Genomic DNA, 72089 nt, shown 5'->3' with positions numbered 1-72089 from the left:
CAATCAGAGGGGGGGACAGGTTGAAAAAACTGCTACAGCGGGAATCCTTTTGGATATATACCCTAAAGGCAACAACATATCCAGGACTTAACCTTGAACTGGACTTCTCCCCTTTCCTCTGAGATGTGATTGATATTTATATATATGTTTATGATTTAACAAAAATATGCCTTTTCCTACTGCTCTAGAACTACTAACTGTTGTAAAAGATCATTATGATTATATGTGTATTATTTGTTACTGTGAAGCTGGGGTTTACTTAACCTAACAAATCTAATGTATTTTACTTACTTAAGGTGCCCCAAGTTCCTTGTTGTTGTATTCTCTCATGTGATCTGCTAATCATGTGACCTGCTAATCATGTGACTCATGTCATGTGACCAACCTGATTGTTTTAAAAAGTGGCATACATGTGACCTGCTCTTGATACGCCCTGAAGAAGGCCATAAGGGCCGAAACGCGTAGGCATTGTAGCCAAATAAAAAAGTAAAAAAATTGCAACCTTGAGTGCCTCAGCATCTGTCTTCCTGGACCAAGTTTGAGAGCCCCTACACTGATGAGCACCAAGGAAAAAAGGTGAAGACCCAGAAGCACTCCAATTACCTGCTTGTGTTTGATACATCTGTGAACATGCTGGACGTTATCGCCAAATTACGATAGAAAGAGCAACCAATGTTATGTAATATTGCTACCTCATCTTTGCTGCTACCCAAAAATATACGATGGCATAATTAAATATAGGCCTATGTGAAACACACCTGTGTTCCGTCTTTGGATGATGTGCAATGAATAAGACACACAACACAAACCTATTTCACCCCTTTGTTTTATTTCAAGGTGGAAGTGTCGAGGAGGACACACGTCAATTTGCTTTTTGACATCCGAAATCTGAACTGTCATCCAAGGATTCAATCCCACAAATGCACTCTAGAGGCGTAATTCACTCTCAAACTCGGATGGTCTCCTAAAGGGGCGTTCACCTGACGTCAACGGGATACCGGAAAACAACGAGCCTGACTTATCTCCTTCTTGTACCATCACTGTTCATACTGTACGGCCTAAAGGCACTTGAAGAGACTTGAGGTATAAGCTCAGTGCTTTCACCAGATACACACTGTATTCCCTGACTTCACTCTGACGGCATGTACTGAATTTTGTTTTTTTTTTAAATGCACCGAGATTACAATTCTTTCATTTTCATGTCTTCATTTCTGATAGCCGTCAAAGTAGGTCCAACTCTTTCAAGAACTCACAAGGAGCACAATGAGACCAGTAGCGTCACAAGACTGGCAGAAATCCGTAAGTCTATTATGAGATCTTGTGAATGTCAGCTCCGGATTCCGCATGTCTACTCTCTGAGAGCGTATGTGAACACATTATGAGGAGGAGTTAACTCTGCTGTCATCTATACTGGAATTTTAAAACTTTCCGAGAGAACAGTGCTTTCGTTTTCATGTTATAATTCCTGGTATCGGTCAAAGTGAGTGCGGGAAGAGAGGAGAAGTTGCCACACAGGTCTGTCCTGTTTAGAAATGTCATTGTCAAAAGCTAAAGGTACTCTGAACGTCTTTTAGGCACACCTCCTTAGGTCAGGAGGAAAACCCCTCTTAACCCATTGAAGTCTAAGTGCCCTTGAGAGGGCAATTTGACATGTCTCTAAAAACAAATCTGTAACTCTGTGAGTTTTTGTCATTGAAACACATAAGTTACACCATTAGAAACCTCAGACCTTCCAGATTTCAAATATATATATATTAAATAAATTATATAGCTGGCCCAATTTAAAGAAAGTGAAAAGAAATCTTCGCATATTCTGTACTCTCTGCCTGTAGCAGCCACACCTATAGCTATTCACATGTAAAGTACCAGTGCTTGAGTGGCTATTCAGAGGTGACAACACGCCCCTTTCAGGTAGGGTAAACACAGCAGACGTAGAGTGACAGGGGGGTTGGGGCTATCAGAGCACATGGGGATTGACAGGGGGGTGTGGGCCATTAGAGGTTTTTCACACCTATCTCATTAGTATTCAAATGAGACAGACAGTGGCAGTGACATAGTCATTCTTTTTTGCATTTTGTATGAAAACAACAAAACATTTCTAAATGCCCTTTTCACTTTTATGCTGCCAACACATTTGTTTACAAGATTCAAACTTCAAAAGTCTTGGCTAGATATATTTATTGTGTGTTTTCTTGAACTTTTTGAAGACGTCTGAACCCTGTTTTTTTGTACAGTTGTGTTTATACTCAATTTAAATAAAACATGTTTGTATGACATCCAATTTTTTTTCAGATTATTTCTTGTCAGGCTTTTCACAATACAACCATATATTCCACTTTTGCATAGATGCTTACTGTTAGCTGAAAATACTTGAAAATGTCAGGGTGGTGCAAGCAGCCTAAAAGCCTCTGAAAGGCCTTAGACCTCAGAGGGTTAAGAAAACAAATAAGTTCCGGCACGCTATCCTCATTGCCTTCACTGTTTTAGTTGCAATGTTTCGGTCTGGTGATCTTACTCAAGAAATTTTGGACAGTGGGACTGCGGGAGCCATTTTGTTTTAAAGATGCACTGCGTAGGATGGTGGCCAGATAAGACATTGCAACTATGCTGCTCATTAAAACTATGCTCGCCATTGATCTTTTCATGGATATTTGCTAAGTGATAAACTAACATTTACTAGTATGACCAAAGTACAGTAAGTTTTGCAGCTGTTCTGTTCAAATTTCAAAATGGCGGACATCACCAGGGTTGTGGGCATGCTCTGACTGCCATGGTAATGAGCTTTTCTCTTTGTTGTCAGAAACATTTGTACGATCATACTTCCCCGTTGCACTTAGATAAAGGAGCGTGCCAATGTAGGAGCAATAACAGTATCGTCTCCTTCTCGTACAGCGAGTACTTTTTCTTTTGTTTTGTTTGTTTGTGTTTGTTTTGTTTGTTTGTGTTTGCAGTTTCTCTATCCCTCTCCGCCCCCTGGATGATACCGCCAGTATTGTGCATACTGGTCATGTGCTTCTAAAGCAGGTATATTCAACCATCTGCATGCAGTGGTGTGCGTAATTTAAAGGTGATGGAGAATAAACCTCCTTTGATATGCCTGACAGAAAATGGGTCAGCGTGCAATGACGCCACACCCCCTACACTCGGACTCCACCCAACCCCTTTCACCCTCAACCTGAACAATACATTGAAGACGGCTGTTTCAAGCATGAGTTAACTTCTATGGAAACCAAAACACTTGGAAATTACAGTAATTGCTTGATGTAACACAGCAACTCACTAGCACATTGCACATGACATTTAGAGTGCGTTTTAATATGCGACCTTGCCTCCTCCACTTGCGCTTGTCTCCTCGTCCCGCCTCCTGGCCCCTCCTCCGTGGAGAAAACTATAAAGTTTCCCAGCTGTCAGCCTAGCCACAACAACTTTTGAGGGACTGTTTTTCATTCACCACCCCAATTGCAAATGAGAGAAAGACTCTACAATTGAGCTTTTGCAAGATATTGAAATATAATGCTGTTGTCAGTGATGTCATCATGACGAGAAGCAAGTGGAGGAGGCAAGTGGAGGAGGCAAGGTCGCATATTGCAACGCACTCTTATACCAAAGAGGTTGGATGAATAAAGAGGAATCAAAACACGCCCACCCAATGTAAAAGAGTGTGCTCAAGTTGGGTCTCATAAGGGGGCGTTGTCCCCTCCTTCTTCTTCTATTTTTGAGGTGTTTGCACAAGAAGTGCGTTACCGCCATATACAGCACTAAGGGGACTCCATTTATTCTCAACCTCAGGACTCCGAAGGTCTCCTAACCGAAGCTCTCCTAAGGGGGTGTTCACCCGACATAAAGTGGATACCAGAAATGAGCTAGAATGACTGACTTATCTCTGTCTATAAGATCTCTGCATACCATGTCGATGCATGATGTTCATTATGTCTCACTGTTGTAGTATTCTTTTACTTCAGACATGTAAACCTTTTTTATAGAGATGCACCGGATCATAATTTTTAGGATCCTGCCGGATACCGGATCCACTGCTTAAGATCCTGCCGGATCCGGATACCGGATCCTACACTGAAAAAACGTAGAATGGCGGGTTTTTGAATTAACCTATATAAAGTAAATAGATGCAAAACGATTCATTAACATTCCTTGAGTAAACATGATTTCATCAAATAAGGATAATGTGTTCTTGGAGACTGCTGAATTTGCATGTTTCTAATGCTTTGAATGAACATGATTAAGTTGTGTCTGGGGTGGCCTCCAGTCCTGAGGTGGCGCTAGTGCACCACTTTCTAAGACAAGAAGAAGCCGGAAAGTTTCACAGCCAGAGAGCCGTTCGCCTCAGTCAGCTCGGTCCTACTCTTCAGTCTCATCTCGCTGGAATAGTGTTGTCATGTGTGAAGATCTACACGAAATTGAGTAAGTAACTGAATTACTTTCATTTATTGTGGGCGATGTAGAACTGCTCTTGTGTCTTTTGTGTGTGGAAGCTGAGCCAAAGGTGAAGTTAGACTCTACTACATTTACCCAGGCAGTGCTCTTTGCTTAACAGGTGCACTGCAAAACACATGCAGTTGGCTATGCATCATGTTAATTTCGAAAAGAATGGAAAATATGTACATTTAGGATATTCAAAGGATGTAGTAAAAACTGCTACTGTACAACAATCTAGCTGGTCATCTTCAGTTAATAGCTATATTTGCGCGGGAGGGTCTGATCCGTTAATGGGGGAGGGGTGGTGGGGGTGCACAGCGAACTAGAACTTCATCGAACACGTTGCATGCTCACGAGAACAGAGGGCTGGCGTCATTTCGGTGTGTTCATTTTAAGCCAAGTATTCTATTTTTTAAGTTTTTTTGTTTTTTGACCCAACCCAGGTGTTTAATGCACACATGCACTTGTGGTCTTAACCGAAGATTAATCAAATGTAAGCTTTCCTGCACACGAAGTCAAAGAACAACCGACCTAGATAGAGTGCATATAACCTGAATTTAAACTTTGCACAGGGAATTGGATGAAACATGTGGGAATAGTATCCTATTTATTGAAGTGCATAGCACTTTTTTTTTACTTGCACTTATGGTGCAATGCAAAGCATGCACTGCCTTGTTATCTCGTTTTACTTAGCCTATATCTTCCTCTTTTAAGTGGAGCATTGTTTACAAGTAGCCTAGTTTACAGAATGCATGCTCCTCATTCACGAATCCTGTGCTGTTTATAAATGTTTAACCTCACCAATTCCTTCTTTCTTTCTTTCTTTAAGGACTTCTGGCACAGTGGCCTGCACTGTTCGAAGTCTGTAAGGTAAGACATTCAATGCTGATTGTCTTTAAGGTTTTTATATATTGTGTGTGTGTGTGTGTGTGTGTGTGTGTGTGTGTGTGTGTGTGTGTGTGTGTGTGTGTGTGTGTGTGTGTGTGTGTGTGTGTGTGTGTGTGTGTGTGTGTGTGTGTGTGTGTGTGTGTGTGTGTGTGTGTGTGTGTTATTCAAAATAATCACCACAGTTCCCCTGCAATCCAAGCAACTGTTGCTGAATTGGCTGGTAAGTTTCTGTCTTTTTCGCCTGTGTACTTGATGGTTCCTGAGCAGAAAGCCTTTAACTATTGAGTTACACCCCTGCATGTTAAAACCCCATAGAGAGGATCATGATCTGCCTTAGTAGTCATGGCACCAGTACATTCATATGCATGTTTCTTTTGGTGGCAGTCAGCTTCCCAATGTTGATGCCATTCATAGAATCCCAAAACAAATCAGTACCACCACCATTTTTGACCGTAAACATGGGACTGTTTTCTTTATACTTCTCCCTTGGCTACTATCACACATGCTTGAAACAATCTAAAGCAAATGTGTTCATCATGGTTTCATCAGAGACAAACAGACTTCAGATATGGATTGCTGGAACCATGTCCTCTGGTCTGATGACACCAACATGAACACATTTTTTCGGATGGTGTCAAGCATGTGTGGTGTTAACCAAGTGAGTAGTACAAAGTAAACTGTCCCATGCTCATGGTCAAGTAGTGGTAGTGGGACAGACATGGTTTTAGGCTGGATGCATGGCGTCAATATTGGAAATCTGAATTTCACCAACATTTACCATGACAATTGAAGCAGATCATGATACAGTCTGCGATTTTAAAGGTGCAGAGAGTGATTTTTTTAAGTAGTTTATTTCCAGAACTCATGCTGCACAGGTTACAAATGTTCTCCTTTTTCTTTCTGTCTTTCTTTCTGTCTTTCTTTCTTTCTTTCTTTCTTTCTTTCTTTCTTTCTTTCTTTCTTTCTTTCTTTCTTTCTTTCTTTCTTTCTTTCTTTCTTTCTTTCTTTCTTTCATTAAGTTGTACAAGATGCACCATTTCTGAGGACTTCTGGCACAGTGGCCTGCACTGTTCAAAGTTCGCAAGGTAAGACATTCAATTCGGATTGTCTTTAATGTTTTTATTTGTGAATTACAGCGTTTTATCTCCTTTCTTGAATGTGTGTGTGGCTTTCTCCTAATGTTAATGATTTGATCGTTAAATCCTTTGGGCTCTTTATGTCTTTTCAGATCAGTGCTGAATTGAAAAGAATCACCAGTCCCACTGCAATGGCCAGCACTGTCCGAAGTCCACAAGGTAAGGCATTCACTTTGGCCACAACCCTACCCAGTGCACCTTAACAACTTGACTCCTGCTTTAAATTAGCTGTTATCTGAATGGGGGTGAGTAAATATTCCAGTGGTATAAGGAGCTGCTTCTCAAATTTTTGTATTTAAATTTTGTCGTACTCTGACCAGTGAATATTAGATTATTGCTTAGTACTAGAATTGGAGTTATCTGAGACAAGATGATCTGATCTGAGAAGTGTTGATGACTACCTCCCTGGTGTTCCCACTCTCAGTGTGGAGTGTGACACTATTTGTATGCATTGTGCTATGCTCAACATGACATTGAGAGGCTTCAGTTGAAAGTGAGCAAGCTATCTCACGGTTTCCTTATTTCAATACACTTACTACACAATTCATGTGCAGCTAAACAAAAATAAATATTGATACCTTCTATGTAGAAACAAAATGAGCACTACAATGAAGGGTATAATATCTGAGAGCACTTTGTTGACACATGTTTTTCACTCTGATGGGGGGGGGGAATCAGAGTCGACAGAGTGCACCAGCTGTGTTACGCTTTTCATTATATTGCCCGTTGTATGTCTGCCAAGAATATTGCATGTTTTATTTTTAATCATAAGTTATCAATGAAACTTATTGAGATGGGGAAAACTTATTGAGATGGGGAAAACTGTAAGAACTTCTTATTTCAGCCCCTTGACAGACAAGCCCTGCATGCCATATTACTGCACGCATGCACAAAGAGCAATGCAGTAGACTTTTCCTTCAAAGTCTCCTCGCAAGGAACAGTATATACCGTACCTGTATATGCATAATGAAACTTGTTCTTCTCTTAATTGAGACGAGCTGACCCTTACAAACCCCAACTCTGGTGAAGTTGGGACGTTTGGTAAACAGTGAATAAAATCAAAATGCTATCATTTTCAAAACATTCAATCTATTCATTAGATGGAGAATAGTGAAAAGACAACATATTAAGTGTTAAAACCGAGAAAAAATATTGTTTTGGGGGACATATGTACTCATTTCTAATGTGATAAATGCAACATGTTAAAATGATAGCATTTTGATTTTATTCACTGTTTACCAAACGTCCCAACTTCACCGGAGTTGGGGTTTGTACATCTCTGTGCTCTGAAACATCTTAAACAGAGGATTGGCATCACTGGTTGTCTACTACAAGCTCCTTGTAGGTCCCAGCCAAGGAGACACAGTAGACCTGGGGTGTTGTTCCATATGAGAGTGAGCTTTTTCATTGACCTGGGCCCACTGGTATTCCTGTGACACACCAAGTTTCATGTCAAAGTCTTGTCATGCTATGCAATGATCTTGCAGGCCACATAAAATTACTTCATGGGTCACAATTGGCCCTGGGTTTGAGTTTGACATCCCTGCAGAATGAAGGCAACTACACAGCTTTGGCTCTGGTATTTGATGACTTCAGGCCAATTCACACCAGCGTTAAATCATCATCCAGGTCCCACATCAGAATTAGAACTGAGGAAATCTTGACAGTGGAACAGAGGACATGCTTTGGACTTTGCAGTAACCTACTGCCCAGCTTAATGTTGATTTATTTGTTAATTCAAATGGCTTGGTTAATTTTTGTTTATTTACTTTTGTCTGTGTTGAATAGGTCATGGATGAAGTTGCCGTAGACGAAGCAATTGAAGACATCACAATTGGAATCTGCTCTGACAGAAGATTGGGCATCCCACCCTTTGGACATTGTCAGTTTTAGTGTATGTCTGTCACACACGTGACACCCAATCGGAAAGGACTCTTTTTTTTCAGCAACTAAAAAACAGCAGTTATTTTTGTTTCTTTAAGTGAAATGTACCTTTTTTCTAGAGATCTATTTGCTTGTATGCACTTCCAGCTCCTTGCTGGTTTAAGAATAGCACTTGAGTGTGCATATGTTTTGTACGTACTGTGTTGATTTTGACCCAAACTAAAGACAAACAAAATACCAAAACTAGACTTAAATAAGACTGGGTAATGACACAAATGTGGTCACCAAAGAGGACAACCAAATGAATGGTGGACTGCCAGATGCACGCGCACATGCATACATTATACGTGCACATGCATACAGTATACGCGCATGAACGCACACCTACAAGTGTGGACTAATGCACTTAGTCAATGAGCTAAAATAACTGTATATAGAGTGAATTTTATTTGTTCCCGATGTGTTCACATGAATGCTAATCCAGCCAGAGAGCACTTTTTCACAGCAACCAAACAAATTATTTTCTTAAAGGTGCACTGTGTAGGATGGTGACCAGAGTAGGCAACTATGCTGCACATTGAAACGGTGCTGCCTATTACCAACTGTGTCCTTTTCATGAATATTTACTTAGTAATAAACGAAAATGTATAAATGTATTACGAAAATGTTTACTAAAAATCTGTATTTCTAGAAATTCAAAATGACAGTCAGTGGAGAAGATTCCTCTCTTTCCCCCTTTCATGTATGGAAAGAGCAATTTCCCCAGTCATAACGACAACTTAAAGTTTGGTGGTGGTAAATATTCATGAAAAATGCAACATTTGTGCATGGGCAGCATGAAATCTCAAAATAAACTACTGAAAGTAATACACAGTGCACCTTTAAAGCGAATTGGACTTTCTTTCTGTTCACAGACCCTGCTCGTTGATTGGTCTAAGAGTAGCAGTTATTTGTGACTGTGCTTATGTTTTGTAAATCTGTGTGCATTTTACATGCGTACGGTGAAAGTCAATACATTTAATCACTCTTTTTGTTTTTGTTTGCACATGCCTGTACATCAAATTGTGATCTGCAATGCATTTGTATAGCCTAGACCTAATATGTTTACCATATGATTTTTATTTATTTATTTTTTATTTATTTATTTTTGGGGGGGAAATGTAGCTGTATGCATGATTTAGGTGATTCCATCACCTTTTAATAAACATGAAAAAAATACTTTCAAACTATGTCAAAGTTTTGTGTTTTTCCAACATATTTTCTGGTTAATGGAATACCAATGAATTGTTTAGGATTAAAGTGATTTCATCACCTCTGATTTAGGTGAAAAAAACATTTTGTGACTATTTAAAAAAATCACATAGTTCCAACACATTTTTATGATGCTGGAACATGAATAAGTTGTGTTAGGTTGAGGTGATCCAATCACCTCCGTTTAAGGTGATAAAATCACTTAAACCTTACACAATAAAAATAGGGGAAGAAATCATGTTGACCTTACACAATTGGATTGTGTGGGACCGATGTACACATTAAAATCATGTAAATCCAACGAATATTTTCTTTCACATAGCCTACTCACACCCGTGGGCCCTTTTTATCACGTTGGCTCAAACTATTTTGACTTAAAAGCCTCGGCTACCGGATCCTGGATCCTGGATCCTGGATCCTGGAACCGGGTCCGGATAGTCTGAAAAACCCTATTATCTTGGATCCTGTACATCTCTAGTTTTTTACCTTTCACCTGACATGTTTCAACGGTATAGCTTCCGTCTTGATGTGTGATGTGCTTCAAATCAGCTGATGTTGTTGTGGAGGTCTGGGGTCCGTATATCGAAAGCGTCTTTGCTACTGACGGTAGCAACATCCTTCGTAAGAGCGACTCAACTCTCTCTCGACAGCGACGCTCACCACTAAATCCAAGGGAATGGTAAGACGGTCTCAAGACCGACAAGAATCGAGAAACGGATCCCTGGCCTCCCTGTCAACAATGACAGGTCACAACTCCTGCTGATAGAGTTGCCCTCTGTATGTGTGTGTGTGTGTGCGTGTGAGTGTGCGTGTGTCAGGTGCGCGCGCGCGCGTGTGTGTGTGCCAGGTGCGTGCATGAATGTGTGCGTATGTGTGTGCGTTTCAGGTAGAGATGTCTGAAATACAGTATATCACGAAAGTGAATACACCCCTCACAGTTTTTCAGATTTTTGAGTATATCTTTTCATAGGAAAGCATTACAGAAATTTCACTTTGACACAATGATTAGTGACCTTTTAACAATTTAACCGCTTAAATTTCTTGTACACTCAGAAAAAAAAAAAAAAATACAGCCATTAATGTTTGAACATGTACTCACAAAAGTGAGTACACCCCAGATGAAAGTCCGGTAGAGAAGGGGCTATGTGCCTATCTAGGTGCCAATCCGTAAGAGAAGCTTTTTAACTCTGTGTGTGTGTGCGTGTGTGTGTGTGTGTGTGTGTGTGTGTGTGTGTGTGTGTGTGTGTGTGTGAGTGTGTGTGTGTGTGTTTCCCCTTAGAGCCTGACCCAATTTCAATGGTACATGTTTAATATAGAAAATTGACTAAGCTAATAAATAAAGTAGAAAAATATCCGGGCCATTTCTTTAGCCACAGAAATATACATTTTAGAAAGTCTGATGGAAATGTTAAAAATAAATATACTGCAACATTTTATATTTTCTCATTTTACAAACCCTTATTTGCCACTGACCCTATAAACGAAAGACAGGGTGGACGGACTGACAAGGTGATACAGGTGAAAAGTGAAAGCCCACCTGGGAAACTCCAACTCCCATTGTCACACAGCAGCACACAGGTGTTCACTGCACATAATGAAATTGCATTTTATGCCACATCCGTGCAAGGGGGCAGCCCCCAATGGCGCCCCAAGGGAGCAGTGCAGCGGGACGGCACCATGCTCAGGCTAGTCATGGAGGAGGATGGGGGAGAGCACTGGTTAATTACTCCCCCCCATCAACCTGGCGGGTCGGGAGTCGAACCGGCAACCTTTGGGATACAAGTCTGACGCCCTAACCACTTACCCATGACTGCCCTATCCACCTCTCACATTGTCCTATGAAATAAAGTCGAAAAACACACACACACACACACACACACACACACACACACACACACACACACACACACACACACACACACACACACACACACAAAATAATTCCCCCACCAACCTGACAGGTCGGGAGTCAAACCTTTGGGCTACAAGTCTGACGCCCTAACCGCTTACCCATGACTGCCTATCCACCTCTCACATTGTCCTATGAAATAAAGTCGAAAAACACACACACACACACACACACACACACAAAATAATTCCCCCAACAACCTGACAGGTCGGGAGTCAAACCTTTGGGCTACAAGTCTGACGCCCTAACCCAGGGGTGCTCAACTGGCGGACCCAGGTCCGGATGCGGACCCAAACGCAATGTCATCCGGACCAAGACAAAATCCATCTGTATTTAATATGTAGGCTATAAATTATACATGAGATTTCGCTGCCATGCGATCTATAGGTGTATTTCTGCGAAGCCAGTCTTATGACAAATAAAAGTATCATCAGTATGACAACTCAGTGAGTGAGCAAGAAGCCAGTGCGGCCAGCGAGTGAGGCTATTTTCTGCATCGGTCCGTAGCGACTTTTTTGGACCCTGGAAACATACGAAATTTGGCGAGTGGACCTTTTCAGTTTCTAGTTGAGCACCCCTGCCCTAACCGCTTACCCATGACTGCCCTATTGACCCTGTTGACTGAAGGTCAGGAAGTGTGTAATCATGCTCCAATGGGTGCATCCCAATATGTGTCCTTGCCTCCTCCACTTGTGCTTGTCTCCTCGTCCCGCCTCTTGGCCCCTCCTCCGTGGAGAAAACTATAAAGTTTCCCAGCTGTCAGCCTCGCCACAAAAACTTTTGAGGGACTGTTTTTCATTCACCATCCCAATTGCAAATGAGAAAAAGACTTTACAATTGAGCTTTTGCAAGATATTGAAATATAATGCTGTTGTCAGTGATGTCATCATGACGAGAAGCAAGTGGAGGAGGCAAGTGGAGGAGGCAAGGTCACATATTGGGATGCACCCAATGACACAGGAGGAAAGTGTGCATGACAGGATGTTGTGGAGAATTACTGGCATGTTTACAAATGCAGATTGTAATCGCCGCAGCCATACAAAGTTATCCGTTTACCCCATTCATTCAGGGTTTTATAGGGGCACACAAGACAAACCGGTTCCCAAAGTGAAAGTGAAAGTGAAAGTGTAAGTGTGTCAAAGGCTGGTAAGGTAATGGCATGTGGCCCAGCACGTAGTCAATGAGTGTGTTCCAATATGCGACCTTGCATCCTCCACCTGTGTTTGTGGCCTCGTACCAGGAAGTCATTCGTTGTGATGACATCACTGACAACAGCATTATGTTTCAATATATCGCAAAAGCTCAAATGTAAAGTCATTGTCTCATTTTCAAACAGGATGGTAAATGAAGAATAGTCCCCCAAAAATGGTTTTGGCTAGGCTGGTTGGCTTTGGCTGGTTTTGGTTTTCTCCACGGAGGCGGGGCATCAGCAAAACCTGAGGCCAGAAGCACAAGTGGAGGACACAAGGTCGCATATTGGAATGCACACAATGCAATTTGCAGACAAGGGAGATCCATTAGCTGGACCTCACAGTATAAAATTAGATAATGGAGAGTAAAGTTTACTTTGACCTTGATCTTGACTAAAAGCCCTTACTGTTGCAGAATCCCAACATGTTCAGTGTGACTTTTGTGTATAACAAAGCATGCAACATGATCTCCAAAAATTCCGTGTTCCTGGACACGGAATTTTTTTGCCGTGATGGACACAGAGAAGTGCTCTCTCTATAGGCTACTCCCACAGCTCTATGTTTCCACAGTCTTGTGTTTTCTCAGGATTTTTCTAATTTCAAATATTTTTTCTCAAAAAAAAAAAAAAAATCTTACTGACAGGTTAGGGTTAGGGATTGTTTTGGTCTGTGCACAGCTAGTTTTATTTCATTCATTATATGAATTTGATAGCCTAGCAACCAACTGGAGAAGGTATTTCTCAAAAACATGTCTTTAATGACAGGTTAAGGTTAGGGAATGGTTTGGTCAGGGCACAACTTAAATTGCTATAGCATTATTTTGTTTAGGATTAGCATTTGGTATGTATTTTCTAATGATAGAGTTACACAGTGCTGTGGTAATAGCCTATAGAAAGCACTTCCGTGTGCCCATCACGGAAAACAATTCTGTGTCCTGGAGCACAGAATTTTGGCAAAATCTGTGCTCCTGGAAACGGATATCGTGTCCTTAACATCCGTGTCCAGGAGCACAGAATTTTTGGAGATCAGGCTGAGCGTGTAAAGCATAATAAAGCAATTTATCTAGAAGTTACACAATTAAAATTAACCCTCTACATCCTCTGTATGCCATTCTTATGGCATTTCCTAAATATTTTTGAAAAATTCAATATTGATTGGTCTTTCTAAAGAAACACTGCCATCTTGACCATTTGAAGCGTACACCATGTATTCACATCATGTGTCTATAATAGAGTTCTTAGCACACAAGATTTGTGATAATCTGTCCACCCGGTCAAAAGTTATTACAAAGAAAAATCAGAAATGACAGAATTTCAGAAATTTCAGAGAACTCATAGGGTTGCAGGTTTACTGTGAGTGAATTACAATAATAAAAAAACTACAATAAGGTGACAAGAACCAAGTTAGGTGTTATGCATAAAAAGGTAAATTCCTGCCAACTTCAACATGCACTTGTATTGCACAGTGTGCACACTACCCTTGATAGGTGTACCGCAATTTCAGATTTGAATTTCAACTTCACATCTATAACTTGTTCCCTGTATTAGTAGGTCAGCCGACAAAATGTGTCTTGTGGTGCCCCGCTCCAAACTTAAAAGTAGAGGGGACCGGGCCTTTCCAGTTTTGGCCCAAAACTGTGGAACGAGCTCCCTATTCACATCCGCCTGGCTACCTCCTTAGCTGTTTTTAAAACAGATCTTAAGACCCATTTTTATGCCCAAGTTTTTATTTCCCCTTGATATATTCTTGTCTTTTAAATCTCATCTGGGCCCTTTGACTTACTGATTTGTTTATTTATTTATTGTTTTAACTCACCTTTTTTAACCCTCTTATTTATTGACACTCTTGTGTGATTTTCATTCATTTATATATGTCTATTTGTTCTTATTGATACTGATTTCAGTATATTTTTCAGTCATATCGTATCCACTTATGCCTGTGTTTTTTATTGTTGAGTGTTTTATGGATGTCTCCACGTCTTTTGTCAATTGTTGCTTTATGTTGTTTCAAGTCTTTTTTTTTTTTTTTTACTTAGGCCCTTCTGTTAGCACTTTGGTCAGCTGCTTTTGTTGTGTTAAAAGTGCATTACAAATAAACTTTGACTTGACTTGACTAGTAATGGGCAGCTTGTGCACATTTCTAATGCGGTCGATGTGGGTGCACAGTAAATTCTGCAGTGCTCATTTAACACCTAGAGAGTTGATTTAACATAATTTGGACTTAAATGAACTCTTTAAGTGTTGAATTCACACCGCAACATTTACTGTGTGATACTGGTCTTTGAGCAGCAGCGTCAGTGTTGCCAGATGGAAAATCAAGTCAAGTCAAGTAGGTTTTATTGTCAATTTCTTTACATGCACTGGTCATACAAAGAATTTGAAATTACATTTCTTGCTTTCCCATACAGACATAGACTAATCTAGGTAAGGACATAGACAGTATAGACATAGACGTGGACTTAAGACAGTGTGGACATAGACAGTGCTCATACAGACATTTAAAGTGCAAGACTGGACAACAGACAAAATGCTGAATTATTGTATTAAAACAATAAGCCCCCTCAAAATTATAGTTTTGGGGGGCTTTTTGGGAGGAAATTACAAGACCCAAATTGTTGTTTCAAGGCATCTAATTGAACTGAATGACAACTCTGAAATTATCGTACATCATGTTTTTTGATCGTACAGAGCACAAAATGGGCAAAATGATGGTACAAATAAGATAATTATCGTAGGCCTACATCTGACAACACTGAGTAGCGTCCTGTCATGCACCAGCTCTCCACGTAGGCCTATTGCATTTATGCACTGAAAACATGTGATATCTCCCTTATTGGCCCTCTACCACCCATATTATTATAATACAGCACAAGCAGTAGAGAAGGGCACGATTACAGACTTGGCACAGCTATTCTACTCAATTAGTATCAGACAGTATCTCCGCTACTACAGTTTAATTAGATTATAGCAGCGTTAACAATTTTGGATAATTTAATTCTTTTTAAAAATGCAAATTTGGGAGTGGATCATTCAGGATTCCTTCACTGACAATGAGATACTTTTCTGGAATATTTTGAATTCTGCGGTGTAGTTGGTAAGTATTGTAATTACCTTTATTTACAGCCATTGATGAGTGGCGTCATAGCCTCCGTGAGTGTGAGTCATTTACAGTATTTGCCTACTGCTTGAACACTATAGGCTGATGCCTAGACCAAAATACCATATTGTTAAGTTGTTGGTAACATAACTTAAACACAGTGTGTCCGTACCTTAAACAAAAGTTCTGCTTAACACTGTAGTAGCAATTCAGCAACACACATTTTGCTTTATGCTACACACTTACTCATGGTCACTGCACACTTTTTCCTTCATAGGACACTCCATTAAAAAATGAACACTCATCATATCATTGAGAAAACACATCCGTTAAAAAACAAAGCACACTGGATGTATGACAAGATTTAGCCACCAACAATAACACACATGCTATCAAAATTAACCACTATTCTGCCAGTTACAAAGTTGCATTCTTTATATTACATTGCACTTATTTTATTTTGCATTTATTTGTTTTACTTTGATTGCTTCTTTGCTAAATTCACACCTTCCTACACTCAAACAAAACAACAAATATCACAACGGTACTAAAAGAGTAGAATATGGAGTATGGCATTGACTGACTTACGTTCTGTAAAACCTAGCCTGATGCCAGGAGTAGCCGTTTGTCTTCATCATCACATGTTAGGTAGAACATGATAGTTTGTAGAAATACACATAATAGTGTAATTTTCAGAAGACAACCAAGCAAGCACTTGAGCAAACTGACTGAACATGATATAATTTTGATGACGTCATGTAGATGTCAGCTGCATATTGTGTCTGGAAATATATTGTACTTCGTTACAGTAAGAATACCTCATACCCAAACAAACAAAGTATATTGACTATGTTTTTCATTACAGCATGTTGACGTCAACCACATATTTATATCATATGTGTTTGAAAAGTTGTGAATATACCCCATACACAAACAAATGGCCCATAAGCTCGCCTACACACCTGTTCAGAGTGATGTACTGTTTGAGATAGGCCTATATTTTGCTTCAGTTCAATGCACTTTCTGTGAGTTTAAAAAGACTGTAACAAAAAGAAAGACTGATGTGTTTTGTATAAAGTAGATAACTGTTTTCACATTGATCTAATTTGTTTTCTCATTTGGTGCTAATGTGTGTCTTTTGACATGAAAGTGAGGTTGTGACAAAAGGTTGTTATGAGTTTGAGTTTTTATGGCAATGTTTAGGTTTTGATAGCAGAGTTTCATGCTGGCATATATGTGAAGGGTTTATCTCCAAGTGTTGAAAGTATTTGGCTTGTGTGTAGAGTTTTGACTCTATGAGCGATATTTTGCAAATTGTGTGCAAGCAGTAGGCAAAAACTGTAACTTCAGTAATTTCAGGCATTGCTTTACAGTTTTTTTCAATTGCTAACAAGCTTTTGTCCAATCCTCAGCGACATTTGCAAAACTCTTAACACAGTTAACACACCAAGGGCTTTCCATTGCCATGCAGTTGACACATTACATGCCTTTTTCACACAATTAGCAGTCAATGAATGCATTTCTAAAATTTCCTTTAGACACAGGATAACCACAGCAACAAAACAATGTATCTTTTATGGCTTATTTTCAAATGCTTTCACACAGTGTGTCAAAACTGGAAATACAACATCCAAATCCTTATTTCAGTAAAAAAAATGCCTTTGCATGACATTAGCAAGAGTACAGTAAACAGATTATTGATAAAAGTAGAAGAAAACCCTCCAATTTTAGTTGTTCGGTTCTGTTGACAGTTTTTGACAACAGTTTTACAGTTAAAAGTTGTCTCACAATCACAGAATGAAAATGCTTTTGTAACAGTAGGAAACGGTTTGTTTATGAGAAGAATGTCTATAGGCCTAACAAAATCTTCATAATTCCCGTTCATGTAAAATTACTGAATCATGTTTAGAAATTGCATATATCACTCTGTCAACACATCTGCCAAAATTGGTACGGTATTGGTACGGTAAATACAGTAAACATCTGAAGTCAATGCTGTCCATGAAGTCATGATTTAGAAATACATGAAAAGGTATTATAGATTCAATAATTTCAGGGCCGGTTCTAGTCCATTTGCCCTTGGGAAGCCCTTAGGAACCCCCGTTCCTTTTTTGGATTTTCAAAATTTAATCTAAGAGCTACTGCGGTACCTGCATATGAGTGGCCATGAATACTATTGACAGCATTGTCAGTGTAAGGTTTACTGTAATTTGTATGTATTTTGTGTGACATTCAAATTCTGTGGGACTTTCAGGCTTTATCCTCCCAAGACATTTGGGACCCTATGCAACCGTCTTGGTTGTACTTTTACATGTATTTGTGCTATGCTATTTTGTTCACTGTAAGTAACACTGCAAAACTTTGTATGTTCTATCATACTATAAAGAGTATTTCTACTGTACCTCCTGTAGTCAACAGTAAAAAATGTTTCGTACCGGAAACATCATGAATGTCAACAACACATGAAATCAGAGTCCTGTTGCCTTTGGAAATTTAGTGCAAACAGTGAATTGCATGATTTGAATGTATGCAATAGGCTACCTGTAAAACTGAAACGTGAAAGTCTATGCAGCTTCTGTAATGTTGACAATAGCCAGTGTTTTGAAGTCTTGTGTAATTTGATTGACTCAATGTACCTTGTGAAATGAAAACAAGTGTTATTGTTTGACAGACGTATTTCATTTTGAGCCATGTTTCTAGTGTTTTGGTAAAGTGAGTGTGTACAGAAAACGGTGTGTTCTATTTTGAAATGAGTACTTAGTAGTCCAGGACCAGCCCTGTAGACCCGTTCGCAATTTTGAGTTGAGGGCGTTTCTCACTGGATTTGAGTTAGTGGGTTCCTAGACATTAAAAATCACGGAGGTGCTCGTCCACCATAGTGCCAGATTTTTCACAATATGGCCGCCAAATATGGCCGCCATTGCCTATGACAAAAACCTGTGTTTTTTACTTTTAAACTGTTTATACACATGCCATACATCAATTCTGACCAATTTTTGGAGAGGAAACCATTTCTGACAATTACATGAGGAGAATGTGACCTTAAAAGGTCATTGCCAAGGTCAAATGTGCTATTCTGAGGAACGTCAATAGACTTTCATTGTAAAAATGAGAAACAAATTCTCAATTATGGTATGAGCAGTTATTTGCTGATATTGCTATGATTATTTTGTGTCAGTATAGTGTCAGTATAGTCCTTAAAAGGTCAAGGTCAAGGTCAAGGTCAAGGTCATGTTCCAGGCCTTTTCCCTATTCTGAACAACTCGGCCATCTAACACTTCCACACAGTCAGAGGTCAGGACAGCACATGCACTGCAACAGTCAACACAGATAGGATCCCCCACTAGAAGAGGAGAAGTGTGTCAGACATCACAAGAGTACACAACTTCACTGCCTCTTTCAAATGCTTGTGCATAACAATCAAAGCAGAATAAGGCGAACACCATTGCATATGATGCTTCCCACAGCAAAAGCCTTCATATCAAGAACCTTCTCGCAACTTTTCACAGGATTGGTTCATGTTCAAGCTACCAGACAATCAGATCTGACCAGTCTTCTTGCTAGCTATGTTGTGGAATGCTCGAAAAACCGACAGAAAACCATACTAAGCACTTTTACAAGGGAGGATTAGACATGTAGGATTAGACAGGTATCCAACTCTGATTATGCTGACAAATCATCACTTTCTAGTACCAAGGGTTCACACTATGCAGCCTTATTACTGTTTCAAGATGCTTCAGTGAACAGACACCTTCAAAAGTCTCCAGTGTCGGGCACAGAATTAAGCCAAGCTGATGATATACTGCAGAGGAATTTACCATGCCAAGAGGTAGATGATCATGCAAAGCCAGTGGTTCGACCGGCCCTACCACCAGAGGAGACCTTTTGATGCGGGCTGCTGTACACACACTTGTCTCATCTGTTGTGGTGCCAATGATGCGTGCTGGGTTCCTTCCTATAATACCAAGACCCATTACTGAGGGGGCCACTGGCAGACACGGCCAACCCAACTTCCGGTGTTCGCAGACAGATGAACCAGGCATCAATGGCAATTTGGTGTGATGAAACCTGCATGAGACGGAGCACTTCAAGGATCTCTTCCACTGTATTGGCCCTTTCCATTGGACGCGTGTTATTCTCAGATATCAGGGAAAATTGCCTCGAGGTTCTGGCCTGGATGATGCATTGATGCATACAGGCATTGCACACTTCACTGGCTTCAGTTGCCCAGAATTTGAGTTTGAGGCCTTGATTGAGCAAGTGGAGCGCTTGAATCAAGACAAGTCAGAGCTCTGCCAATTCTTTGAGGTTTGGCTGGATTTGGCGGCCATCATTAAAAATGCTGTTGTCTCTGAAAGAGAAGGAAAATGAATCAATATGTGGCTACCATAACGTCCTATGCCAATCTTTGCAGTACGTAACTGCATTAATTACCTATGTTATGGATCATGGTATCTTGAACAAATCAAGATTCTAGTGTTAACACATTCTGAGCTGTACCATTGCTTTTCTGTAGGTCAGTGGGTTGTGCAGGATCGCCATTGCTAGTTCTGTGCTGTGGGAGGTGACATAAAGGTTGAGCAGCATTCAGAGAGTATTTAAGGGTCATGGAGGACACTTTGTAGTAGGAGCCACACGCAATGTTAATGTTGCAGCAAAGTTTGAGCTCTTTCCATCAGATTACAATGATCACTGATGTCCTCAACTTTCTCACCACCAACACCACTTTGAAGCGGACAGAATGCCACCTCCAACATGCACTGAGCACCACTCCACGCCTTACATTCAACTGAAATGTGTCATTGTTGCTAGACGTTGTGGTTGATCCGCAGAATCCATACTCAGTGACCGTTAATGCACCCGTTCCACTGCACAATCTGCTCAGCAACCAGGTTGTCACACCTCGCCTGTGCAAAAGTCTCCAAAGCTTGCTTGCAAGCTTGTCCTCAGCTTATACAGGCAGGATAGGTTGGTTCTCATGAACATTAGATAAGTGGAATGTTTCAAAAAGGAATCTTCTGCAGTACAAAGATCAACCATAGAAGACACCAGCAATCATCGTAAAGGAGCAGAAGTTGTTCTCATCTAAAGACATAGCCGAGGAACATAGGAGGATGGACATTGCTGATGAACGGGGCATGAGTATTCAGCAGATCTCATTATGTCCTTTCAGCATCACCCCTGTTAGATGGTGACCTTCCGTTGGTTGTTAACAAGTCAAAGCTTGTCAGTGAAATTGAGCCTCACCTTAATCTCACCCAATGAAGCTCTGAGTCTACTTATTACCCTCATGTTCGGGTAGACTTCATGTCAAAGATCCGTCAGATGCCTCTGGCAGAATTTAGGCGCTGTCATCAATGCCATCATCAACTCAGCAATATCCCTCTGGTGACATCCAGAGCTCATCCATCTTGTGACTCCTACATTGAGATGTCATTGAAGAAAGGTGACCGCATGGGGCGTACCAACTCAACAACAGCCGTTGACATCATTGGCATGAACGGACAAACACCCATTCCTCACCAACTTGATAAGTTCTGGGCCTCTTTGGAGAACAAGTGAAATCTCCAATTGCTAGTTCCAGACATTATTTTGTATCAAACCAGAGTCAATACTACTGTCATTGTCAGCCCTGTTGTTGTTGATGATGAGGTGCTACCAGCAAAGTCAGCTGATGGTGAAGAGATTCCAGAGCTCTTGAACTGCGTTGATGAGGCTTAGGCCAGGTTGCTGGTGCATGTTGAGTGGGCTGTTCGTGTGAAGCAGAAAAGTTGTTATAGACTTAAATGATACAGACACATTTGCATTGCTTCTCCACAGCCCATATTTCCAAGAACTTGGTATGCAGGAGATTTACCAGCAGTATGGCACTGGTTAGATGAGGAGAATCTAACCCCTCAATCAATTAGTCTCTCATCTTGGAGCGTCACTGACAAAAACTGTGATCAAAGAACATATCCTGTAAGGAGATGATTGCATGAGTAGGGGGGTTGCATGAGGTTGGGACTAAACATGCAGCCATGGTTTCTGATCCAGTCCAGTACTTGGTTAACTTTGGAGAGGCCAAAATATTGACCGAGTAAGATGCAACATTGGCTGAGAAGTACTTGGTGCGTGTCTGGGCTGGGGCCAGATCAACCACAACAGCTGTAATATTTGATGATCACAGAGAAGAAATGTACAGCAATGGTGCTGGAATCAATGCTCTTCCTCCCATCAGTAGTGCTATAAGAGGGCACATTTAGAGAGGGGCATTTCTAGTTCATAGAGTCTGCAACATACTTGCAAGAACCAAGGACCCCAAAATAAGGCATGAGCCTAAGCAACATGGGTGGCAGGAGCACACATCTTGCATACTCCTGCCATTAAAATGCCTGAAACCATTATCATAAGATATGATATCATAATGATAACATGATTTTTTGAGTTAAAATAAATAAATCACTACAATGTTACAATGTTCCACCTTAGTAAATGTATTGTGTTTTTGGCTTAATTTAAGCCTAGGTCTTTATCATCACATTTATTCATTAATTATTTATGCTATGATGGTCCATCAAGTGTTAAGAAATATTAAATGTTAGAAATGTTAGATTTACATTAAGTGGCAGTTCCTTATTCTTAATAATGACTTAATGGGCAAGCACATGGCTGAGTTCTTCAGAATAGGGAAAAGACCTTGACCTTGACATTGACCTTGACCTTTTAAGGACTATACTGACACAAATAATCATAGTAATATCAGCAAATAACTCCTCATGCCATAATTGATCATTTGTCTCTCATTTTTACAATGGAAGTCTATTAACGCTCTTCAGAATAGCAAATTTGACCTTGGCAATGACCTTTTAAGGTCACATTCTCCTCATGTAATTGTCAGAAATGGTTTCCTCTCCAAAAATTGGTCAGAATTTATGTATGACATGTGTATAAACAGTTTAAAAGTAAAAAGACAGATATTTGTCATAGGCAATTGCGGCAATATTTGGCGGCCATATTGTGAAAAATCTGGCACTATGGTGGACGAGCACCTCCGTGATTTTTAATGTCTAGGAACCCACTAACTCAAATCCAGTGAGAAACGCCCTCAACTCAAAATTGCGAACGGGTCTACAGGGCTGGTCCAGGACTACTGTGTATATTTAACAGTGTGTGCTTTTGAGAAGAACATGAACTGTTTGGCCAATTGTGTTTGGTAGGCGTGTTAAGAATTTAGAAAAAGTATCCATGGTATGGGTAAGCGCTTGTTAGCAATTGGAAAAAACTGTAGTTGTTTGGTTCTGTTGACCGTTTTTGACAACAGTTTTTGAAAAAGTAAAAAGTTGTCTCACAATCACAGAATGAAAATGCTTTTGGGAAGCACCCCCATTCCTTTTGTGAATTTCAAAATTCGCATCTGTAAGCATAGTGTCCTCAATTTGATCTAAGATCTGTGGTACCTACATATACTGAGTGACCATGAATACCATTGACAGCATTGTAACTGTAATGTTTTGTGTATTTTGTGTGACATTCTAATTCTGTGTGGACTTTTAGGCTTTATCCTCCCAAGACATTTGGAGCCCTGGGCAACCGTCTTGTTTGTGCTTTTATATGCATTTGTTTCATGATATTTTGTTCACCTTAAATAACATTGCAAAACTTTGTATGTTCTATCATACTATAAACAGTATTTCTACTGTACCTCCTGTAGTCAACAGTAAAAAAAATGCTTCGTACTGGAATCATCTTGAATGTCAACAACACATGAGGTCCGAGTCCTGTTGCCTTTGGAAATTTAGTGAAAACAGTGAATTGCATGATTTGATAGGCTACCTGTAAAATTGAAACGTAAAACTCTATGCAGCTTCTGTAATGTTGACAATAGCCAGTGTTTTGAAGTCTTGTGTAATTTGATTGACTCAATGTACCTTGTGAAATGAAAACAAGTGTTATTGTTTGACAGACGTATTTCATTTTGAGCCATGTTTCTAGTGTTTTGGTAAAGTGAGTGTGTACAGAAAACGATGTGTTCTATTTTGAAATGAGTACTTTGTGTATATTTAACAGTGTGTGCTTTTGAGAAGAAAATTAACTGTTTGGCCAATTGTGTTTGGTAGGTGGTAGTCTGTGTTAAGAGTTTAGAAAAAGTATCCATAGTATGGGTAAGTGCTTGTTAGCAATTGAAAAAAACCTGTATTTATGTTGTGTAGCCTAGTTGTGTACCACAGGCCACGAATTACATAACATTACAATTTCAAAACCAAATCCTTGCTGAAAATGAAAAACAATCTGCACACTTCAGGTTTTCTCTTGTGCAAATCATTTAGAAGTTTCCACAAAGTGAAATTAGACAAGTTTTGGAATATTTTTTGGTGCATGTTTTATGATTTTCTTAGGGGTAATGATACTGGGATACTGTGGGAGATCAGATGGGAATTTGTTTTGTTGTATTCTAGGTGGTTATGTATGGGTTTTTTTGTGTGTGTGTGCCTTGAGTTTGGGGTGGGTGTGGGTTTGTGATGTTGTGTTGGATATATTAAAATACTTAAAAAATAAATGTTTGACAAAAAAAGTCCTGCACCTTCTCAACAGATGAGCAGTGACCCCTCACTACAGGACCAAATCCTCAGCCATGAGTTTAACAGCATATTTTTTACTGAACTGATTATTTTTTTTACTTTACTGAATCCCTTGTGTGCGTTTTGTGTCATTGTACTGTATGTATGCAGCAGACTCCGGGATGTCCTACCACTGGCAGATCAGAGGGATTTTCCATTGGAAAGATCTACCCAACAACCAGGAAATAGAGCGAGACTACTGCAACCCTGCCAACACACAACAGTGAGCATGTTTGGAATGTCTTGGCCTTTATTCAGGGCTGGCCATCTGGCATGGCGGGCATTTCCTGGTGAGCCCCGCACCCTTGTGGGCCCCCATTTTAAGAAATGTAAAAAAGGGGGGTGGGGGGTGGGGGGGTTCAGAAATGGAAAAAAAATGTTTTAATTCTTTTTTTTTACATTTCTGAAAATGGGGGCCCACAAGGGTGCAAGGCCCACCGGTGAGTCAATTCTGATAATTATGAGGGGCCCCTTTAAGCCAAAAGTTCCCGGAGTCTCCCCCATTTCTCCCCCAGTCCAGCCCTGCTTTAACTTTATTCTTATATTATCCACTTTATACCTGGCCTCGCTAGAGCAGCAATGGAAAATGGGTGCCATTGTTTAGCTAGAGTACATAAACAAATGGTCTACCTACATAAGCAGAAACTTTGTAAATGTTTGACTTAAACACACCTTATTTAAACATGCTGGTTTTGCTTTTATTGGTATCACAAAGTTTGAGAACAAGTTGATCTGGTGTTTGAGGGTAAAATGTTATCGGGGGTCACTTTCCCCATATACAGCTCCAGGCCTTTTTATTAGAATACCATGAAAAAGTTGATTTATTTCCATAATTCCATCAATAATGTTAAACTGTCATGGATTGTAGATTCATGGCCCAGTTTTTTAACTATTCCAATCATTTTTTTTTTCTTTTTATATACGTTGGCCTTCCAGCTCAAAAAACCCATGAATTGGGGAATTCGCATTATTAGAATATTGTTATAAAATCACATTTTTCTTCATCAAAATTCGGGTCACATTAAATCAGTTAAAATTTGGTACTTTCTACATAACATGTAATGGTCAATACTTGGTTAGGACATTCTCTGTCTTCATAATGGCCATGATGCGTTTAACATTGAAGTCAATGGCAAAAACAGTGCATGGGAGTTATGGAAGCCCAGATATCCTTGATGCTTTGCTGTCAGCTGTTCTTGTTTGTTGACCTGGTGCCCCACACTTCCCTCTTCAATATACCCGAAGATTTCCATGCCACGTTTTGGTGTTAACTCACCAGTTTAATTCTAACTCAACAGAAATTAAACCCCATTCATTTTCAATGGGGTTTCATTTCTGGTTATTTAGAATTAAACTGGTGAGTTAGCGCCAAAACGTGGCATGGAAATCTACAGGGTATATTAAAGAGTGAAGTGTGGGGTACCAGGTCAACAAACAAGAACAGCTGACAGCAAAGCATCAAGGATATCTGGGCTTCCATAACTCCCATGCACTGTTTTTGCCATTGACTTCAATGTTAAACGCATCATGGCCATTATGAAGACAGAGAATGTCCTAATCAAGTATTGACCATTGCATGTTATGTAGAAAGTACCAAATTTCAACTGATTTAATGTGACCCGAATTTTGATGAAGAAAAATTTGATTTTATAACAATATTCTAATAATGCGAATTCCCCAATTCATGGGTTTTTTGAGCTGGAAGGCCAACGTATATAAAAAGAAAAAAAATAATGATTGGAATAGTTAAAAAACTGGGCCATGAATCTACAATCCATGACAGTTTAACATTATTGATGGAATTATGGAAATAAATCAACTTTTTCATGGTATTCTAATAAAAAGGCCTGGAGCTGTAGTTCTCCCAATCTGTAAGAGTGGACGGCAGTCCTTTTTCGAGTATCATGGCCCTTCATCTTGCATATTTACAATGTGATGAGTGGGATGTGTGCTGGTTGTTTTTTTTCCTGAAGTCCACAGTAATCTCTTTTGTTTTGTTGATGTTGAGAAGCAGATTGTTCTTCTCTCAGTTGATGAGTTGTTGTACCTCCTCTCTGTATGCTGAAAACTTTTTACTGTGTATAGGCACCTAAATTCGACCTGACACTTGGTTCCTTTTACAGTGCTGGATCCCCACCCATAAAATTCACCACAATGACCTGTGGATTGTCTAAGGTACGTCGTCTCTCGATGGGGAACACAACATGGGTGTGGTACTGGAAAGAGGCAGAGGGAAAATGGAGGGAGTATGAGGTAAGGGCCATTTCATGAAACATATTGATTGACCTTGTGTAGAATCTGAATGCAGATGGGGTCGCCTATTCACTATTTGCTTTAAAATGCTCCACTACATCATAACAACATTGCTTTGACAGCACTGAGAGCCTTAAGTAACAGATCAAGACATAGCCATTACACTTTTGGTGACAATACGGTTATAACATATGGCTCTATTCTAAGGGGTTAAAGGGACACTGTGTGAGATTTTTAGTTGTTTACTTCCTGAATTCATGTTGCCCATTCACTAATGTCATCTTTTCATGAATACTTACCACCACCATCAAATTTTAAGTATTCATTATGACTGGAAAAAATGCACTTTTCATACATGAAAAGGGGGATCTTCTCCATGGTCCGGCATTTTGAATTTCCAAAAATAGCAATTTTTAGCTACAAAAACGACTGTACTTGGACCATACTAGAAAACATTTGTTTATTACTTAGTTAACTTTCATGTAAAGATCAAATTTGGCAATAGGGAGCCTAGTTTCGATGAGCAGCATAGTTGCAGTACCTTTTTTGACCATTTCCTGCACAGTGTCCCTTTAAGGGTTTTATTTTATTTTCTTAAAAGGATGCAGCCAGCTATGTTATGCAATGTTATTTGTATGATGTGGCTACAGTTGGCTTAGCTAGTATCTACACTACAGCTGATATCAGGGATGCGTGTGAAGTCTGTGTGTGTTTACCCAACACATCTCATGTAGCAAGGTGGCGACGGTTTGTCTTCCTCCTCAGATAAGTGATGGGCTGGAGAGGCGATATCTTGCTGGTGAAAAAACACTGGCATTCACTATTGGAATTCACCAATACGAACTGAGATTCTCAGGTACAGTAACATGCTGTTAAAATAGTATAGGGCTTATTGTAAAGAGTGGGTGGAAAAGACAAAGACACATTTTGAAAGATTATAAGGTGCCTGTATTGGATTTAACCGTTATAACGCAGTAAATGTTGCCCAAAGCCACCTACACTACCAGAGCAATGGAAGTCCAAGGTCAGCAAAGAGCGGTTGTAAATCAAACTCGCCCAGAGCAAATATTGTGGTAACACTTTATAATAAGTACCCATTTTAAAGCGTAAGTTAAGCCTTAGTTAAGCCTTATTTTAACATTAGTTAACCCTTAGTGAATCACAAGTTAGTCATTATGTAAGTATTATTTCTCATTTCTTAATCATTAACTACTACCGTTAGTAAATGGTTTGTGTGTGCTGATGTAACTGTTTGCTAAGCAAAGTTAAGCCTTAGTCAAGCCTTATTTTAACATTAGTTAACCCTTAGTGAATCACGAGTTAGTCATTATGTATTTCTTGGTATAAGGGGTACTTATTATAAAGTGTTACCAAGATGGGTAATTCAAGGTGAAACTTCTACGACTTCAGCTACTCGGCAGCTATCTTAGGTCGTTTCTGTTGTGTGCACACAGTTAGTGAAAGGACCAATAATGTGAACGTTACATTTGACTCACTAATTATTAAAAAAAAAAAAAAACGTTAACAAATTTACTGTCAAATATGAGAAAGAAGACATTGATTTGAAAGATTTATGAATTAATTTAATTTGGAATTAAACCCCCATTATTAACAGTTGCACTTAGTTCTACTGAAAAGGTCAAAATGCTTTTCTATGGCCTTTCAAACAATATTTTCAAACAAACTTAGCCTTCACTTATAGACATCTTATTACAGTTTTTCTCGATTGCCTCCACACAAGTTCTGGTACTTCACACACAATTCTCGGAACATCTCACCCATTTCCCAACTCCCCTAACCAATGTCACTGAACACTAAACACAATTCCTACTTAACGCTCAAATTCCAGTTTTAAAACACACTCTTTTCACACCATTACACACAATTCTCTGGATTACACTCAATTTTCATAACGAAAAACACTGGGTTTCTCATGGAACACACTGTCATTCACAACACTACAATCAACTGCCATACTAAGTTCACTTCCTCATCACATGGGCAAACTCTCTTCATACTGGTTTACAATCTGAAATCATCACCCCATAAGGACACACATTGCATGTCATATTGATGAAAAATGAGTGGATGCAAGGAGAAAAACCATTTGTTTAGTTTTTGAACTCAAAAATATGTTATACAAGACATAACTTTCATGTGGTTACCCAATATTTTACAATACATTAGTGCAATTTTTAAATATTTTTAAAAATATGTAAAATATATACACGTCTGTGTACTCTGAGTCTAAAAACAATATTTCAGTATTTTACTACAGAAAAATACCCTCTTTAGTAAGTAGAACACTGAAGAAAATAAGTTTCTACTGTGTTTCAAGTTGAGTATAGAGGTTTTTTTTCATAGCAATAGGCTATACAGTAATGTAATGGGTTTTTTGTACTGCCAAATAGGTAGAGGGGTTTATCTTTGTTTTTTTTGTGTGTGAAAAAGACATAAAAAAATCTTTCTGTTTCTGTTTGTGTGTTGTGGGAATGAAGTTTTTCCAACTTATGTCACAGTATCCATGCAATCCAGAACAAAAAAAGCCCAAGTTACTGGGAGAAATTAGTTTTACCCTGTGCCCAACAGTGTTTTAATGGGTCTGCAAATGTGTATTGTAGTGACTGTCTGTGTGTGTCATTTGACGACAAAATGAGGTTTTTAGAAGAGAGTACATTGTTTTGAGACAAGACGTGCATTTTTCAGAGGTAGTGAAGAGTTTGGCCCGTTGTGTGTGAGGTTTGGAGATTTGTGTGTAGAGTTTTGAGAATTCGAAGACAGATTCCGAAAATTGTGTGTAGGCAATCGAGAAAATCTGTAACTTCCCCGATACAGTATATGAGATGCCCTGCTACCCTGTAGATGCCCCATATTTGAAAACTGTATTGTGTCCTGGTAATGTCTCTTTGTGTGATCTCCACCCTGAAGATATTGTAGCGCCGAGCCCCTTGAGTGGACTGTGTGTGTGTGTTTCGCCAAAGGATACCCTCTGTCTATCTGTATGTGTGAATGGTGAATGTGTGTGTATCTGTGTGCTTGAATGTTGTCCCCACTCCCACATGTGTCTTCTAGAATTTTGTGTGTGCCAATCGGATTTGGGGTGGGTTTTGATGTGGGGGAGGTATCCAGGCGGGAATAATTAAGACATTAGATAGTATGGGTATTGATAGGGGGCGGGGTTAACGATAAGGGATCAATGACGTTCGTAACGGTTAAGCAGAGCTGAGGAGAACTTAATTCCGGGCAGACGTGTGCGAGTGTGAGTGGCGAGTATTTTCAGATAAGTGAAGTTAGTGTTTGTTTTATTTTGGGGACACCTCCTTTTGCCCGTTTAGAGTGTAAGAGGGCAGGAAATAAACAAGACCGAAAACTGTATCTTCTGCCTCCCGTCCTCCTTCTGAAGTGGCTACCGCCCGGCGCTACAATATGATCCATGTCTATCACCAGGGTGCGATTTGTCGGAAAAACAGAAGGGGGGATATGTTTCAGATTTCAAGCAATATCAATGGAATTGCATAACTGTGATTATAATCATGTATAAAAACTAATTGGCGATATCAAAACCAGAAGAGGGCACAATGCTCTCCCCCCCCCCCCTACAAATTGCACCCTGTCTATCACCAATCAGCTTCCAGCTTTCATAAAGTCTCCACCCTACTTTTAAAACCCAACTTAAGATGGTTATTCACTGATGCATAAATGTTTATCCCTTATTCTTTATTGTTTACGCTTGATTTTCTTTGATTACATATTTGACTTCTTCTTTGGTTTTACTGTTTTTATCTTCACTGACTTTAAAATACTGCTAACTAGCGTGTCTTCTGTGTGTGGTCTTCACCTTATAGATATGGTCCAGAAAAACATCAGCACTAAAATGGAGAGGCAGGTGAGAAGAAGGCCCCTGCTCCAGAACGCCCCGTGAGTTTTTTGATATAATGGTGGGCACTGTTTGAATGATTGACATTGTGATTGAATTATTGTGGTATAATAATAACAGACATCAAGACGTCAACTATCATCTGAGCTAGCAGCCTAGCCTTTAGCTCACTTGTTAGCGTTAATAGTGGCTCTGCTTCCCATGCAGGAGTTTGCCATGAGGGCCATGGGGGGGACGCAGGATGACCTCTGAGCTTATTTTTTATTTATTTGACAAGTTCTGGACCAAGACAGATATCAGATAATACAACTGATGTACTGGCTTACTGTGTGTTACTGTAAATGGCATTATATGACCTATTTTAATATTTATTTTTCTTCAAAATGCTACTATTACTATGTCAGAACGCTATAAAGGACTTTTAGAAAAAGCACAACAAAATACCTCCTCTTAATGTATGTTCTCTACAAGTCTTATGTTGTCCAGTCTTGCACTTTAAATGTCTGTATGAGCACTGTCTATGTCCATACTGTCTTATGTCCATGTATGAGTACTGTCTATGTCTATACTGTCTATAGTCAGCCTGCCAAGACCCTAAAATAAATGTTTGATGGCATTTTCTGTTAAAAGTTGGCAACCATGCCAGAAGTTATCAGCATGGGCTAAGGTTTCAGAATCACCTGGTTGCCAACATGGAACTTGACCTTTAAGGTCAAATATGAAGGTCAAAAGGTCAACCAAGGTGAAATAACAGTGTTATTTAGTTAAAAAATGTTAAAAAGATGTTAAAAGTGGGCAACCATGCCAGAAGTCATCAGCATGGACTAAGGATTCAGAATCAACTTGTTGCCAACACAGAACTTGACCTTTAGGGTCAAATTTAAAGGTCAAAAGGTCAAAAACAATGTATTTTCTGGTCTTTCTATTTTAGGAACTGTATATTCATGGAATTCTTTTTCAAATGTCAGCAACCATGCTAGATGTTATCACCATGGACTAAGGTTTTAGAATCACCTGTATGTCAAGGTCAAGGTCAAGGTCAAATATGAATGTCAAAAACAATGCATTTTCTGGTATGTCTTTTTGGGGGGGCTTCATATTCATGGAATTATTTTTCAAAAGCTGACAATCATGCTGAAAGTTATCAGCATGGACTAAGGTTTCATGGTCCATGGTTGCCAGCATGGAACTTGACCTTTAAGGTCAAATTTGAAGGTCAAAAGGTCAAATTAAAAAAAAAATGTTTCGGGATTTTTTTGTGACGTGCTTTCATAAAATACAAGTTGTTTGCGTGATGTATTGAATAATTAGTACCTGGAGGAGATACTTCTTATGATTTAAATCATTTTAGGTGAGTGGAAGTATTGGAACAAATAATCTTAAAGAAAATAAAACACTGTTTTGATTAGGTTTCTCCCGAAGCAGACAGGGCCGTCAAAAGTTGCATTTGGGGTTTTCTGACAGTGGACCGTGGAAGTGGTCGCAAGAGTCACCCTTCACCTACTAATGACTCAAATAAGTATCAGATGACTCTGGACAGTGATTAATTAACCTTTTAATACTACTTAGAGCCCCTTTAAACCCAAGTCTTCAGTTAACAACAAAAATAAGGACATTTGGCTTTCTGCTCCAATACTTGGGGACAGCATATTTAAAAGTTATATAGTCTTTATTACTAGGGTATGAATGAAAGTGATTATTGCAAATTGTCAATAACAAGAATATAATTCATCATATTGTTTCTTTACTTCAATAATAATTAAAACAATAATTAAAATTCAAATCTGATGTCAGTACATACTGGATATTTATGTATTTGAAGGAGCTATTGTTGATGTTATTACTAAAATGTTGTGTCATCCAGCTCATGTTCTATTCCTACAGCGTTTAAACATTCTACATTTTAATCACATGCAGGTATACAGGACTGTCCCTTCCTCAGGCAACTGCAGGCATGTATTGCCCACTTGGTTCTACAACCACATCTTATCAGTCCTAAGCTACTATGTGGAACTGGAGGTTTCCTTTGCCACACAGGCATCAAGTGTTGGTCTACAACTTTCCAACCAACTGTCTCCTCAGTGTCTTTGTTAATATGTATTTGTCAGACTGCAGCCATACATTTGCTTGCTGATTTGCTTATGCAAGATGCAATCCATATGCATCACTTGGTGGTAACATATCAATTGCCTTTTTGTCTTTCTGAAAAAAGTCGATCAGTACCCAAAGATAAGCATGGTGCTTTGTACAGGTGACGCGAAAACTGAAGCCTGGGAAATTGCAACAGAACATCAAGAAAAATGTGCAATACTTGTTCTACTCTTACTGTAGGTTGTATTTCCTAACCATGATATGACATACAGTAGCAAATCAGCAAGTACCCTTCATTGCTATAACCATTTGAAACACATTAGAAATAACAGAAGTCATTATTTTTTCTATGGAAAGCCTGTGAATTGATGGGGCAAAGCAAATTCACTGGTTAGCCAAGGCATATCCCATTTCATACCAGCAGCATAGTGTGCTTCACAAAGAAGAATAAAGTAATTTAGATGACCAGAGTGAAAATTTTAAAAATACAAGTTAAAGTTAATTTTATGCTAATGAGCTATGATTAATGTCTAAGGATGACTGGCCAGAGCCCCACCATGATAAGCCAAATCAAACATTAAATTATAGGCCTACTAATTATTCAATATACAGTACCATGCAAACAACTTGTATCTTATGAAAGCCCATCACCAAAAAAATGTTTTTTTTTTATTGATCTCGGTTGACCCTTTGACCTTCAAATGTGACCTTAGAGATCAAGTTCCATATGGTAACCAGGTGATTCTGAAACCTTAGTCCATGCTGATAACTTCTAGCATGGTTACCAACTTTTGAAAAAGATTTCCATGAACACAGTCCCCCAAAAAGTCTAACCTTAAAATACATAGTGTTTGACCTTTTAACCTTTAAATTTGACCCTAACGGTCAAGTTCCTTGTTGGCAACAAGTTGATTCTGAATCCTTATTCCATGCTGATGACTTCTGGCATGGTTGCCCACTTTTGAAAAAGAATTCCATGAATATACAGTTCATATCAAAGGTTAGCAAGAAAATACCCTGTTTTTGACCTTTTGGCCTTCAAATTTGACCCTAAAGGTCAAGTTCAGTGTTGGCAACAAGTTGATTCTGAATCCTTAGTCCATGCTGATGGCTTCTGGCATGGTTGCCTTCTTTTAACAACTTTGTGACGATTTTTAACTAAATAAAACTGTCATTTGACCGTGTTTGACCTTTTGACCTTCAGATTTGACCTTAAAGGTCAAGTTCCATGTTGGCAACCAGGTGATTCTGAAACCTTAGTCCATGCTGATAACTTCTGGCATGGTTGCCAACTTTTAACAAAAAATGCCATCTAAAGTTTATTTAACACTAGAACTACCAGGATTTTTCTGCCTACCTAGAAGTACCAGAGAGGGGTCATTTGACCCTGTGGCTTTTACCTAATACACTAATCACTCATTTTGTTATGGTAATGAGGCTGTTAGGGGCCGTGTGTGGGGTGAGGGGTGAGGGGGTCACACCTTACAGTGCTAACAGCCAAGACAAACAGGGACAGACAGCTTCTTCCCAAGGGCTGTCAGCCTCCAAAATCACCACAGGTAAATAGCAACTTGCATGAAGATATCAGCAGCAAAGACAGATAGCACAGTTTGGCAGACAGTGTGTTGCAGTTTTTCTCCATTGGTTTGGCTCATTTCTTGAAACTGAGATGTCATTCTCAAAACATGGACAAATCGCAAAATTAATTTGCAGTTCCTCACAACAGAATGGCATTTATCATTGCTTTCATCAAATTTCAAATGCTTTTGTACATGTCTCAATCATTTAGTACATCCTTGCAAATGGCTATGTACAAGTATCCTACAGTTAACATAATCACCTTACATTTAGTAGAATTTTCAAATGAATGTACCTTGCTGATCTATCCCAATTGGTTGTTTCTCAGTGTTATGGTTGTCCTGAAAACATGTCAGCACATTTTCTTCATATACTGTAAGTCATCAATGAACGTGTGAATGTCCCATGTGATCATGACGAATCACATGACTGCAACAAGAAAATGGTTGAATTACAGTTTTTCTCGATTGGTTTGGCTCATTTCTTGAAACTGAGATGACATTCCTATAACCATTGGGTCATTTGGCCAAACATTCTTACACTTCTGCACAACAGTTCAGATAACTAGCAAAATGTCATATACCTCCCAAAACACCTCATTCTTGCATCAGCACTAAACCGTCTCACATATAAATAGTCAGTACCATCAAAATGGCATAGCTCCTTCTCAATTGCTTTGGTTCAATTGCATTCATTTAGTCCTTCTGTCAAAATAGACTGGATGGTTCAGCATAACTACATGGATCCTCATCACTCGCTCATATCACCCCAAAAACAGTTTACCCATGTGTCAAAACTAAATTTCTTCCCCAGATATATCATCAGTACCCCCAAAATACATTGTCCCATTTGCCATTGTGTAAGCACTGCCAGTCAAAATGGTTAGGTTTTATCTACGTTCAACTAACAGATTTCGACTATGTATAAAAATGAAAAAGTGAGTGAAACCATTGAAGTTTGAAAACACAGATAATTTACCAAGGGCATTTATCATTAACTTTCTTTACTGTAAATTCATATACAGAAAGTAATGCCCATATATCACAGGTTTCTCATGGGTTTGGCTCATTTCTCAAAACAGATATAANAAAATAACATGGATAAATGCCAAAGCAACTAGCAATTGTTCAAAACAGAATGTCGTTTGAAAAAATGTCATGAAATTAGCCAAATAACAGAGGAAACTGTAGTATTCACGGTTGTAAATTTATTTTCTACTAACTAGTAAAGTTACAATACCATCTGACCTGTTGAACACTGTCACAAATTTACTATGTAATGAAATTCTTAAAATATGATGTCCTTGACTGTTTTGGGAATTGCGTAGACCACTTCGCATATGATGACTTACACAATGAAATAATGCTGACGTGTTTTGGAGAGGGCAACCATTAGACTGAGAATTGTCTAATTCGTTTAGATAGGCAAGGTCAATTTATTTGGAAAATGTGCTAAATGTATGCTGAATGTGTCAACTGAAGGGTATTTGTACATATCCATCTGCAGAGATGTACTAAACATTTGAGACATGTACAAAGCATTTGATATCAGATGAAAGCAATGAAAAATGCCATTCATTCTGTTTTGGGAAATTGCAAGTTGTTTTGGGGATTTGTCCGTGTTGTTTTGAGAATGTCATCTCATTTTCGAGAAATTAGCCAAACCAATCGAGAAAAACTGTAACGTGTGAATCTCCCATGCCATGTGACCATAACGACTCATGTCAATGCAACCTGGCAATTGTTAGATGGATAAATACCAGTGCATGTGGCCTACTGTTTCATTTCCCTCAAGAATTTTGTGGTGAAAGAAGCTCCTCTCCAAGGAACGAAGATGCAGAGATACAGCACTCAACAGGCATTGGAAATGATCCACACACGCACGCACACACACACACACACACACACTGTGTCTCAAGTGACAGCTGTGAGCTGCTAACAGCCACATTTCCACAACAAAAGGAGTGTCCGCAGGGGGTCCAAAGGGTCAAATGACCCTCTTGTGGGGCTTTTAGGTAAAAAGGTCAATTGACCCCTCCGTGGTAGTTCTAGTGTTAAGCACCTTAGCTGCTGATGGCAGGCTGACTTTACCTAGATTAGTCTATGTCTGCATGGGAAAGCAAGAAACGTAATTTCAAATTCTTTGTATGACCAGTGCATGTAAAGAAATTGACAATAAAACCAACTTGACTTGACTTGACTATAGCATCATCACATGAATAAACATTCATTCATACAATCTTTTAAGTGTCAATTGTGTCATTTTGTCCCCTTTCTTGTGCAGCAGCAACGGTATACCAACTTACTGGGATCCTAATCTGTTGCCTTCAGTAGGATATGAGGTAGGACGAGAACCAAAGTAGAAATGTATTGTACTGTTTAAGAAATGCATGAATCACACTTACTTGGGCTTGTTCAAGCAGCAGTGAAATGGGGGTGGCATAAAATGTATAATTTAAAAAAAATGAAACAATAATATATTACGTGAGTAAGAAAATAGTACGTTGTTTGACAACAGTAAGAATGTTTTAATTTCAATTTTTGACATGGTACCCATGCTAAATTTGATGTTAACAAGAATGATAATAACCAAAGTAAACTTATTACTAAAGGCTCTGTGTAGTGTCGTAGTAGAGAAGTAGTTGAGTTTTCTCAGCGACTATTACAGTGTTCTACTGATGGAACAGTGTATTACAAGGCTTTGCCTGATGTCCTTCTATTTGACAGAAAATAAAGCTGAAAAGGTCATCAGAATATTCCACAATCCTCAGTCTCTTCGACAGAACAATGCAAGGCCCAAGATGGGACATCTTAAATATTGAGCGGATTCAGAATTTACTCTTGTGGAACTTCTTCACATTGTAAGTTCACATGTATTTATTTAGGCCTATTTAGATTTTTAAAATGACTAGAATGGGCACTCGGTAGAGCGCAAACCTTCGCCTACGCCACTTATATTTTTCTGGCCATCTTCAGAGTGTGGGGCGTAACATTCTCCAAATTTTGGTGTTAGTTTCATTTAAATCGGACCGGAATATCGTAATATTACATATTTGGCCCAGTCTTGACCTCTTATTCAATTCCGCATGCACACGTTGTTCTGGCATATAGTGCTTGGCAAAGAAAAACGTTTTTGACCTTTTCGTGACCTTGACCTTTTACCCAATCACTCCCAAAAACCAATCGATTGTTCCTTGGGTCATGACCAAGCATCCCAGTAAATTTCATAAAAATCGGCTCAATTTACGTTTTTGACCTTGACCTTGACCTTTGACCTTTGACCCAATCACTCCCAAAAACTAATCGATTGTGCCTTGGGTCATGACGAATCATCCCACTAAATTTCATAAAAATCGGCTCAATTTACGTTTTTGACCTTGACCTTGACCTTTGACCTTTGACCCAATCACTCCCAAAAACTAATCGATTGTGCCTTGGGTCATGACCAATCATCCCACTAAATTTCATAAAAATCGGCTCAGTTCTGTCTGAGTTATACGAAGTACAAACAAACATTTTGACCTTGACCTTTGACCTTTGACCCAATCACTCCCAAAAACTAATCGATTGTTCCTTGGGTCATGACCAATCATCCCACCAAATTTCATAAAAATCGGCTCAGTTCTGTCTGAGTTATACGAAGTACATACAAACAAACAAACATATTAACAAATAAATAAATACACAGCGGTCAAAACATAACCTTCGCCGACTTTGTCTTGGCGAAGGTAATGACTAGAAATAATCAGAAAGTAGAAATCAATTAAATTGTACATTTCCACCTTGAAGTCAATGCAATGTAATGTGGTGTATATAGATTACGCTTTACACAATTTTTATTTCAATTTTAAAAACATGCTCAGATTTTTGAAATGTATAGATAGAGCACAATGCACATCACTACAGGGATATTTAGAAATTAAAGATATATTGAATTTGAGTGAAACCCTTTCTAGATTTTTGCTATCCTTTAATGTAATACATATATACAGTATATTGTAATTGATCAAAATATTTGGAGTAAATTAAAAGAGAGAAACATATCATTTAACAGGCAGAAACATGACATGAAAGCCAAAACTGGTAAAGATGTTGATGAGAGATTCCTCTTCCATGGTACCGACTCAAAACATGTGGACGCTATCTGCAGTGGCAACATCGACTGGAGGATGTGTGGCAAGAACGGGACATCTTATGGAGAAGGTTGGTCTGGGCTGTGTTTCACAAAAAGTACTAAGCCTAATATACATAAGTACCACTTATGTTCGCACATGACACCATGGTAGAGTTAACAGACTTTTCCTCCAAAATTTAGCAAAGAATCATCTTAGGGTCACATGTAATATGAAGGGGAAAGAGGAAACCTGTAGCCTATAGGGATGCAAACGATTAATCGATTAAAAAACATTAATCGCAATTAATCGTCAATTCAACCTACAAGAGACCCAGGTGAAATGGGCATGTGAAGAGTGTGTGTGAAGAGGAGTGTGAATAGTGGGAATATTTAAAACACCTTTGGATTAATGAATTGAAATAGAACTAATTTAAATGTGGTACTTTAACTCAATTTTTTATTATTAAGATTTTTAGATTTAGTAGTTTTTTTTTCGAGAAACATTGAGATTTCGGGGGGAAAATGCTGCTTATCAATTAATCGTAAGTCGATCAATAAGGCTTATCAACTAATGATTAATGAATTAATCAATAATTTTCATCCCTAGTAGCCTAGAAATCTAGACGCACCTAGTGCACGCAAATTGATTAGGGTTTAGCTCGCTATAGGAAACCTGTCCTGAGTTGCTTTTTTGAGACGCAAGTGTAACTATGATGACATCATAGCTGACACGGCAAAGAAAATAAGAAGGTAGCATCGATCATGCAAGTGTCTAAAATCAAAACAATGTGATTGGAAAATATTTTACAGCCAACAAAGAATTTTAGCTATGTCAACAGAACAAATGTCATCATTTATTTTTGCACTTTATATTTTCACTTCATTTTTCTAGGATCCTATTTTGCCAGTGATGCAAAGTACTCCAGCAGCTTCACCAGCAAACTTGGACCTAAGTCCATGTTTGTGTGCCGGGTTCTGGTCGGAGACTTCACCAAGGGAGAAAGGAATTACAAAAAGCCTCCACTCAAAGATGAACATCAAAATATACCCTTTGACAGCTGCGTGAACGACCCTGACAACCCCAGCATATTTGTCATTTTTGAGAAGAGTCAGATCTACCCACAGTACCTCATTCAATATCTTGATCTCAAAGAGAAGATGAACCCTGAGTTGGATATCTCCAGTCTGATTCGCCCGTCCGTCCCAGCCAACGCTTCTCAGTTGCCTTCACCTGCCGTGGCAGCCAGTGGGGTACTGTCTTCCTCTGATGCATCCAAGAGCACAGCCACAGTCACACTGCCCTCTGCAGGACCCAGTGGAACAGTACAACTGGCACCTCAAATGGGCCAGAGGGAGGCTTTTTCAGATTCATTTGACTTCAGTTCAGTCTCAAATAAGAACTCCGCTGCTAGTCATGTTCTCCCTCCCCCTCCTCATCCTCAACTGATCCCAACCACTGGTCGTCCCCCCTTAACACCACATTCCCAAAATAAAGTCCGCCCTCCTATACCACTAAAGCTCCGTTCCCATAACCCTTCCCTGCCTGTGGTCCAGACAAAGCCTTCGATGACTTCAGCTGTTTCATCAAATGCACCTCGGTTGCCTTCAGCTGCTGTGGCAGCCAGGAATGGGAGAGCATCGACGTCTTCCTCTTCAGCCGCTGAGAGCACAGTACCATCCACACTGCCCCCTGTAGTGTCCAGTAGCACAGTGCAGCTGCCATCTCAAAACAGCCTGAGAGAGACGTTTTCAGATTCACTTGAGTTCAGGACACTCTCAAATCAGATCTGTCTGAATCTCCCTGCCCGACCTACTTTCCCTCTCCCTACCCCTCCTCCTCCACCTCCTCTTCCTCCCCCGCCCCTGCCACCCAAACTAAACCAGGCCGATCCCTTGCTCTACGATCTTGAACTGCCCTACATCAATCTCCTTTACCCTCCCCCTCCCCCATTACCTCCCAAGGCCCAAAATAAGGTCCGTCCTCCCATACCACTAAAGCCCTGGTCACCAAATACATCTCAGTTGCCTTCAACTGCTGTGTCAGCCAGGAATGGGAGAGTGTCGACGTCTTTCTCTTCAGCCCCTGAGAGCACAGACTCAACCACACTGCCCCCTGTAGGATCCAACAGCACAGTGCAGCTGCCATCTAAAGACGGCCAGAGAAAGACTTTTTCAGATAAAATCAAATTCTTCAATGAAATTTCAAATTGGAAATGATATGCAGTATGCCTAGTATTATATCTGTTTTATCACACAAATCAGAGTTCAGATCATTTCAGTTGTACTTTTGTTGTTCGATTTGAGACTTGATGAGCATAATATAATGGCACAATATACCGTATTTATTCTTGAGGCTGAAAAATAGATGGAGATGGATAAAGAATGGCTTAGTTCTTGTGAAAGCTGTTGAAGGATATTCCCTCTTTCCATGTATTCAAGATTTTAATGTTAAAACATTGCTGCTAACCACACTATTCAAGCTAGTAAACATAGCTAACAACCATGAAAACATGAAAATATAATGCATACATATCAATAAATATGTAAATAAAAATGACAGACATTGAAAACATTTTGTTACATAATCTTCATTGTATACTGCACATGTATACTTGCATGCATAAATGCATACATACTGTACACTGTACACACGCAGACACACAGTCATACAGACACACACACACACACACACACACACACACACACACACACACACACACACACAAGCACAGACACACACACACACACACACACACACGCACACACGCACACACGCACACACACAAGCACAGACACAGACACACACACACACACACACACACACACACACACACACACACACACACACACACACACACACACACACACACACACACACACACGAAAACAATTTCAAAGAATATGATTGTATTTAATAAAGGTTTTTGTTTCANTGGCAACCTATGAATCAGGACAGTGGCAGTACAACATGTAAAATATTAGGATGCTGCACTGGAGGTGAACTTAAAATAAACTTTTCAGGCCCTGATTTCTGTTGATCAGGTAGGATATGCTGCTAGTATGGGCAGACTAGGGATGGAACGGTTCACAAAATTCACGGTTCGGTTCATATCACGTATCAAGGTCACGGTTTTCGGTTTGCTATGGTTCTTTTTTTTTTTTAGTTCATGATAAATGGTGCACTGGGAATATTAAACCATATTTATATAACTGCAAATATAAAGTGATGATGCGCAAGTTGAATTTGACCTTTTGCATGTGTCTGAGAACTGCCTCTTGTGCTAACCTGCGCTTGCACTTAAACTGTCATCAGCTGATGTGCGCTGTCTGAGCGTTCCAAATGCCCTCTTTCAAGTGGCAAATAGAATCAGACTTATTACTAAATATCCTATATTAGTTTGTATAGGCTTATAATGTGAAAATGGTGTGATTTTAATTGTGTCATCCTCTGATTGGTCTTATATGCTAATTCGTTAATCAGAGAGACTGGATAAGATACTCCTAGAGTCTGTGTTTTACATATTTTTTCTGGGCAGTACATGAATTGCGGTTTGCCACGGACTGCATGTCACGGTTCGGTATGGTGTGTGAATTGTACGGTTTCGGTTTTCGGTGCGGTTTGTACCATCCCTAGGGCAGACCCAATACGTTTTGTTTCCTCTTCCTTACAAACATGCTGCATATTTTATATGGCCAAAGTCCTTAATTAGTCAATTAACTCGTGGTCATCTTTTATTAGCAGAATGTTGGGATGGTGGACTGTTGCTTTCTTTTTCACTTTCTTACCCTCTTCTACTTCTTGCATCTATTCATCCACTTTCCTGAGCTGCTTTTCTTTGATCTGTTTTTTATTTGTATTTTCCTATTAGGACTGGGTGAGTGAGCTAGGGAGTGACACCTGTGTGTGTGTGTGTGTGTGTGTGTGTGTGTGTGTGTGTGTGTGTGTGTGTGTGTGTGTGTGTGTGTGTGTGTGTGTGTGTGTGTGTGTGTGTGTGTGTGTGTGTGTGGAGGGGGGAGGTGTGTGAACATGGTATGGACATTGATTGTCGTTTCATGTTTCATTGTTTCAACTTCACATGTATGTTAATGTGCTCACAGTGTCATGAGATTGTTTATGTACATTTATAAAGCTGCTGTTTTTAAGTTGAAATGTCCTGACATGCACCTGTTCTACCTGCCCTTACTGTAAACATGTGATTTCATTCCTTTCTCTAATCTGCCTGAAGTGATCATATCATATCAGCTGGTTTACAGACTGGCATGAAGGAAATGTGGGTAGACTTTCAGCTTCTGTCACGCAACTCCACTTAGAAACACAGCACAAAACTGGAATATTTCCTAATTGTAACAGACAGTTCTCCTCATACTTCTGTGACACGCAAGGCTAACCTGTGCAGTGATATCGAAAGCAAGTGTATCAGAGACAAGTTAAGTGTTGGATTGAAGAGACGCAAGGTCAAGATGTTCTAAGGGTTCACGTAGTCTTTTAATAGACCAGAAATTTCTAGGACCATAGAACCATGGAAAAGGACATACTCAAGGCAATATGCAGACAAGGGGGATTCATGTCCTATAATGACCTAGCAGACATGGACCTAGGACCCCTCTTTGATCTGGATCAGCTACTGTTGCAGAATGAGGACATGTTCAGTAAGACATTCATAAATGGTGAAGAGTATGTTTTAGCTAGAAGTGATATAGAGGTTTGTTACAACCAGGGCTGTTCAGGTTGTCTCCACTTGCACATTTGCAGACAGTACGTTCTGGAATTCTGCCATGATATTGGGTAAGAACTTGTTTGTATCTGATAGTTGAATAGCTTATTATTATAATTATTATTATTATGTTATTTTTTTATTACTATTATGATTATTATTATTGTTGTTGTTATTATTATTATTTATACAGTATGTGTTGCCTTCAAAAACAGAAAACACAACAAGGTTTGATGATGGTATGAAAGCTTGGATAGACACATTTATAAATGTCTCACTAGAGATTTTCTTCTCTGGTTTACAGGTGTCCTTTTCCTCATGAGCTGAGCTCACCACATAACATTGCAGTGCTCAAACATCATGGCTTGACAGGTTTTAGTGAAAAGGAGATAGCTGTTCTTCTAAATGACTTGCCTCCAAGCTCAGAGGTGTGTGTGTGTGTGTGTGTGTGTGTGTGTGTGTGTGTGTGTGTGTGTGTGTGTGTGTGTGTGTGTGTGTGTGTGTGTGTGTGTGTGTGTGTGTGTGTGTGTGTGTGTGTGTGTGTGTGTGTGTGTGGTGTTTTTACAATGCTATGTGTTCATCTTTCTTAAGGAGCTTCAATACATTTTAAAAGGCTTCTGTCTTTTTGTTGCATTGCTGCTTCTCAGTATGTTTGCATGTGATTTAGACTGTGTTAATGATGTCTTATTTGTGTCATTGATAGTGCATCTCATTAGTTATGGTTAGGATCAGTTTTAAAGGCGCCATCTTGCTATTGCATGGGTTAGTTTTGCCTCGTTGTTTGTCCGTGTGGGCCACATAAATATGTAAAAGCTGTACTGTAGTAGAAGTAATACATATCTTAGCAAATTAGAGATTCTTTATTCATCCTGAAGGACAATGAGTAACATATTCCACACAACCCTGTTACAGAGAGATCAGCTGCTGTCTATTTCCAGCATGACTAGTGTGTCATCAGAGGATACAGTCGTCATCCCAGGTAAAGATTCCAACATACTGAGTCATTGCGATGTGCCTGCTTTAAAATACATTTGAGATGCAGTGTGAAACATTGGAATGTGTTCGTGATCAAACTACATCGTACACAACGTTTGTTAGCAAAGGCCATTTTGAAGAAGAGAAGGGAAATTTCACAACATGGATCACAACACATTTTTATACAACACATGGTGTTAGAATGAAAATGCAAATTACTGTTGATCTTCCTGCAGATGACATCTGCTTCTTGAATCTCATTGGTTGTTGTCAAAGAGGTGAGAAACCTGAATATTGATCATAACTTACATGTTAAATGATAATGATTAATCATAACTTGCATGTTAAATTTTAATGATTGTTATACATTTCATGATCCATATATATTATATTTTATATTCAATTTTATGTTATTGATATATATTGTTAAAGACATAATTTAAACGTGTTAATTGATTAGTCAGTAGGCTATTTAAGACTTATGGTAAAGCTAAGCCTGCTTTCTGCTTTAAAATAACTTAATGGGCATACTTAATCGTGCCCTTAAATCCAACCAAAATACATTTTTAAAAAATGTAATTTGATTGTGTAAAGATTCAAACATTTGAGATACAGTGTGGAGCATTGGAAGGTGTTTGTGAAAAGTAAGGTACATCGTACACAACGTTTGTCAGCAAAGGCCATTTTGATGAAGGGAAGGGACATTTCACAACATGGATCACAACCAGTGATCGAGTTGTAAAATCAAACCAGGGTCGATGGTCAGAGATGGAATCTGATTGTAGTGTCAAAACCTTGATGTTATTTGAGTCCCATTGACTTTGGTTTGGTTGACCTTACATTTGAGGATTCGGCGTGATCATCATGACTCGTGAACATACTCCAGGAGGCAAAAATAAAGTGTACTGACATTTATTAACATAAAACATAAATTAAAGTTTTCAAGGGTTCCAGTAGCAGTATTTCTAAAGTTTCTAAATGTTCTAAGTTTTCAGCAGTCCATTCTTTTGCTTCCAGTCATTTCCACGGTCTATGATAGTGTGCGCGTCACGGAACCCTCCCAGTGGCGTCAGGATGGCACACCCATATACCTGTCGGTACATTTCCCTCTTTGCCTGTAGAGGGCATACTCATTCATTCACAATCACTCACTCACTCACTCACTCTTACTCATACATACTCAAAACAAGTTTGATATTAGATATAGAAAACCAAAACAAGAAAATGGAGTTTGTAAATAGCAATATTGAAAGACAAGAAAAACATAAACATAAACTACTCAAAATGGCTCCTACACACCGGCCCCTAATTGTGTGCTTGGGCAACAATTAACAAACATAAATACTTAAAGGAGCCTATTACTTGTCAATGCATTACTATTATCAATTAATGCAGTCATGTCTTACTTTTAAATGTAAATATCAATGTAACATAATATTCATCAAAATCATAATAATTCATACTCAACTTTCTTCTCCTTCCAGGAGCAGACAGAGTTTTGTCACTGGTCTTTCATACACACCAGTCTTTGTCTTGATCTTCACTGTTCTCACAAGCCCTTTGGAATCGGGTAGAGCTTCTTCAACTTTTCCCAGCACCCAGGATCCACGGGGGGCTGTGTTGTCCACCACCATCACTATGTCTCCTACTGCAAATCCTCTTCTCACTCTCGTCCACTTCTGCCTCTCCTGTAGCAAAGGTAAGTATTCTCTTGTCCATCTACTCCAAAACAGATTGGCAAGGTATTGGACTTGTTTCCAGCGACGTCGGATGTACACGTCAGACTGTTGGAACAGTCCAGGGGGCAAAGAAGGATGGCATTTGAGGAGCAGAATGTGATTAGGTGTTAGGGCTTCCAGGTCACATTTGTCATCAGAGACTGTTGTGATGGGGCGACTGTTTAGAATTGCTTCCACTTCACAGAACAGTGTATGTAAACATTCATCATCCAGTGTTTGTTCTTGTACAGTAGAGAGTAGGATTTGTCTCACCATCCGGATCAGTCTTTCCCACACTCCGCCATGGTGTGAGGCTGCAGGTGGGTTAAAGGACCATTGGATGCCTTTCTGGAGCATTGCATTGTGAATCTTGTCAGAGTTCCAGCTTGCGATGGAATTTTGCAGCTCCTTCTTGGCTCCGACCAGATTGGTTCCATTGTCAGAGCGTATGTGTGTCACCTGACCTCTCCTGCTGATGAAACGTCGTAGGGCGTTGATGCAGGAGTCTGTGTCCAGTGTGTGCGCCATCTCCAGATGCACAGCTCTGCTTGACATGCAGGTGAATATGACACCATAGCGCTTGACGAGACCTCTTCCTCTCCGGGTTTCAAAGGGTCCAAAGTAGTCAACACCAACATTGCTGAAGGGTGGAAGGTCAGCTCCGAGTCTTTCTTTTGGCAGATCAGCCATCTTTTGCTCACCTCCTTTCCCTCTCGCACGCCTGCACACTAAACATTTTGACCGGACTCGGCGAGCAGCTGAGTTGGCGTTCACTATCCAATATCTTTTTCTGAGCTGAGAGAGCACATGATTTCTTCCAGCATGTCCAAGTTGCTCATGGATGTGTCTGAGAATGAGTGTGGAGACATGAAGGTGTTTAGGGAGTATCATTGGCCGCTTGGCCTCTTCCGGCATTGCTGCCCTCTTTAGTCTGCCTCCTACCCTCAAAACTCCATCCTCCAGTATAGGATCCAACTTGTAGATGGTGCTCTTTCTGCTCACTCCAGTGTCAGTAGCAGATGTCAGCTTTGCAATTTCCTCTGGATATCTTTCGTGTTGACAGAACACAACAATGGCCTTTTCTGCCCTCTGCAGGTCATCCATGGAAATGCAGCCTCCACCCAGGGTCTTTATTTCATCATTCTGTGTCTTGCTTTGACTCCGTGTCTTTGGGATCACAGATTGCTTTGACTGCTTTTTTCTTTTCATTTTCAATGTGAAGTAATCCTTCAGTTTCAGGTACCACACCACAGCTCTTCTCAGCTTGTTCCAGCTAGAGTAATGTTGCAGCAACTGCCATGTGGGATTGTCAGGTTTCTGCACTGCAGCATTGCATATGATTGCATTTGGAAGCAACTGCCATGTGGGACTTCCACACTGCTGGATGGTAGAATTGCATATGGCTGAACTCTTCACCTCAAGGTCATCGTCTGAAAGTGATAGTGACTGTGATGGATACTGTGGCCACTCACCCTCTGAAGCCCAAAGGAATGCTGGTCCATTCAGCCACTCACTGCAATTCACAAAGGTGGTTGCCTTCATTCCTCTGCTTGCAACGTCAGCCGGGTTCAATTTTGTTCCAATGTATTTCCACTGAGAGACATCTGTATTTTCTTTTATGACAGCGATTCTGTTGGCTACAAAAGTTCGAAATCGTGAGTGCTCATTTGCAATGTATTTCAGTACTGACTGGCTGTCTGTTCAGAATGTTGAGCTGTTTAGCTCCATCTCCAATTCTCTTCTGAGCATCACGTCCACCATCACTGCCAAGACTGCCGCCACCATTTCCATGCGAGGTATGGTCATCTGCTTCAGTGGCGCCACCCTGGCCTTGCCAATCATGAAGGCGACATGCACAGTATGTGTCTCAGAGTGTAGGCGAAGGTAACTCACTGTTCCATAGCCTTGTTCACTTGCGTCTGAGAAGTGATGGAGTTCAGCCTCCACAGATGCTCCAGCTTCACTCGGTTTCACACAGCGTGCCACTCTGAAGTCCTTCAGTTCATCCAGACCAGCCACCCATCTTCTCCATCTCTCTGCACAGGCCTGGGGTATTGGATGGTCCCAGCTGCACTTCAGTCTGCAAAGATCCTGCAGGAGCAACTTGGCAGGCAGAGTTAGAGGGGACAAGAAACCAAGTGGGTCATATACAGAACTGACCATTGACAGTATGTTTCTCCTTGAGGGTGCTTTGTCTGGGATAGAGATGGTAAATTTGAATGTGTCACTTTCTACACACCACAGCAAGCCTAATGCTCTCTCTGTGGGCAGTTTGTCTCTGTCCAAATCCAGCTCTTTCATTTCAGAGGCTATATCTTCTTTTGGTACATGTGCAAGTACAGTGCGGCTGTTACTCACCCACTTGGTGAGGTGAAATCCTCCCTTGTGGCAGACACAGGTAAGTTCTCTCATCAGCTCCACCGCTTTCTGTTCCGTTTCAAGAGACTTCAAACAGTCATCAACATAAAAGTTTGTCTCAATTGTGCTCACCACAGCTGGGCTACAGGTGTCTCTGTTGTCTTTGACCGTCTGCCTCAGTGCAAAGTTTGCACAGCTTGGAGAAGACACCGCTCCAAAGATATGCACAGTCATGCGATACTCAACAGGGGGCAGAGATGCGTCACCATTGGGCCACCACAGGAAGCGAAGGAAGTCAACATCACCTCTTGACACTCTGACTTGGTGAAACATTGACTTAATGTCAGACATCAAGGCTACTGGATGTTGTCTGAATCTTGTGAGCACACCGATGAGAGTGCTCGTCAGATCTGGACCTTGGAGGAGTGCAGCATTGAGAGATGTTCCATGATATGTGGCGCCACAGTCAAACACCACTCTAATGGTGCCTTTTTTCGGATGGAAAACACCATGATGTGGGACATACCAGAGCCTGCCATCTGCTCGTTTCAGTTCTGCTTGTGGTACCACTTCTGCATGCCCTTTGCTGATCACATCCTCCATGAATTCAGTGTAATCGCGTCTGAATTGTTCATTTCTCTTGAATTTCTTTTTGAGGCCTATCAGACGTTGTTCTGCGACCTGGTAGTTGTTGGGCATCACTGCACTGTCTCTTCTAAAAGGTAAGTCAAGGCTGTAATGTCCATTTTCCAGTTTGACCGACTTTTCAGCAATTTTCATGAATTTTCTGTCTTCCATTGACATTTCTTTGTCATCCACTGTTTCATTAAAATCATGATTGTACTGCTGTACAAGTAATTTCTCCAATTTTTCAACAGATATTCTGTTTACACTCACAGCATGACACTCACCAGCATCTGCAGTGGGCGTGGTTTCTAGGGAACTAACAAACCACCCAAGTTGCGTTTTCACAGCAAAAGGGCCGCCTCCACGGCTGTTGATAATGTTCCATGGTTCTAGGGCTCTGGGAGCATTGTTGCCAATCAATAGCTCTACTTCAGCATTCAGTGTTGGAATCTGCACTTCATTCAGGTAAGTCCATTTTCTCATTTTGGGAATGTTTTTTCTGTCTACAGGCATGGAGTGTTGAGTGTAGGTTTCTGGGAGTGTGAGGAAGTTGTTCTCCTTTAATGCACTCACCTCCAGTCCTTTCACCAGGTAAGTATCCACAGGTTTTTCTTGATTCATTGTTTTTAGCAGTATGCTTGTCTTTTTTCCAGGGATGTTCAGTTTGTGCATCAGTTTCTCGGTGCAGAATGTTGCAGAGCTGCCGGGGTCTAAGAAGGCGTAAGTAGTGATAACTCTGCTGTCCTTGTTGCACTTCACCTGCACAGGTACAATTGACATGGCACAGTTAGATGTTCTGTGTGTGCTACCGGCCCCAGCATGCTCACCCACCTCATCAGAGGAAGACTTGATGGTACTTGCGAATGTCTGTTCTGATGTTGACACTGTTGCTTTGATGTGCAATGTACTGGGGTGTTGCTTGTTGCAAATTTTTCCAATGTGACCTGCTTTGTTTAGGCATCCAAAACAGATCCCATTCTGCTTGAGGAAGGTGATTTTGTCCCTGTGTGGCTTTGTGCCGAACTGTGCGCATGTCTCCAGGTTATGCTGACCAGTGCAATACAGACATGTGGTGACTGATGGTACTGCAGTTGACGCTATATCCACATTGGTGGCAAAACTTCCTTTTGCAGGTGGTTTCACTGGTGTCTTGGTTCTCAGTTTGGTGCCTGCATCTTGAATGTCACCAAACACTGGGTCGGATACAATGGTGGCCTGTTTTTCGATGAAGTTAACCAAGTCTTTCATTCGGACTCTAATGTTTAGCTCTTGAATCTTGCATGCCTCGACACGCCATCTTTCTCTCCACTTGAATGGTAATTTCAACACAATGTTTTTCATGTTGGAGATGGTGTCTAATTCCTCCATATATTCCACATTATCCATGGCATTGCAGCAGCTTCTTAGGAAAAGAGCAAAATCTTGTAGAGCCTTTACATCCTCATTCTTAATTGTGGGCCATGAAAGTGCTTTTTCGATGTATGCACATGAGATCCTATACTCATTTCCAAAGTGTTTGTCTAACAGCTGTCTAGCCTTTCTGTATGCTCTGCTGGCATCATCTATCAGCTGACAACTTTTGACGAGCTCCTGCGCCTTCCCCCTAGTGTACTGCATGAGGAATAGCAGCCTGTCCTGGTTATTGTCAGTTTTGGACACAATGATGTGGTCAAACCAATGCATGAATGACTTGTATTGTAGAATGTTGCCGTCAAAGATTTCAATGTTACCTTTGGGAAGGGTTGTCAAGGATTGCTGCTTTATGAGCAGGCTGGTTAGCCTATTTTGGGTTTCCATTATCCTAGTGATGCTGTCAGTGCCCTGATTTCCTCCTGCTCTGGCCAGTGATGGTGTTTGTGGGAATGGGGTTCGAGGTGCTGGCACATTTGGTCTACCACCACCAGCTGTAGCTGGTGCAGCTGGTGTTCTGACTGGTGCAGCTTGGAATCTGCTTGCTGGTCTCGCTGCAGCAGGGGTAAAGGGAAATTGGACAGTAACATTATCTTTGAGTCTTACAGTATTTTCTTCTAGGTATTCATTCATGGCATCTCCTGTACTGCCATCTGTTTTTTCATCAGCATCTTTCAGGTATTGAATTTTGGCCTTGTTTGCATTCAATTCTGTCTCAATTTCAAGTTTTTCTTTCTTTTTCCTTAGTTCCTCTTTCTGTAGTTCCAACTGCAATTCTTCATGTTCAATGCTGTGCCGTTTTTCTAACGCTGCTGCCTTTTCAAGCAATGCCACTTGTTCGGCTTCAGCGACAACACGGGCCGACTTGGTGGAGGACACGGATGCCTGGCTACGCACTGATGTCCGGCTGCGCACTGAAGTCACTGACATTCTATCTTCATCATCGGCCTCTATTTTCGTTTCTAAAGACAGCACAATTGGTTCACTACTAGTTCCACGAGTCTCCACTTCCGTTATCCATTTTGTCACATTGTTCATAAAAAGCATTATTTCTTCCATCCGTGGATTGTACCATGTCTTTTTGTCGTCAGCTTTGTCCTTTGCGGTTAAAGTTTGTTGGAATGACAGGTGGAATGATTTGAAATCTTCCAATTGTGCATTAAACTTTTCCATGTTTTCTTTTACTTCGTCTAAGCCCTTTTTGTCGGCCATCAAAGTATTTATAATTTTCATACGTCTTGTCAAGTGAGACATTTTCCCACCGCGTGATGAGCGCATCTTGGCTGAAGTGTCTTCCATTTCTAAAATTTATTTTTCTGGCTCAGAATCTGCCATTTCGATCATAAACAAGGATTTTTTTCGTTGTAATGAAAATAGTAACCCAAAATAGTTCGTTCCTTTTCAGCAAAAAGTGTCCATCAAACATAAAAAAAAATTTTTCAAAAAGTTGTAAAAGTATAATGGCGTTTTCTTCCAGGGCCGTCAATTCAAACAGAGGTCGGAGTTTAAAACAAAAAATACTCAGTTTTTTCAAACTCAAAAATTCTTCCAATAAAGGTATTCAAAAGTTAATTTTATCTTCTTCGAAATCCGACAGTTCAATCAATTCAAAGTGTTCATACCTCTTCAGGGTTTTTGTTTCAAAATTGTTTGTTCTTACGCGTGGTGCGTCTGTCAACAGGCCTCCTCTCCACGGCGTTTCCTTTGTTCTTTGCGCATTTACGCATTCAAAAGTCCAGCTAGTTCCATCCAAAGAACGTATGTTCGAAGAGGTTTTCTCTTGCGTATATCATTGACTATTGTGTTGTCGGATTTCGAAGAAGACAAAATTAACTTTTGAATACTTTTATTGGAAGAATTTTTGAGTTTGAAAAAACGGAGTATTTTTTGTTTTTTATTGGGTGGTTCGGGTCCGGTTTATTGGGTTTCTCCCCCGCTAAACTTTTGAAAAAGTGGTTGTTAAAAGTGCAATTTTAACACAATATGGGAAAAAGGGATGCCTGTTTTAGAGGGGGGTGATTTTTGACAATTGTCATTGAGGGGGGTGATTTTAGATCTTTTTCATTGTAGGGGTTGATGGCATCCCCCCCCATCCCCCTACAACTCGAGCCCTGATCACAACGCATGGAACACATTTTTACACAACAAGTGGTTTTATAATCAAAATGTAAATATGCTGATCTTCCTGCAGATGACATCTGCTTCTTGAATCTCATTGGTTGTTGTCAAAGAGGTGAGAAACCTGAATATTGATCATAGGCTACATTTCATTTCAATGATTGTTATGCATTTCATGATTCATATAGGCCTATATACTATCTTTTATTTAATTTCATGTTATTGATATTTTATAGGCCTATGTTGTTCCAGACATCATTTAACCCTATCCAGACCGGGGGGGGGGGGGATGGGGGGGGGGGCTAAAAGTGCCCGCACCAACTTTGATGTCGTATAACTCCTGAAGGACTAAAGCTAGGACTACAAAACTTTGTGACTTTTCCTAACATGAAGTTGGCTAGAGTGTGACCCCCCCCCCCCCCCCGTTATAAAAAAATCTGTGCCTCAATTGGGCGGGGTAGGTTGGATCACTAATGTCGACGCACGTTCGATCAATGGCTTCCATTGACTTGCATTACTGTATATGGCACTACAATGGGGGTGTATGTCATTTTACAATAACATAATAGGAACATGGAATTGAACTGAAAATAGCCAAATTAAGTTAAAGGTTGAATGGGACATGTTTTTTGACCTTTTTCTGTCAGTAACAGTAATATGTTCAACAGCTTTGTTTTTTTTTTAAGTTTAGTGATATTTAATGATTATTTAATCTTCAGTCAATTAAGCATTTCTATCTTTGCATTCAAGCTGATCTCTCTAAGAAACCATGATAAATAGACAAGCTATCTGCTTGCTATTTGACATTATAATTTAGTTAGGCCTGTGATTAAACCAGCCCCACTACCTGATCGAACCTGCCCCGTGCCGGGGCAGGTTGGATCAATTTCTCAGTGACAATTACATTGCTTATTACTCGAAACAAGGGATCGTTTGTCGACATTATATGCATGCATCTTATAGAGGAGACATGACTCTTGCAGTTAATCACCATTTGACAGCTGTAAAGCTTTGTAAAGGCAGAGAAAAATATCTGAGAATGAAAATTGAACCAGCCAACAAAAAAGGTGCTAGGGGCACTGTGGCACTAAATTGCATTGTAGACAACTTAGAAAAGGGACTGAATGTGCTTAATACCAGAAATATCCTTTATGTGTCACCCATGGTCTGTACAGGTGAAAGCTGTGATAGTGTTCACAGCAGCATGCCATACGAGTGGCAGATATGGAGAGATGGTCAGTGGAGACACCTGCCCAATGATGAGGAAATAGAGCAAGACTACTGCAACCCTGCCAAAACAAAAAAGTAAGATCAGGGGTGCATTTTTTGACAATGTCATTGCTCGCCAGTCCAACTGCCGCCATCTGAACATGCATACTCAGTGGACCCAACCTCTGGTACAGAGGGGACCAAGAGAGACAGGAAAACAAGGAGACCCGGCAGTCTAACTGCCGCTATCCAATAAGTAAGGGATAACGGCCGACGAGGTGACCGGTTATACGAAATTAATGGCGAGGCGGCGGCTCCGAAGTTTGGCGACGCGCGAATTTCTATAACCGGTCGACCTCGAAGGCCGTTATCCCGCTTATCTGCCGTTATGGTAGGGTACCGTTTTAATCCATTATTGTCTGTAAAGTTGTAGGAACCATGTTCTCAAGATAGAATGTTGCTGTGCGGGCGTCCAATTTGACGTGCCTAGAATCTTCGTTTGGTAGCCTGCCAACGCTGTGATTATTTAATTTTCCTTTGGCAATATACCACGGCGGGATGGACGTTTAAAAACAAAAAACTTGCGAAGCATTTCTACATGCTGAATCAACACATGTTGCATCAAGCCTCTATTTCCACCTGCTGATCATCACAGGCTACCTGTAAACTTTGTGCGTAAAAGAGAGAGAGAGAGAGAGAGAGAGAGAGAGAGAGAGAGAGAGAGAGAGAGAGAGAGAGAGAGAGAGAGAGAGAGAGAGAGAGAAAGACAGAGATATTCCACACGCTAGGGTCATTTTTGATAACTCTCCCTTCCCCTTTCACACGTGTTCCTTCCCCACAAGAGGAGAGTAGCCTAATTTAAAAAAAGGATGTTTTCAGATCAATACCAAAGGGAAGGCAGCGGGAAATAGCCTACATTTTAAAAACCATGGGAGTGGAGCAGATGACGAGGTGACTCGTTTCGATACAATTGATGGCAAGGCAGGTGCTTAGAATTTCGGTACAGGGTATTTTTGTCATCTATTGCTATAGCCTATCTGTACATTTGTAACCAATGAATTATGCCAACTGCAGAATATTTAGTGCGCACGTAATCAGGCGCGCCTCTATCAGATGCATGTAGTAGAACTTTTAGGGCGACAGACTTGACAACCAAATGCGATAGAACTGACGACTGGCTCTTGGCTTGACAACCAAATGCAATAGAATTAACGACTGACTCTTGACTTGATAAACAAATGCGATAGAACTAACGACTGGCTTTTGGCCATAGCAACCTGCAGTTTAGAATTAGTAACCTAACTTAGTCGCACGTTTGACGCCTGACAGGTTATACAGATGGTGTAACTTCAATCTGCTCATTACCGTGCCGGGCCGCGACAGCGTACCGTGATCATTACACCCTGTGGCCATTCGGAATGCGGGGGGCAGTATAGCACCGCTTTTGCAGAGCAGCGTCTGCCTGTGTCTATGGTCTGTTTGTGCTTCCGTCCTTGCCCGTCCCCCAGTTTTAGTAGTAGTAGAAATACAGTCAGCAAATGTTTTATTTAGCATTGGGCATTTGATAGGGCATTTGATAATAACACAAGTGTGAGCCCTAAACAAGACCACAACCACAATAACCCAATTTAGGACCATAGGCCTATTCAACCGTTTCCACAACCTCACTGATCACAGTTGCCTATAATGCCAGGGCTAAGAATAACGAAAATAGCAAAACAGAGTAGGCTAATAAACCGTAATGGAGAGACTGAGGAGACATGAAATCAAGCGGCGGAGTTCGGACCATTTTGAGTGGACCGATGTCGCTTGCTTTGTGTAGCCCTATCAAGCAAGCCTGTCTGTCTCATTTGTGCGATGAGCACAAAAACACAAATTGAACCACTCGTATAGTGTGAGTCAAACAGACATGAACAACATTGTAGCCTAATGAAGTAGTGCCCCGTCATGTCAGCATGAGAGAGGTGATTTTACATTTGGCGACGACATTCCGTCTTTAAAACTGGCGCATGCCGCTTCCCCTATTGCAGGTTATTACCTGATCTACACTGTCGTTACCACAAAAAACAAGGTAGCACAACTTAATACTATTACTAGCCTATATATCTGGTAGCCTAAATAGTAGGTTGAAGACGGGGGTATTATTGGTGCACTGGGGTTTTTTTGCGAAGCAGAGTAATCTGCTTCAGTGTAGCTCATTGTATGTTGATCCCTCCCTCAGTTTTAGGCTACAAGTGGAAAGAGTCAGCCAATTGCGCACGTAACATTGGGTATTTGATAATAACACAAGCGTGATCCCTAAACAAGACCGCCAGTCGACGATGTTTTGTTTTCATTATTCTGTCCTGCATTCACCGTCTCAATTCCGCTCCTAACTTATAGGCTAAGTGATGTCTGTTAATTATTTCTGCACTACCTATTCAAGTCAGGAACGGATATCCTCAGGATAGCCTACGGACTAATAGGTTGAAGACGTTTTTTTTGTATTGGTGCTTGTGAACATTTCATCCTTTCAATGCGCTGTTGTGCGCGATCGACGGGATTCCGGTTAACTGGGGATGTGATGCACACATGACAATACATCTGTTACACCAGGTGTGGCTAATCATCTGTGATTAGGACTGCAAATTCAGTTGCGTCGGTGGAGATGCGAACCAACAGTAGGCTATGACTGGGGAACTATGACTCCTTCGGAGGCTGGATAACCTGTCGCGCCACGACATGTCACAAAAGGCTGTGCAGTCCCGTGCACTGCACTGCACTGCTGTAACCCACCCATCCCCCACAGACAAACATTCATGTTCTGAAAAGTTCAACACGTTCTGAACATTTTAGCCGCTTTGCATTAAGTTTTCGAGCAGACACTTGTCCACGGTGACGCAACATCGAAAGTGAAACGCAGAGACTGTTCACAAATAACTGAATAAAGATTTCATAAAAAAAAAACCCACAGCATTTCTATGAAAATGTGCTGGGTGACCACACTGCCTATGCCTATCCAGATGCACGTATAGCAACAATGAGAAAGAGAGGGAGAGACGGAGAGAGAGAGAGCGATTAGCGCGTATCTCTGTGTGTGTGTGTGTGTGTGTGTGTGTGTGTGTGTGTGTGTGTGTGTGTGTGTGTGTGTGTGTGTGTGTGTGTGTGTCGGGGAACATTTGAAGTGAAAAAAAACACCCTCCCCCACTTCAGCATCAGATGTTGGTGGTCTACAAGTCAATATGTTTACCTGACTATCTTGTAGCCCAGTCATGAAGTTCATAAAGCCATCGGTAGCCTATAGGCCAAGATATCCAAAATCCCTCCGCAAATTTCTGCATTGCCTGAGTTCATAGGCTAAAACAACTTTATTTAGGCCTAACTTATTTAGCTTACTTTATTAGCCTTATTTAGGCCTATTATCGTATTTAGGCTTTAACGTGGGCCTATTTTACAAAATATCGAAAGAAGGAAAGACACGACAGACAAGTTGAGGCTTACTGATCGTAGCCTATTACAGCAAATCGAACATGCGCTTTATGAACACACTAGCCTGAGGGCAAACATCTTCTTGGCACTATTGAGATAACCAGGCCATGCCATGAATTCAACTACCTGGGCCCACACTAAAATACTGACAGACTACAATTGCTTGGATCTTCAGTGGGTTTCGTGGGTCCGGGGGGATGGGTGGTGATGGCACGCTTGATGTATTTTTCCCCACCCCATGCATGCACGCGGACACACAGTGTCGGGACATTCACCCAATGAATGACTGAGTGCGGCTAAATATGCCTGTTGCATATCGTAGCCTAATTATTCACACATCACGTCAAGTCACAAATTAGTAGTCTCTTGCAGTTGACCTATGCCAAATTAACGTCCTCCCTGTAAGGCTGCACTAATTCAAACAGGTAGAGGAGTCGGCTTAGCCTATAGCCAAAGTCTATAAAATGTAGCCTATTTTTTTGTAATTTCCAATTATCTAGGCTATGTTTACGATAATGATTTGTTGCGCTACGACGGTGCTCAAGACAAGTTGGAACATAGTCATCTCAAGTGCTCCATTTTATTTTGATCCTGCTTTAAGTCAATGGGCGAGAGGGACGGATGAAACGGGTGTTTCATTCGTCCCGACAGTGTCTACTGACACTAAAATCCCTTTTGCCTGTAAACCTGACAACTTTGACTTTTCATACTATCGGATATGTTAAAGTTTTCGAGTAAATCGCAGTGTTTCATTCGTCCCGAGTTTCATGAGTCCCTGCTCTCCCCTACTGCCTAAACTGTTACAGTTTAAATGCGTCCTCTCCAAACTGTGTGTGTGTGTGTGTGTGTGTGTGTGTGTGTGTGTGTGTGTGTGTGTGTGTGTGTGTGTGGGCGAGAGAGGGAGAGAGAGAGAGCGAGGGAGAGAGGCGCTTAATTCCCCGCAGAAAGAGCAAGGCGATGTCTCCAAATATTAGACAAATGCATCTTATTTTAGTTAAGTAGACATCAGGGATGTATTTTGCTTAATAGCAACGCCGACCTGATTGGTTCATATTGCTCTGAATAGCCACAGAAGGCTAGGCTATATTTTAATGGGTTTACGCGCGCGAGGTCATCTAACTGTGGTCACAGTCGCCAGGTGCTATTATGAGAGGAAAACTATAGCACGTTGGCAAACATTAAAGTCAGTTTAAGCCATGCATATGATGAACCAGTTTTCTTGTTTGAAAAAACACACTTCCCGGTGCGCAAGGTGCATGCATTTCTGACTGACCCAGATGAAATCGCATGAGGAACTCCATGATTATGAGATGACATTGCATAGGCCTATTTCCCAGCATATATTTCCCCCCTCTCTCTCTCTCTCTCTCTCCAAACCCAGTTGTACTCGGACTCACTTTTAACACCGCTGGCCTTGAATCGCAGCACACATTGCAGTGAGCCGTGCCGTGTGCGAGTGCTGAGCAACTTCACCCCTAACGTTTAACCTAGACTAGCGAGTGCAGTGTTGTAAATCACGTGGAATAAGTGCAGCGATTACCTGCGTAGCCTACTTAATTATGGAAGTGAGTGTCATTTGGACTGCCTATGGAATCAAGCCTACTGTCACCAAGCTCTTCCTGTCTCCCCAGCCTCGCAATGGATGGACACCTGGCCACCGCTCCTCCGCCTCCTTCGGAACGGATGACTGTGGGGGGGATCTCAAAGGAAATTTGGAATTTCGGACTTGTATAGATTTGGGGTGCCCCGGGACTCTTTTAGATTTCTGTTAGTTAATAAATATTATTTTAAAACTCAATATTTGTGTCTTGGCGTATTTGTGGTGTACAGTACTCTCCAGGGTATTTGGTAACAAGGAGAGGTGTCGCTGGAAAAATGCGCACTTTCTCACCTGCGACACATAACCCGACAGTTGGTTACACTTAATTTGAGCACGAAAACAGCAATATCAGTCGCTTGCTAATTTTTGCCAATGTGACAACATTAAATTCATTAGGGAAGTGTAGGTTAGGTTATCGCCCCAGCTGTTGGCGATGTGAGATAAATAGCCAACGCTTACACGCTCAAACGAAGCGCTGTTAGGTTACTGCGGTGAGGTGTATTGCACTCTCAGTAATTTTTACCAAACGAAAAAGTATCCACATCCAGACAACAAGTCTGAAGTTGCAATATTAGACGTTTCAAATCTTGCGATGCGATAATCGGTATGGCTTCTGGCTACACTCAATTTACATTTTGTCAGAGCTGGCACATTAATGCAATTCATCCGATCATCATTTAAAAAAAAAAAGAAAATTCATTACATTATTTAGGCTATTCTTTTTATGACTCTTCCTACTTCCTGGAGGTGTTCTCACACAATTTATAGGCATGTTGTTATCCGCTGAATCGGTGCGTGCTGGTGAATATGAGCATATATTAATATGCCGTCAGCATCGTCTAAAACATTCCAAGCGCTCCCAAGTGCCACCCGGCGGTTGTTTGGGTACACTGCAGCTAGGCCCGGTACGTACCGAGGTGGATGACGTGGCATTACCTCGGTAAAGGGTGTGCATTGTAGGGGGACCGACTGTAGGGAATTAGTTGCAACCCCATCAGCCAATCAGAAAAGAGGATTCAGTTGCGTAGGCAGATAATGCACAATAACCCCCAACCCTGCTGTGCTAGCCTGCCAAAGGTGCTCACTGCTATCCCATAACCAGGCAATCAAGTCTCGCAGTTGCTGCATTTCCTCCTCCGTCTCAACGATGCCACCAATACCAAAAAACAATCCCCTACCTGAAAGCAGACTCAACTGGGCTAATGGGAAGTTGCTGTTTTGTTGCCAACCCTACACCTGGAACCGCACCGGCCCACGCTCCTCGCTCCTGATGAAAGAGAAACAGTCAAATTAACAGCACCACCATTTAATGCACACAACACACTTGCAAAACTCTGCCTTAAGAGTGCTATCCTGCCGACTACGCCAGTTGTAACAGTGGCACGTAAACAGTTAATTAAATTCAACTCAGCTCTTGCACAACTACGCCACCTAGGGTGGGGGAAGACAACCTAGGAGTGAAATTACCCCCCAAATTAGTAAACCAGGACACAGGTTCGGAGCACTCTTAGGCAGGAGTCAAGTTCAAGTGTTTATTCTCTTTTCACAAATATGATATGTGTACAATTCAATATCAGTGTTGGCTGATCAGGCCAAGGTCATGAATGTCTTGTGGATGCAAACAAGTACACTGAGGTTACATTCGACACAGGGTTCTCAGTCCATACACATCGTCAACACAGTAATCATACAGATCAATAAAATACACCTCCAGGCCAGTGGAGTCAGGTGAAGTCAAATGTGCAAATATGCAGTGGTGATGCAAGGGACAAATACTAATACATTACAAAATACAATATGAATGAATTGCATTCAAGACAATATTGCACTGATCCCTATTAGACACCCACAGACGGGCCGTTATGTGGAGCAATATGGCCAATGGCCACACACACACACCACGCATACACACGCACGGCACCTGTACGAAACGCCCCAGTACGGGGGAGACAGGGCAATGGTGTCACTCTTAAAGGGGGCTAGGCTTAGGCTAACCACTAGCAGCACGGTTGAAAAGGGATAGTTAAAGACTAGGGAAAAGGTCACACAAAATAAACACACACAATAAAGATAGGCACACAAAATAAAAAGAAAACACACATCTACTACTGCTACTAAGCACAGCAAAATAGTAATAGTCACCCAAGTGCACACAGCAACTTAAGGACCGGCGCGCTATGGCAACTCCATACCTATCCAGGGAGGAGAGAAGAGAGAGACACTCAATAGCGAGAATGACACGTGCTAATGTATTACACAATTTGCATACACAGTGATGACTAGATGCAACTTAACTTTCGTGTAGCAAGAGAGAGGGGAGAACTACACCGCCGTAGGTTGACTGAAGGGGGTGTACACTTGCCTCCTGGTGCCGTGCCTAGAGGATGATAACCACACACACACACACACACACACACACACACACACTCACAACACACACAGGTAACCAGACCTCCGCAGTGCGCAGCGAGGAGGCTGGCGTCCCAAGAAATGGGCCAGAAAACAACAAACCAACAGAAATAAAAATAGTTAAACCAAATGAAAGTCAGGTCACCAGAAAACTAAAAATAAATAAACCGTGGGCCCAACACAGGACGAGCAGGTGGAGCCAGTTCGGAACTGGCGCAGAGTGTGACGGCAACAAAACAGCAACCTCCGAGGAGTGTAGCTAGCAATCCCCAGCGTCAGAGAGGCACCGCTAACCCGATCATAGATCCGTGGTTCGGAACAATCGCAATTTGGACCACACACTGAGGGAAGTGAGGGTAGATTTAGTGAATAGGGTCATCGTTACCATCGGAGCAACAACGTCAACGTAGCATAGGCCAGCTTACCATCCACTGACTGCAGTCAGGTACACAGGGGCCAACCCCTTTGGCCACTCCAAAGCCGGCGCAAGCACCACAAATCAGGCCTGCACAGGGGTGACACACCAACCAAAGAGAGGTACACACCGGTGCAGTATAGGCAGCGCGAAGTGAACGCCAGTTCACAGCAGAGTGCAAGTCCACGCAAAAGTGGCTAGAAGTGGAATACAGTCACAGAATCAGGTCCGTAATTCAGACAATACGGCGATCGGACACATCATAAAGTATGAATGTAAAATGCCTACCTGAAGGTACCGAATCTACCGGATAATGATCAAGGCTAGCAGCAGCTCACACGCCAGCCGGCATCCTCGCCCTCAAAACAACAGCTCAGCTGAGAGAGACCTACGTCACGTCCCAAAGCTTAATTTATCAACATAAAAGTCCTGCCAGTAATGGGCCAGCCAATCACAGACAAAGGACCAAAATCAGTCAGATTGAGGGGTGGAGCCCAATCTGTCACAGCTAGCTAAGTTAGCAACTTACTTGGTGGCAATAGGCGAGTACATTTAGGGTTTAACCCCAAAAAAATTGATACAAAAGGTTTTTTTATGGATTCTATTACTATTGGACCTGCTAAATGACATACTAAAAATCTAGTAAAATCTGACTTTGGGAAATGAGTTTTTTCAACATGGCTGCCATAGGCTTATTATAAGGGTCAAGAGACACTCCAGGTGAATAGGCCAAAAAATGTAGCTTGCCAATATCACCATGAAACTTAATCCGGTGATTACTCACATATTTGTGAGAAAAAAATGTATTGCAAGTTTTCTGAAATGTTATGTTTTAATATGGTAATTGGACTATATCTAATTAAATATGCATTAAATTTCAAAATGCAAAACCTCAAAATCTGAAAAAGCCAAGCTCAAAATTACTCTTTTATTTTGTTTCTAGTAAGCCAGAAGATATCTTCAGAAGAGATTATGGACATCTCTTTTTGTTTTGTAGTAAATCTAAAAATCTTTGTGCAGACACGAGCTAGCATTTTTTTTTTCAAAACTCTTAGATCTTCTCTCTTAGATGTAAATAATTGAGTTTTATGTTTCTCAAGTTCTTCCAGACATTCTTTGAGTCTGGTGGTATCATTCTTAGCATGTATCAAGGGCAAGGTCAGCTGTCCTCAAATCATAGCCTCTCCACAGAGGTGTCCTAAGGGCTGGTGCTGGGACTCCCGTTTGCCATGTACACCACATCACTGGGCCATGTTATCTGTTCTCACAGCTTCTCATACTACTGTTACACCGATGAAGCACAGTTACTTTGTGCCAGATGACTCCACGGTCACACACATTTCCGCTTGCCTCTCTGAACTATCCACAAGTACGAAGGAATGCAACCTTCAGTTGAGCCTCGCCCAAATGCACTGCTGGTGATCCCAGCCAAAGATTTAGGTTGCCATGATATCGAGCTCAATATGGATTCTGCTACTGTTGCCTCAAATAAGGCCACAAGAAATCTAGGTGCCATTGTTGATGACCATCTATCATTCTCTGACCACATAGCCTCAGTTTCCCAGTCATGTCCTCTTTTTTATGCCCTAATTGTATACAAGGCCCTGACCCTTGCCTATGAAGCTACAACAGGCCCTACTCTGGCTTACCCGAAAGCTATGCTAAAGCCCTATGTCCTTTCAGGACATTGTCTGTCTCCAGTACCAACCGTTTCACCTTGCCCTCTACTTACACATGTAGTGGCTCCTGTCTATTCAGTTCAGCTGCTGAAAGATCCAAAATACCTAGTGACACCATGATTCATCACTGATGATGTGCCCTTACAAACAGCACATGGATATTATCATAGCAGTAGTGTCTTTATCCACCAAACAACACTCCAAACAAACAGATCCTGAAAACATGTTAGTTCATGCCAATGTAATTATCATGTAGTAACCTTTATTTTAAACAACTTTGATCTTGAAAATGACACCTTTCCTGAAGTTAGATTTTCCTAGATTTTTAGTATGTTATTAAGGACACTTAGAGGTAACAAAATCAGTTGAAAAACCTTTTGTATCAATTTTTTTGGGGTTAGGTCTTTTTTTTGCATAGATGTACTCGCCTACAATGCAATTTCCCATTTGAAACCAAGTAAGTTTCTAACAGGTAAGCGATGATGTTTTTGAGAAACTGGGTCTTAAACGGTAGTACATGACTGTAACCCAGTCTAACATAAACAGTGAGTGGGTCTTTCGATTTTACAAATAATAACTGTGTATAGAGGTGAATGGGGTACAGAAACATCTTCACATTTTTTGTTTCCATTTCAGTGACAGGGTCCCTCCTGTGGACTTTGACCTGATGACCTGTGGAGTGAATGAAGTTCGACGCATCTCTGTCAGGCATCACAGCGTGTCAGCCCTCTCCCTCTCCGTTCTCTACACGAAGTGGGTGTGGTACCGAGAGGAGATAACATGGAAAGAGTTCAGATCATTGGTAAGTGCCATCAGTGTCAGGATCCAGACTACTATGTGTTGCGTTGGATTCTGTTTTCCCCTGTTTTTCTCCTATGTTTCCTGTCCCTTGTCTGTGTTGCTGTCCATGTGCTTTTGTGCTGCTGTGTTTCCGTCATGTTCTGATCCCACCCCTCATTTGTGCTACATGTCCCTTATTACCTGTTCCAGGTTTTAATGTTTTCTGTGTCCAGTTAGATTTCTGTTCCAAGTGCCCTGCGTTCTGATTACTTTCAATTGTCTGTCATTTTGGTTTGCCCGTTTGTTCATTCATTGGTATCACCTGTGTGCCTTGTCTGTTATCTTGCTTTATTCCCATTCCCTCGTTATCCCTTCTCATTACGCTGTTTCACTCATTTACCTCGTTTACATGAGACACTTAAATCCGATTTAACTCACTTTAAATCTGATGAAACTAAATTCGGCTCTAAAAATATCATGTTAACATTTACCGAACAGGATTTAAGTTTATTAGGATTTTAAACTTAAGTCCGATTAAAGCGGGTGGTTTATTCCTCTTTCAAATCCAATTAAACACGTTCCTCTGTCATGTAACCTTTTATTCAGAATTACAGAAGTCCGGTCGTTCCACGCATGCTCGTTGGCCACATGATGGCGCCAAGACCCCGTGCTCTTTGATTCAATGAGAAGAAATGGCGGACTTCCGGTCCACTTCCTATATGAAAGTTTTGCTTAATTTAAAGTCCCTAAGCGACTATAAATGTTGTGGCTTCCATATTGATGTTAAAGTGCCCCACGAAGTAATGAAGCACAACAAAGTTACTCCACATTACCCTTTGACCACTCGCTTTTCTATGCTAACCGGGTAGCTAATGTAGCATTGTAAATGATCCAGGGACAAAGGCGGACTGAAATCACAACATTTCCCCCTGAGGCAACGATTTTCGGGGGGAAGATCACCTGCATCCCGGTGGCATTGGACCACGCCCCCGTGCCTTATTTGGCTCGCTCAGCACGTGTGTCCTCAGTCCAATCGCAATGCTTTCTTTTCCCCAGACGTTTAATCAGATTTAAGTGAAAGTGCCATGTATACACGTCGCAAAATAACTCTTAATCCGATCTATTTAAATCAGATCTATTAAATATGATTAAAAAAACATCATGAAAACGTAGCCATTCAGTGCCTGTTCTGATTTGTTAACCTCTGTCTTTCATTTGTCCTTGCCATGACCTGTTCTCGTTAGTCTGCCAGCCCTTTGTCATGTTCGTTGCCTACTCTTACATGATGATTTTAATTATGTGTTAATAATTCAGAATTAAATGGTTCCGTTGAGTTTACATTTATCTTTCATTTAATTCCGAACTGTTAAGTGTTAACATGACGTTTCCAAAGCGGATTTAGGTTTCATTCACAGTTAAAGGGAGATCATTCTGAATTAAATGTCTCAAATAAACATAGCGATTGTCTGCTTGTTTCCTCGTTGTTTTTCCACCTTCACCCCGTTGTCTCCTCCCCTATAACATGTAATTTTGTAATTAGCCCCTGTGTATTTAAACCCTTTGTTTTCCATTGTCCTGTGCTGAGCCATTGTTGAAAGTAGTCATCTCAAGTCCTGTCATTATAGCCGAGTCCTTGTCCTAGTCTTGTAGTAGTTTGATCTAGATTTTAGATCCTTCGTGACCTTTTTGTTTTGGGTGCTCAAAATATTTTCTGCTCGTAGTGTTAGTTTAGTTTGAATTAAAATCTCAGACACTTCAACCTCGTGCCTGTGCTGCATTTTGGTTCCAACCTCAAACCTGTGATGATTAGTAATATTAGCGTCCAATTTCACAAAATTATTACTTATTAGGTGTTACCTTTTTGGCTGCAGTGTCAACTGTGAGTACCAGAAGCTCTGTCACTTTGTAGGTTGAAGAGATTTTCTACTTGTTTCCTGTATACTGTATGCATGATTAAGCACACTATCAGTACGTGACATTGAACCAGCACAGCTATACATTTTTGAAGATTCGTGCCTTCATGGCAGACTGATGGTAACTCTTTGGCATGCAATGTCTAGGACTGATGCCCTAGTAGTGTGCTATCAAGTTGTCTCAACTTTTAACTGATTGTCAACAATCAATTGTCTACTAATTGAAGAAAATGTACTGGCTTACAGAAACCGTAGAAATACCCTGTAATGTTGCTGCTACATGAAATCACCTTATTGTTTTTGTCAGGCTGGTGAAACTCAGTCCCCATCTATGACAAGTGAGGAGTTGGAAAAGCGATATCACAATGAAGAATATGTCAAGTTTACTGTCGGAGATCGTGAATATATCCTCAATTTTCGAGGTACTTTTGTATGGCTGTATAATTCAGTGAAATAGTCGTAGAACCACGGTTACGTATGTAACCGTGGTTCTACTTCCTTGTCTTCAGACCGCCAGACGGCGTTTCTTACTGTGTGGAAGACTAATTAACAAGTTGTCACGAGGGCCTAAGCAATAACATGGTGTTAATCATCCCAATAATACACTGTAGGGAATAACACACAAAAACAGTAGCGTCTTCATCACAACATTTTATTGAACATCAAATGTGGGTGACAACAATAAAGTGGAGAGTCCAACTCTCACCCATAGGTAATGCACCAAAGCTGCCCCTGTTCTGAACTTAAGTAAACAGGTGGAGCAGTACTCAAGACAGCTTGAACACAAGAGTTTGAAGCAACATTAACTCTGTAAAATCTAGAGAATGTACAAGGTGACGTCCAAGACGCAGCTGAACAAATGTCTGTCAAACTAACGCCACGCAAGACCGCCAAAGAGGTAGAGACAGACCTGGTGGAGTGGCATTTAAGTGGCACCTCACATCCAGTGGAGGTGTATGCATATGTTATGGTGTCTGTAATCCAGTGAGAGAGTCTGTCCTTAGACAGGGCTCCTCTACATTTCTCACTGAAGCTCACAAACTGATCAGCTGATCAGTAGTGCGCCAGGCTGAGGTAGCTGTGACATATTGCCTTAGTGCTCTAACAGGGCATAGACTCTTGTTCAGAGCTGTGTCTGAGGAACTGAACGAAGGCAACGTAAGTGGTTTGTTCACAAAATCAGAGCCAAGGACCTTGGGTAAAAATCTGGGGTTTGGCCACAGAGTGACATGTGAGAGATCTGGTCCCCACTGAAGGCACTGTGGGCTGACAGATAAGGCATGTAATTCACCAACCCTTTTCGCAGAGGCTATTGCAATGAGGAAAGCTGTTTTCTTTGACAACCACTTAATGTCGGTTCCTTCCAGGGGTTCGCAGGGAGGGCTGCATAGACTTGTCAGCACAAGATTAAGGTCCCATTGAGGAATGACACATTTATGCGGTGGATGAAGGCGCTTTGCACCTTTCAAGAAGGCTATAATCAAATGGTGTGTGCCCACTGTAATCCCATCTATTTTTCCCTTGTAAGATGACATTGTTGCCACATATCCCTGAAGAGTGGATACTGAATGGCCTGTAACCAGAAGGCCTTGAAGGAATTCCAAAATGTTGTTTACAGAACAAACCAGTGGGTCGAGATTGCGTTCTGAGCACCATGTTGAGAAGTATCTCCACCTGGAGCTGTACAAAAGGCTTGTGGATGGGGCACGGGCATTTAAAATAGTGTCCCTAACCCCCTCTGAACATTCCAATAGATTGGGTGTGCTCCCAAGGGCCAAACCCACAGTTTCAGTCTCTGGGGGTGATCGTGCCACAGCTGGCCGTCCAGGTGTGTCAGAAGGTCTGCTCTGACAGGTAGGGGGCAGGCTGGCCCTGTCAGCAGTGCCTGGGGGAGGTAAAACCAGGGACTGTGAACACGGTATGGTGCAAAGGACAGGTTGTGTTAAGGAGGGTGTAGGTATCAGGTGGGTAGGTGGGTGGACTGTATAGGTGCTGGTTGGATGGTTTAGTGTCTTCCTGGTGCGTCGGTAAGAACGCGATGAGTCCAAAATGCAGTTTAACAGGTTTTAATGAACTTGCAGGCAGCACAGTAATACACAATGGTCAATCAGGTGATATTTCTTCTTAATTATTATCCATTTGCATTATTCAACTAGGCTTTCTACAATATGTGTGTGTGGTCTAAGAAAGGAAGGAAGCAAAAAATATACAAATTCTGCATCAATAAACAATTGCGCATTGTGATTTGGTCGTAGGTGACTAGTCTGCTCTTGTAACTGAAGACATCCGCATCGCAGTGCCAGGTCAGGGCTAAGGTTGACTCGTGTGCCTCTGACTTGTCATGGGCTAGCCACAGATCCAGGTTGTTGGACCTGGCCTCGACAGGTAGGTGGTTGATGACCTCAGGCTGGTTGCTGGCCCATTGGCGGATTTCAAACCCTCCAGAGGCAAGGAGAGATCTGAGGGAGTCGACTAGCTGTTTCGCTTCTGGTGCAGACTGTAGACTCTGCAAGCAGTTGTCGACGTAGAAGCAACGGCCTACTGAGAAGCGTTCCACACTGGTTACGTCCGTGTTGCTGTGAACGTGCTGCTGTAGCGCAAACGTAGCGCAACATGGGCTACAAGTAGTGCCGAATGGCAGCACTCTCCACTCGTAGATCTGAGGCGTTTCTTCTCGGTTCATGTCATGTTCATGAAGCGCAGAAGGGGTCGATCTTCAGGCAGTAGCATCACTTGGTGAAACATGCCTTTGATGTCACCACTTATGCCCACGCTGTGCTCCCTGAACCGCAGAAGGACTCCGAGCAGGGACAGACACCAGTGTGGGACCAGGTAGCAGGGATTGGTTCAAGCTGACTCCTTGGTACTGAAAGGAACAGTCAAACACAATGCGGTGCTTGCCATTGTGCTGCACGACGTGATGAGGGATGTACCAACTCTCACCACCCGATGGTGCTGCCTGGGCCTAAGAAAATTAAAAGTTTGGTTCCGGTTGGTTGTCAGATTTGGTCATGGGTCGGTCGGATTTTTTTTTTTTTTTTTTTCAAAAATTTTTTTTTTCCATTTTTTGTTTGTTTGTCCGACACCCCCAACCACCCACATGCGTCAGATTTCGTCATAAACGTTGTTTGAACAATGCCAAGGACGATAGTGGAGTGAGGCCTACAGCTAAAGTTACAATTAAATATAATAAACATTAATGAGCCAATTATACTGACCGTCACCGAAATGAGGATATGATGCGTAATAGCCTACCGTTTCTGGCAAAACTTGTCCAGCTGTCAGTTGCCCGACACTGCTATTTTAACTCCTGTAGGCCTATGTCCTGTTTACTTTTTTGATTCCTTTCCATCATCCGTTGTAGACCATATTTTCATTGGGATGAAGGTTCTGGCTTGCAAACATTCTATTTACTCACTTTTTGTTTTACGCGAGGATGTAGACACCTAGGCGATATGAATGTTTTAATGAAGGGGCAACATCGATTGAGGGGCAACATCGTCATTGCCATTAAAGCATTATTGTAGGAAACTGTAGTAGTCTGTGAGAAGGTAGTCTAACCCTTCTCACTGGCTTTAATGACTTACACAAAGTTGACGCTTGTTGGATGAACTTCATAGACTGAACAGACACACACGCACACATACACTCGCACACGGAAAGTTGCAACACATGCGGGGCTCGCGGCCGAGAACTTCGCATGATGAACTTTGTTCCTTCAGTCATGTCTGCATCGCGGAATGCGCACCGTGGGGGCAGCGTTCCATCAATGACTTGTGGGGGGAGACTGTGTTTAACGTGTGTATTTGAATGTGTAAACTGTTTTGTTGATGTGGTGAATCTTTTCATATATCACGGGGATTTGGGAATGTGTATGTGCGCAGGGCAATTGTCTTTTGTTTTTGTGTTTGTGATTTTTTGTAAACCGGCAGCAGAGTAGGCTATTACGGTAAGAGCAGTGTAGGCAGCGATTGTGAAGCTGTGTAGCTATTGGATACTTGAATGTAATTAGTGAATTAGCCCAAGAGAAGGGTGTGTTTAAAATGTCCGTGTCACTCGGTGCACGAGAGATTGAGAATCAGAGACAGACAGGTGCGCGAACAAGGAGCAGCTGAAGACCAGACGGTAGCTGGCTCTGCGCAGTCTTAGTTTGTAAAGTGCAATGTAGCTAGATGCTGCTGATGTATCACAGTAAGTTAGAAACGCTGCCGTGTCCTGTTAAAACGTGTTCACTGTGCCCTCGTGCATATTTGTTTTGGTGTCAGAAGTAAATAAACAGAGCTCGAATATTTTTCTAAGCCGTGGTCGCCGTGAAGTTCCTATCCTTCCATCTGCACTCCAGCCGCAAAGTTTCATCTTGACGATGGCAAAGCAAGCGCTTTTCCACATAGTCCTAGGTCTTCATCGAATAGTCGTATGCCTATTTGTGGCGACATCATCGTTCATTTCTATTTCATTATTTGGAGGAGGTGCGGAGAGTGAGACAGTGACAGGCGCCCTGCTCCTGTGCAATGGTGGAGGGACAAGCAGAGAGAGAGAGAGAGAGAAAATAACGGGCGCAAGTCAACGGACTTCTTGGTTAACCATGCCTTGTGGTAAATTAAAGAATGAAGGAAAAATTGGGCAAAGCATTTCCCTTCTCTCATATTAACTTATTTTACAAGGTATTGTTACAGTGCTACTTTAGTATTGCTATAACGAGTTATGCATCTCGTCGAACATGCAGCGCGACTGAATGGAAGCCCTTTTCTAACACGACGAGACAATATCAATACATTCAAAAATCGTGGATACTCATGTTGTCTGTGTGTTGCATTTCGAGGCGGGTGGTCAGGCTGTGTCAGTGTCGGGTGAGGTAAGGCTATTAAGCTATTATTTGACAGGCATTTTCGCCAGGTTCCCAAACTATCCTACATCGTAGGCTATTAGTCTGCAAGAACGCTGTGAGTTATTTAAAAACTTACGAGCTACAACGACTACCAATTAGCATGTTGTAGCATAATAATTAGCATATAACGTGACCGAGTAGGTGCGCAACTCTGCAGTGACATTTGGGGTTTTCTAATATCAAGCCGGCGGCCCTTATGGCGCGCGCGCGTGTGTGTTGCTCCTATGTGGATAGTCATGCGATGCAAATTCAGTAACTTGCAGGCAGGTAGAAAGTGAGAGATGGCAAGTTATAGGAATTAAGAAACGTGTTGTGTCTTGTCTATATGAAAAACCGTCCACACCACACGATATTTTTTATAAAATTTTTGGGTCGCACAAAAAATGATTGGGTCGGTCGGCAACCGGAACCAAAACATTATTTTTTCTAGGCCCTGTGCAGGTAACTTAACTACAACGGCAGAAGTCTCCAACTTCCTCATCTCGGCTATGTAGACGTCTACGCTCTCCGGATCCTTAGACAGGCGCTTCTCCAATCCTCTAAGTCGTGGCATGACTGCCTCCATGGGTGCCTGAAGTACTGGGAAGTTCTTCCTCCGCAGTAGAGGAGTGGCATATCTGAGCACGCCGTTGACTTCTGTCCTGATGGTCTTGGCCTCCAGAAGGTCGATGGCTTGCTGGTCACCTGCTTCTCACACCTCAGTGGCAAGGTGTCTAGTTTCCAGAGCTTCTCCACATTCCGGCGCAACTCCACTTCTAACGGACTGAGTGAGGTGAACAGACACTGCTGGGATGATAACTGGAGCTCGGTGAGCCTGGACGGTCCCTGGAGGGTCCAACCCAGTCTTATCTTGATCGCAGCTGGACCGCCAGGGGGTCCGAGGCGTGCAGGCTCGAGGGGAGTTATCAAGTGAGGGTCGTCTGCTCCTATGAGGAGGGTAGGGCTCACTCTGTTGAAGACTTGCAGCGGGATGTCCTGGAGATGCTTGTACTTGAGCTTCAGGCTGTCCACTGGGTAGGAGTGATCAGCAAGGCTGAGGGGCTCTGCAGTGAAGGCGTCCATAATCACAAAGGCTCTGTTGGGTTGAGTGATGGGTTACACTCGGAAGGTCACTGTCATGCCAGGCAGGGTTTGCACATCATGTCGAATGGTGCGCAGGGCTAATGTCTCTGAGGGTCCGCGTAGACCAAGTTTCTGCGTAGCAGCAGGTAGCAGGATTGTGCGTTCGGAGCCATCATCTAATACTGCATAGGTGTCGAACGTCTTGTTCTCGTGCTGAAGGAGGACCCGGACTACTTTCAGGAGGACTCGACTGCACTCACCTGGTCTGTTGAGATACAGGGTTTCAGTCGCCGAGGTAACCGGAGGTGTCCCATCCTTCACAGGCTTGGTGTTGACATCGTGCAGTATCTGAAGATGTTTACCTTGACACTTACTGCAGGGCTTCTTAAAGGGGTATGCCACTATTTTGGGGCTTAATACAGTTAAAATTGTTGGCCAGGGTTTA

The 72089-nt window shown here is 41.2% G+C and overlaps 1 protein-coding gene across 1 annotated transcript; it reads left to right on the top strand.

The window, feature by feature from the left end:
- The first annotated feature begins 24514 nt into the window (after positions 1-24514).
- Positions 24515-39964, top strand: LOC134464308 (protein mono-ADP-ribosyltransferase PARP12-like). Its single transcript, XM_063217775.1, has 9 exons — positions 24515-24611; positions 26512-26641; positions 27407-27497; positions 30487-30559; positions 36474-36528; positions 36914-37047; positions 38241-38389; positions 39193-39759; positions 39855-39964. The coding sequence occupies exons 2-9, from the start codon at positions 26543-26545 to the stop codon at positions 39962-39964; spliced, it is 1278 nt and encodes a 425-aa protein (XP_063073845.1). The 5' UTR covers positions 24515-24611; positions 26512-26542.
- Positions 39965-72089: the final 32125 nt, after the last annotated feature.

The sequence above is a fragment of the Engraulis encrasicolus genome, chromosome 15 (genome assembly GCF_034702125.1).
Source record: "Engraulis encrasicolus isolate BLACKSEA-1 chromosome 15, IST_EnEncr_1.0, whole genome shotgun sequence".
NCBI lineage: Eukaryota > Metazoa > Chordata > Actinopteri > Clupeiformes > Engraulidae > Engraulis > Engraulis encrasicolus.
The sequence above is the reverse complement of the archived record's forward strand: the minus strand, read 5'-3'. Positions and strand labels throughout refer to the sequence as shown.

Excerpts from the sequence above, each read along its gene's own strand:
- LOC134464308 (XM_063217775.1), top strand. The coding sequence starts at position 26,543 with ATGACCTGTGGATTGTCTAAGGTACGTCGTCTCTCGATGGGGAACACA. Across the intron at positions 30,560-36,473 it reads CCCCTGCTCCAGAACGCCCC|CAACGGTATACCAACTTACT; the intron begins GTGAGTTTTTTG and ends CTTGTGCAGCAG. Across the intron at positions 39,760-39,854 it reads TCAACTGATCCCAACCACTG|ACAAAGCCTTCGATGACTTC; the intron begins GTCGTCCCCCCT and ends CCTGTGGTCCAG.